This window comes from Pseudophryne corroboree, chromosome 11 (assembly GCF_028390025.1).
Source record: "Pseudophryne corroboree isolate aPseCor3 chromosome 11, aPseCor3.hap2, whole genome shotgun sequence".
NCBI lineage: Eukaryota > Metazoa > Chordata > Amphibia > Anura > Myobatrachidae > Pseudophryne > Pseudophryne corroboree.
This window is the reverse complement of record NC_086454.1, coordinates 330,380,789-330,439,045: the sequence shown is the minus strand read 5'-3', so window position 1 is coordinate 330,439,045 and position 58,257 is coordinate 330,380,789. Positions and strand designations below refer to the sequence as shown.

Genomic DNA, 58,257 nt, shown 5'->3' with positions numbered 1-58,257 from the left:
CTCTTAGTAATGCCCTTCCCGTTCGCTTCTAAATTTCCTATTGTTGCCATTACTAATAAAATGTTGCCAGTTAGTGGAGAGAACCCTGCGCACTGGTGATACAGACTGGCGAATCGCCATTCCTTCCATCAGGGGTGGTAGAGGCTAAGACAGTAGGGCAATTTAAACATGCATGGGATAGACATAAGGATATTCTTACAAAGAAATAAGGATCAGATAAGGTTAGAGATAAAAAATAATGTAAAAAAAAAAAGGGGCAGACTAGATGGGCCAAGTGGTTCTTATCTGCTGACAAATTCTGTTTCTACAGCACACAGAATGAGCCGAAATTCACATTATAGCACACTGTATGAGCTGAAATTCACATTGTAGCACACAGTATGATCCAAAATTCACATTATAGCACACTGAATGAGCCGAAATTCACATTGTAGCACACAGTATGATCCAAAATTCACATTGTAGCACACTGTATGAGCCGAAATTCACATTATAGCACACAGAATGAGCTAAAATTCACATTATAGCACACAGTATGATCCGAAATTCACATTATAGCACACTGAATGAGCCAAAATTCACATTATAGCACACTGTATGAGCTGAAATTCACATTGGGGGTAATTCCAAGTTGATCGCAGCAGGAATTTGGTTAGCAATTGGGCAAAACCATGTGCACTGCAGGGGAGGCAGATATAACATGTGCAGAGAGACTTAGATTTGGGTGTGGTGTGTTCAATCTGCAATCTAAATTGCAGTGTAAAAATAAAGCAGCCAGTATTTACCCTGCACAGAAACAAAATAACCCACCCAAATCTAACTCTCCCTGCACATGTTATATCTGCCTCCCCTGCAGTGCACATGATTTTGCCCAACTGCTAAAAAATGTCCTGCTGCGATCAACTTGGAATTACCCCCATTGTAGCACACAGTATGATCCAAAATTCACATTATAGCACACTGTATGAGCCGAAATTCACATTAGAGCACGCAGAATGAGCCAAAATGCACGTTATAGCACGCAGAATGAGCCAAAATTCACATTATAGCACACTGAATGAGCCGAAATTCACATTATAGCACACTGGATGAGCCGAAATTCACATTATAGCACGCAGAATGAGCCAAAATTCACGTTATAGCACACAGAATGAGCCAAAATTCACATCATAGCACACTGAATGAGCCGAAATGCACATCATAGCACACTGAAAGAGCCGAAATGCACATCATAGCACACTGAATGAGCCGAAATGCACATCATAGCACGCAGAATGAGCCGAAATGCACATCATAGCACGCAGAATGAGCCAAAATGCACATTATAGCACGCAGAATGAGCCAAAATTAACATTACAGCATGCAGAATGAGCCAAAATTCACATTATAGCACACTGAATGAGCCGAAATTCACATTATAGCACACTGAATGAGCCGAAATTCACATTATAGCACACAGAATGAGCCGAAATTCACATTATAGCACACTGACTGGGCCGAAATTCACATTATAGCATGCAGAATGAGCCAAAATTCACATTATAGCACGCAGAATGAGCCAAAATTCACATTATAGCATACTGAATGAGCCGAAATTCACATCATAGCACAATGTATGAGCTGAAATTCACATTACAGCATGTGGAATGAGCCGAAATTCACATTACAGTACACTGAATAAGCCAAAATAATGCAGGGACATATACACTTTAGTTAGGAGAAGAGGGGGGAGACATGGAACACAGGCACTTTAGCTAGGAGCGGAGGGGGGAGACATGGAACACTGAGGGGGCACACACACACACACACACACACACACACACACACACTTACTTTAGCTTGGAGGGTAGGAGACATGGCTGGCATACACTGACAGTGACACCTGCTGCAGCCAGCAGCATGAGGAGTCGGATGGAGGCCGGGTGCCGCAGCGGCATTGGGAACGAGGTGGAGAGCGGTGCAGCGCGGCGGGGGACGGGGACAGAGAGAGAGCGTCCTGACGCGCGTACAGGAAGGAAAGGGCGTGGTCAGAACAGAGGCCGCTCAGCCGCTGTATGCGCGTCAGGACGCTCTCTCTCTCTCCCCTTTCCCCGCCGCGCTGCACCGCTCTCCACCACGTTCCCAACACTGCGTCGGGACCCGGCCTCCATCCCGGTGCCGGTATGTGTAGGGGGGGCGTTCGCCCTAATCGCCCACCGCTAAATCCGCCACTGGACCCCACTAAGGGTTAATGGTCCCGTTCCCCGCTGACAGGACATTAGCTCCTGAGGGAACTATTCGCAAACCCCATCACGGCGAGCGTACATTCCCGCAGCACGCCACCACCCCTAACAGCCAGAATAATAATAATTGTTTGTTAGATTAAAAACATTTTTTTCCCCTAAAAACATTTTTTCTTTGGCATATATGGAATATGTATGTATGTGTATGTGTATGCATGTATATATATGTATGTATATGTGCATATATATATATATTTTTTTTTTAATATATAAAATCCGCGCTGAACTGGACAAACACTAGAATCTCTATAAATATAAAGAATATTTATATAAATTATGAATACATTAGTATGGTTGGTAGATGTACATTTCATAAGAAAACTATGCCGCTTTTTCGTTTGATTTTTGGATACAACAAACTACATATCCCATGAATCATTGAGTTGCATCCGGTCTAACCTAATTGGAGGAAACCCGATGCACACTGTGATTGGATGACGGGACTATACCTGGACAGGTAAATATTGCATCTGTAAGGTAGGATTCCACATTCCCTGATGAAGCCGCCCAGGTGAAACGTGCACATAGGAGACACAGCGCACGTGCACGCCACCGTTACTGCTCTGGCGCATGGGTCAGACCCGTCGGAGTTAGAATCACTTGTCATCGGCGCTACCATGCAGAACCATCCCCAGTGATGACCAGACATAGAGGGGACAGCTATATTAACGGCGCCCGCCGGACACCAATTACAGTGAGTGCCTCTGATCACAGACACACGGGGAACGGGAAGCCACACCTGATGCACCTGCCGATTAAGAACAAGTGCCTCCAGTGACCAGCGCTGAAGGAGGACTGCAATCAATTGCATGAGATAAGTACAGTCTCCTCAGCAGCACACTGACAGGAATTATTAACAGAGGATAGTGATAATCAATTTTTCTCAAACGGCTGTATATTAGTTCTATAGGAATTTATACTAGGGTTTGAGTAAATTACCTTTATACATATGTTATTTGGGGGCATGCAGTTAAGACGCTGTTAGCAAATGAGATGCTTTTATATATATATATATATATATATATATATATACTAGGTGCTTCATCGCGCCCTACGGGTGCTCTTCACACCGTCGCAAAGGGGCTGCGCCCCCTTAACCCTTGCATGCCTTTCTGGGGTTTATTTTTTGTATTATATGGAGTATTACCTGCATTCCTTTGTTAGTCGTTAAATATTGCACAATGAAAGGGCGTGCGATGGTGAAGGAGGCGCAGCCCCTTGCGACGGCGTGAACAGCACCTGCAGGGCACGATGTACAGAATGTAGCGGGTGCGGGGGGGGGACTGCGGATGGTGTCTGTAGATGCTGCGGGTGGAGGGAAGTTAGAAGTGGGGGTGGCGCCCGGATGGGGAAGGTTCGGGAGGTGCTGCGGGTGGGGGAGGGACAGAGGAGTGGGGGATGCAGATGGGGGAGGGGTCCGGAGGCACTGCAGGTGGGGGAGGGGCAGGGGTGCCACGGGTGGGAGAGGGGCAGGTGTGGGGATGTTGTAGATGGTTGAAGGGTTCCGGAGGTGCTGTGGGATGGGAAGGTACAGGAGTGCCAGGGGTGGGGTAGGGGACCGCAGGAACCATGGGTAGGGTAGGGGCAGGTACGGGTGGTGCGGCAGATGGGGAAGGAGGTCCGGAGGTGCTGCAGGTGGTGGAGGGGCAGGTGAGGGGGTGCCATTGGTGGGGGAAGGGTGGGTGAGGGGGGGACCGCGGATGGAGGAGGGTGTCTGCAGATGCTGCGGGTGGAGGGGGGGCAGGTGTGGGGGGAGACATATAAGGGGGGTGAATGGTGGAGGGGGCCTGGAGGTGCTGTGGGTGGTGAAGGGGCGGAGGAGTGGGAGCCACGGGTGGTGTAGGGGGTCTGGAGGCACAGCATGTGGGGGAGGGGTGGAGTGCCGCATGTGGTGGAGGGGAAGGTGCGGAGGTGTGGTGCATTGGGGAGAGGTCTGGAGGCGCTGCGGGTACTGTACCTGCCAAAAAGGTAGTTGGAGGGTATGCAGTCTCAGGGCCAGGACAGGGGTGACAGGGTCAGAACAGGGTTGACGGGGCCAGGACAGGTGTGACAGGGTCAGAACAGGGGTGACGGTGCCAGGACAGGGGTGATGGGGCCAGGACAGGGGTGACGGGGCCAGGACAGGGGTGACGGGGCCAGGACAGAAATGACAGGGACAGGATAGGGGTGACAGGGCCAGGGTAGGGGCGGCAGGACCAGGACAGGGGTGACGGGGCCAGTATAGGGTTGACAGGGCAAGCACAGGGGTGACAGGGCCAGGATAGGGGTAACAGGGTCAGCATAAGGGTGACAGGGCCAGGATAAGGGTGAAAGGGCCAGGATAAGGGTGGCAGGGCAAGGCCAGGGGTGACAGGGACATGACAGAACACAGGACACGGGAGAGATTGGTATTAGGGACAAAACAGTGGTGACAGACAGATGTGTCTTACCGGAGTCACTGCTGCTGGCTGCTGCTGTTCCACTCCAACCTGTTGGGATCTGCTGCTCGTGGAGACTTGGCATGGCTGACTCTCTTAGGCTGGAGTCCTGCTTCCTCTGCCCATCCGCATCCCTCCCCCCCTCCTCAGTCACACACCGCAGACCTCGCGCAGCTGCCGGGCACTGTGGTAAGGGGAGACTGGGAGTGACTGGAAAGCCCCCAGGAGATGCTGCGGCTGGAGGGAGGAGGGGGTCATAGCATGCACGTGGCGTGGACCTCGCGGCTGCTGGGCACTGTGGTAAGGGGAGACTGGGAGTGACTGGTTAGCTCCCAGGAGACGCTGCGGCTGGAGGTAGGAGGGGGTCGGAGCCTACAAGCAGCGCGGACTTCTGCAGCGCTGCCCGCCGGCTAAAGTGTGGGAAGGAGCTGGGCGCACCTCACTGCGGGTGGCAGCGCTGCAGCTAGCGGTGGGGTTTGCCGGGGCTGGAAATAACAGAGGCAGTACGGAACCTGCACAGCGGCAGGTGCCCCACAAAACTGCAGCTAAGAAGCGTGGAGTGTGCCAGAAAATGACGCTCCTCCGCGCCAGAGAGACCCTGCTGAGTATGCCGATGTGGGGGGTCAAGCACACAGTGAGCCGGTGCCCGTCTGTCTGTATGACATACCCCTCACACACCCCCATACCTCCCAAATATCCCGATTTTCGCGGGACAGTCCCATTTTTTGGGGTCTGTCCCGCTGTCCCACCCGCGGGTCGCAGTGTCCCGCGGTGGGGGGGTGGGGGGGCAGTTGGGAAGCTCCTGTACTCGCTGTTCTGCTTAGCAGAGCAGCGGTGAATAGTGGAGACAGAGGGAGAGGGGGCATCAGGGGGTACGGATTAAGGGGGGGTTCCAGCAGCAGAGCCAGATTAAGGGGGGGGGGGGCAGGGGGTATGTACCGTTGGCCCCACAGTTTTAGGGGGGCCCCCGGCTCGAGTAGCTCTGTCCCAGCTCAGAAGCTCCCCCTTCCTGCCAGCAACAACGGCAGCATTGTGCTACAGTCAGCACACGCTGCTGCATATTGGCATGTCTGTGGTGTTATAGGGAGGCAGCAGTCTCCCTGCTTTCTTCTGCCTGTGCGGGTGTGTAGGGGGAAGCAACCACCTCCTCTGGATTTAGCCCTAGCTGAGGGGCCTAAATCCCATTAAAAAAAAATATTCAGGAATTTGCATAAGGGGCGTGGCCGCGCGTCCCGCGATTAGGCCACACCCCCAACCCACAGCAGGCACAGCAATGAGATAGGGCTCCCCTGTCTCAAGTGCCCTGGGCCCCCCGGACTCATAATCAGCCCCTGGGGGCATGCCAGCAGCTCACAGAGCGCTGGGCATGCCCCCTCACTGACGAAAACGGGGACCCTCCCGTGAAGCCACGCCCCCTTTTCACCGAGTGTGTGTCCCTCCTTCTGCCTGAAGAAAACTCCTGAAGAAAGCTGGGAGGTGTGCACCCCTGCCTGTGCCATGCCCATACTATCTGCTTCTGCTCCTAGTCTCCTATAGATTTGGCCAGATCTGTGACTCATTTGACTAACTCCGCCCAGTGTTGTGACTCCGCCCAGTGTTAGCAAATGAGTCACAAAGTCACAGATCTGGGCTATTATATAGGAGATATATATATATATATATATATATATATATATATATATACTTTTAAACCATATATGCATCCTATTTAGATTTAAGTTTTCCACCCTTTTCCAGGATTGTCTATCTGCTACTTTGCTAATAATATTATAACAATAACCCTGGGATTATTAGTGGATATATTTCTGCACATATAAGGGGGCATTGTTTCTTGGACTCATTGGATAATGTATACTATCAGAGATGTATCATTTACAGCAAATTACATTTTTTCCTCACAAAATACATAAATACATACAATCTATGAGAGATTAATAAATATCAAGGTTAATATAATTCTTTCACCCTAGAATTCTGTGCTCTCTCATCGGCTTATATCAGTATAATACGGACAGCAGAAGCGCACGTCTTACACCATTCTCACTCCTGTGCAAACATCTGAGGGGCCTCTCATCTTCTATTCTATGTCTTAAAATACGATTGACAGTAGAATCCCGGGATGATTAACGCTTGCGAATTCTATTTTTTCCTAGATTTTCCACTCTGATATTCTTTGTTTGTGATCTGCATCACCATCAGCATGGAATAGGGGGACTGATGTATTAACCTGGAGAAAGTATAAGGAAGTGATAAACCAGTGATATGTGCAAGGTGATAAAGCCACCAGCCAATCAGCTCCAATATGTAAATTAATAGTTAGGATCTGATTGGCTGGTGCCTTTAACACATTGGCCCTCATTCCGAGTTGTTCGCTCGCAAGCCGATTTTAGCAGCTTTGCACACGCTAAGCCGCCGCCTACTGGGAGTGAATCTTAGCTTATCAAAATTGCGAATGAAAGATTAGCAGAATTGCGAATAGACACTTCTTAGCAGTTTCTGAGTAGCTCCACACTTACTCGGCATCTGCGATCAGTTCAGTGCTTGTCATTCCTGGTTTGACGTCACAAACACACCCAGCGTTCGCCCAGACACTCCTCCGTTTCTTCAGCCACTCCCGCTATTTTTCCCAGAAACGGTAGCGTTTTTTCGCACACACCCATAAAACGGCCAGTTTCCGCCCAGAAACACCCACTTCCTGTCAATCACATTACGATCACCAGAGCAAAGAAAAAAACTCGTTATGCCGTGAGTAAAATACCTAACTGCATAGCAAATTTACTTGGCGCAGTCGCAATGCGAACATTGCACATGCGCAATTAGCAGAAAATCGCTGCGATGCGAAGAAAATTACCGAGCGAACAACTCGGAATGACCACCATTGCACATATCACTGGTTTATCACTTCCTTATGCCTTCTCCAGGTTAATACATCTGCCCCAAGGATTCCTATCTCACTACTATCCATCCATATACCACTTCAATTGTGACAATTGCTTCACATTTATGAACTATGGGGATTTTTTACTTATTATTCATTTTTATGATTATTTATTCATTTTGGGCACACTGATTTTGAGCATATTATGGTGATAACTGTATCTTCATTTAGGGACCTCTCCCCTGTACTCTCATTAACTCATGCCCAACACAGGGTATACTGAGTGTTAACAGCAGATACAGGTCTTGGGACCAGTACATATGCTCCAGGAGGTTCTCTCATTGAAAAGTCAATGTTCTTGTAGCAAATTGTCAAGAGCAGAAACCCGGCATATGTTACATATTGCGCCCCACTTCCTTCTAACTTTTTTCTCTGTCCTCTGTTTAATTTTATGATTTGAATTATTTGGATTAGAATCTTCCAAATTAGGAAGAAGATATATTATCCTATACTGTCTATAGTTGATTGCAGCTAATTTACACTGTAATTACCATGAAAGAATTTAAGCCTTATAAATGATCATGAAACAATCATTCTTTTCCACGGGATCCGGATTGAAAGTCGACAGTAACTAGGTCGACAATGTCTAGGTCGACCACTATTTGGTCGACAGTAACTAGGGCGACAGGGTGTCTAGGTCGACAGGGTCTTTAGGTCGATATGTTCTAGGTCGACAGGTCAAAAGGTCGACATGAGTTTTTCACAATTTTTTTCTTTTTTTGAACCTTTTCATACTTAATGATCCACGTGGACTATGATTGGAACGGTAATCTGTGCCGAGCGAAGCGCTAGCGGAGCGAAGGCACCATGCCCGAAGCATGGCGAGCGAAGCGAGCCATGCGAGGGGACGCGGTGCACTAATTGGGGTTCCCGGTCACTCTACGAAGAAAACGACACCAAAATAACATTAAAAACTCATGTCGACCTTTTGACCTGTCGACCTAGAACATGTCGACCTAAAGACCCTGTCGACCTAGACACCCTGTCGACCTAGTTACTGTCAACCAATAGTGGTCGACCTAGATATTGTCGACCTAATTACTGTTGACTTTCAATACCACACCCCTTTTCCACACAGGGCAGACAGAGAGACAGTATACATTTGGCAACAATGTTGTTCTAGAGGGCGACTGTAAAAATATCTACTGAAAAGGATTGATATTATTTGTTGATCTGAAGGGAGTGTTACATTGTCATTATGTTTCATGGCTATTGAATCATTTAACTGGTTCCTATAAAACCACCACATTACTTTGTTCCAATTTAGGAACATAGATAGAGGTCCATAAATTGAAATCCTACAATGCTTTTTAGAATGACATGTTATATGTGTGTATGTTAAAGTGAGTCTTTTTGATTTAATTAAAAGTTAAGTTTTATTATATAAGAGTGCCCCATAAAAAAGTGTTGTCTTTTCTACTTACAACAATTTATATACTTTTACAACTCCAGGGAGCACCACCGGCCCTACAAAACAAAAGTAAAAATATCATTTGTTCCTCTCCTAGGATATGACAAATAGGTATAATTAATTTATCTCTCTACAATACCGGTTTACTTACATATTATCTATACCTAGTGCGCTAATCTATCTCCCAAAACATACCTTCTTCCCCTCCTACCAGACTCAGTTTAGAAAATGCGACCGACGCAGCCGGTCACATCTCTGGAAGCTCCTGAAGAGTTTTCTGCATTTATTTTTAAAGTTTGTTATTTTCAGGCAACACTGGATGGCAGCAGCCTGCCTGCTTCGTGGGACCCCACTAAGGGTTAATGGTCCCGTTCCCCACTGACAGGACACTGAGCTCCTGAGGGAACTATTCGCAATCCCCACCACAGCGAGCGTACATTCCCGCAGCACGCCACCACCCCTAACAGCCAGAAGAAAGAGTGGTGAGTACAAAGTTGGCGTCACGGCAAGCAGGTCACCGGCCATTATGGCGGCATTAGGGTATGTAGACGCACGGCTTCTACACGCAGCGGAATGAGTCTCCAGACTTAGTACACTGTTGTGTACACCGTACCCAGACTGGCAATACAGGCTTAAAAGGGGGCTTACTCCATTTTACGCACTTAGGGGGTCATTCAGATCTGATCGCATGCTAGTTTTTTTCGCTGCGCTGTGATCAGGTCTGAACTGCACAAGCGTATACTCCGCTATGCGCACGTGCACTGCACGGATACAAAGCGTATTATTGCTGTGCAATGGGTTTTACGAAGAATCCATTTGCACAGCCGATTGCAAGGTGATTGACAGGGAGAAGGCGTTTGTGGATGTCAACTGACCATTTTTTGGGAGTGTTTAGAAAAACGCGTGTCCAAGCGTTTGCAGGGCGGGTGTTTGACGTCAATTCCGGGACCAGAAGGGTGGACGTGATCGCAAGGGTTAAGTTCTGAGCAACTCAGAAACTGCACAAATATTTTTTTGTACTGCCCAGCTGCACATGTGAGCGCACACTTGCAAAGCGAATATACAATCCCCTATGGGCGGGGACTATCTGCTCATAGCAGTGCAAAAAAGGGGGCTTACTCCATTTTACACACTTAGGGGGTCATTCAGATCTGATCGCATGCTAGTTTTTTTCGCTGCGCTGTGATCAGGTCTGAACTGCACAAGCGTATACTCCGCTATGCGCACGTGCACTGCACGGATACAAAGCGTATTATTGCTGTGCAATGGGTTTTACGAAGAATCCATTTGCACAGCCGATTGCAAGGTGATTGACAGGGAGAAGGCGTTTGTGGATGTCAACTGACCATTTTTTGGGAGTGTTTAGAAAAACGCGTGTCCAAGCGTTTGCAGGGCGGGTGTTTGACGTCAATTCCGGGACCAGAAGGGTGGACGTGATCGCAAGGGTTAAGTTCTGAGCAACTCAGAAACTGCACAAATATTTTTTTGTACTGCCCAGCTGCACATGTGAGCGCACACTTGCAAAGCGAATATACACTCCCCTATGGGCGGGGACTATCTGCTCATAGCAGTGCAAAAAATCCCTAGCGAGCGATCAGGTTTGAATTAGGCCCTTAGACACTAAGCCAGTATAAAGAAGAGCGGGAAGACTGTGCACCATTGCAGGGGCGGGGCTTCAATATGAGCGGATCCAGCAGCTCACAGGCGCCATTTTTCCTCATTGCAGCAGCACAGATGCTGACAACAGGGTCGCACAGCTCTTCCGGAGAGACTCCAGATTACCTCAGCTGTATCAGGGTGTCATAGCAGGGGGGAGCTATATACTAGGGTACTAAGTCCCTAATCTAGATACTTTGTCTGCGACCCGGCTAAGCTTGGCTTTAGCGATAAGGGCACCATGTGCTGGTTCTCTTCTCTCTCTGTGTCTCTCTGTAAGGGCTCTTTGTAGGTTAATTGTGTATTTAACCTTTTCCTGTGTTTGCACTGTTACTGCTGCAGTATGTCAGGCAAACTGTGTGTTTCATGTAAGGCACAGTGTTCCTCTTCCCCAGGGGGTTCACTAGTGTGTACTCACTGTAGTATCCCTTCTCAGGCTAGTGGGGCGGGGCCAGCATGGCTGGACTCCATTCGGGGGATGATTTCCACCATCTCTACTAAATTATATCGTAATAAGAAAGAGATGCAATATTTGAGGAAGTCTATGACTGCGTTTATGCAAAAGGACTCGGTACACAGACCAGCGTCTCAGTCCTCTACCATTGATCCGCAAAAACATACTTTGGCCCATATCCTGCATTCTGACTCTGATGATGACGGGACAGAAATGGAGGAAGGTGAGGTGGACATAGAGGTAGGGGAGGGTATTATGTCGCAAGGTGTAGAGGCTCTCATAGAGTCTATCAGAGAAGTTCTAAATATTCCTGCAAAGGTGACAGAGGAGTCTGAGGAATCTTACTTTAATGTAAAGAAAAAATCCTCAGCCACTTTTCCTGTTTCAAAGGAATTAAATACCCTGTTTGAAGAACCACAGGTTAATCCAGACAAGAAAAATGTAAAATTCCTAGGCGGTTATTATCACCTTTCCTTTTCCTCCTGAAGATAGGGAAAAAATGGGAAAATCCACCGATAATGGATATGTCAGTCTCCTGGCGCTCACATAAAATAGTAGTACCTGTTCCTGGTGCAGCCTCCCTAAAGGACACAGCTGATCGTAAGATTGAGACTACCCTCAAATTGTTGTATACTGCTGCAGGGGTGGCCCAGACAGAGCCGGCCCTAGCCAATTTGATGCCCTAGGCAAGATTCTGAATGGTTACCCCCCCCCCCCCCCCCCCACCCCATGGAGATAATGGGCAACTGAGAGACTGAAACAGGGAGATTTTGGGGAGTGACTGGTGAAGCAGGCGTGACAGGGGGATGGTAACAGGGAGATAGTGGGTGACTGGGGAGGCAAATGGAGACAGGGAAAGGGTTAGGACAGGGGGAACAGGGACCAGACAGAATAGAGGGGACAAGAGAAAGTGGTGACAGGGACATAACAGTGGGGACAGGACAAGGACAGAGGTGAAAGGGCAAGAAAGAGGTGACAGTGACAGGACAGTGATGGCAGAACAAAAGGCAGGATAGTGGTGACAGGGACAGTACAGAAGTGACAAGGCCAGGACAGAGGTCACATTGGCAGGGATAGAACAGAGGTGTCAGGATCAGGACAGAGGGGACCGGAGAAAGGAGTGACAGGAACATGACAGAGGTGACAGGGCAAGGACAGACAGGATATGGACAAGACAGAGGGGACAGGAGAGTGGCGTGATAGCGCAGAGACAGGAATTCCCACAGCCGCTTCCCCGATGCGCATGGGCGCTGTCATTTTGTATTCGTCAGGAGGCTACCTAGTGGCAGGCTGGAGGTGCTGTCTGGCGGGATACGAGGATGGCCAGCAACAGTCGCACCACAGCTGCAGATATGATTCCAGACAGGCAGCTCCGGGAACAAATAGCGGGCAGCTCAAGTTGACATGTGTGTGTATGTGTGTATATATTATGGCCCTCATTCCGAGTTGTTCGCTCGTTCTTTTTCATCGCATCGCAGTGAAAATCCGCTTAGTACGCATGCGCAAAGTTCGCACTGCGACTGCGCCAAGTAACTTTACTATGAAGAAAGTATTTTTACTCACGGCTTTTTCTTCGCTCCGGCGATCGTAATGTGATTGACAGGAAATGGGTGTTACTGGGCGGAAACACGGCGTTTCAGGGGCGTGTGGCTGAAAACGCTACCGTTTCCGGAAAAAACGCAGGAGTGGCCGGAGAAACGGTGGGAGTGCCTGGGCGAACGCTGGGTGTGTTTGTGACGTCAACCAGGAACGACTAGCACTGAACTGATCGCACAGGCAGAGTAAGTCTGAAGCTACTCTGAAACTGCTAAGTAGTTAGTAATCGCAATATTGCGAATACATCGGTCGCAATTTTAAGAAGCTAAGATTCACTCCCAGTAGGCGGCGGCTTAGCGTGTGTAACTCTGCTAAATTCGCCTTGCGACCGATCAACTCGGAATGAGGGCCTATATACACACATATATATGCAACCTGCCAAAATTACACAGTGGACATTACCACTTTTTAATAATTTGATTCAAATGGCTTACGTTTTAAAACAAATATGGTACCGGCCAGGTCCGCCCCTGCACTTTGAAAGATTCTGCTTTGCTGTGGGTGGTAGAAGGGCTGTGGCTCAGCCTCAGTGGTGGTGCAGTGCTGGAGTCTGTCTGACTCCACAAAGGACCATGGAAGGAGGAGCTGCTGCTGTCGGGCATGCGCAGCAGCCCTCCTCCCGGAGCGGCGGCCATATTTGTTAGGGGCAGCAACGCTGGACCACCTAGACTGCCCCTTAGAAGCGCCGGGGCCGTCCGTATCTATAGGTACACTCGCTACACCTGGCGGCTCTGCTCTGATATGCAAGAGCAGAGCCGCCGGCGGCGCCGATCAGCGTGTGCCCCACGGACCACCAATAGCATCTGAGAATACCCTTAGACAAAGGCAGATGCCCTAGGCAATTGCCTAATCTGCCTTTGCCTGGGGCCGGCTCTGCCCCTACTTGATTTTCCACAAGGACAGAGCTGAACTCAGGACTCGTCAGCAATTCCTTTCTAAGGTGGTGTCGGCGTTTCACATCAACCAGACGATTGTGGTTTCGGTTGTTGCAGACACCTCTATTGTTTCAAAGTCCTTGGACGTTGTACGGGCTTTGAAGGTATAGGTAAAGAGAACGGCTCGTACCAGGAAGTCAGACTCGCTGTTTGTTCTCTATGATGCCAACAAGATTGGGTGCCCTGCTTCAAAGCAATCGATTGCACGCTGGATCAGGCTCACTATCCAGCAAGCTTATTCCACAGCAGGTTTGCCGATTCCAAAATCTGTTCAGGCCCACTCTACTAGGTCGGTGGGTTCCTCCTGGGCAGCTGCCCGGGATGTCTCTGCCTTACAGCTCTGCCGAGCAGCTACTTGGTCAGGTTTGAACACGTTTGCAAAGTTTTACAATTTCGATACCTTGTGTGTATGGGTGTCAGGCCGCTGTGCGTATATGTGTGTGTGTGTGTGTGTGTGTGTGTGTGTGTCAGCCACTGTGCGTATGGGTGTCAGGCCGCTGTGTGTATGGGTGTCAGGCCGCTGTGCGATATGTGTGTGTGTGTCAGCCACTGTGCGTATGGGTGTCAGGCCGCTGTGCGTATGGGTGTCAGGCCGCTGTGCGTATATGTGTGTGTGTCAGGCGATGTGTGTATGGGTGTCAGGCCGCTGTGCGTATGGGTGTCAGGCCGCTGTGCGTATATGTGTGTGTGTCAGCCGCTGTGTGTATGGGTGTCAGGCCGCTGTGCGTATATGTGTGTCAGCCACTGTGCGTATGGGTGTCAGGCCGCTGTGCGTATATGTGTATGTGTCAGCCGCTGTGTGTATGGGTGTCAGGCCGCTGTGCGTATATGTGTGTCAGGTAACTGTGCGTATGGGTGTCAGGCCGCTGTGCGTATATGTGTATGTGTCAGCCGCTGTGTGTATGGGTGTCAGGCCGCTGTGCGTATATGTGTGTGTGTCAGCCACTGTGCGTATGGGTGTCAGGCCGCTGTGTGTATATGTGTGTGTGTCAGCCACTGTGCGTATGGGTGTCAGGCCGCTGGGCGTATGGGTGTCAGGCCGCTGTGCGTATATGTGTGTGTGTCAGCCGCTGTGTGTATGGGTGTCAGGCCGCTGTGCGTATATGTGTGTGTGTCAGCCACTGTGCGTATGGGTGTCAGCCGCTGTGCGTATATGTGTATGTGTCAGCCGCTGTGTGTATGGGTGTCAGGCCGCTGTGCGTATATGTGTGTGTGTCAGCCACTGTGCGTATGGGTGTCAGGCCGCTGTGCGTATGGGTGTCAGGCCGCTGTGCGTATATGTGTGTGTGTCAGCCGCTGTGTGTATGGGTGTCAGGCCGCTGTGCGTATATGTGTGTGTGTCAGGCCGCTGTGCATATATGTGTGTGTGTGTCAGGTCACTGTGCGTATATGTGTGTGTCAGCCGCTGTGTGTATGGGTGTCGGGCCGCTGTGCGTATATGTGTGTGTGTCAGGCCGCTGTGCGTATATGTGTGTGTGTGTCAGGCCGCTGTGCGTATATGTGTGTGTGTGTCAGCTGCTGTGTGTATGGGTGCCAGAAATAGGCGTGTGCTGCTAATTTTATGAAGGGGTGCACCGCAGGAGGGGCGTGTCTAGCACTATTTTACATTCTCTCAGTAAAATCACATGGCTTAATCTAATTTCTCCCTAGTTCCTAATAATGAAGTAGATATAATACACCCCAGAGAAATAAAATGAAACATAATGGTGTGACCACCGCCTGGTACTGACTGTCTGCTACAGCATGACCCTGATCCCTAGCTGCCGCTGCACTCTATAACTGCTTACACTTCCCCAACCTATCCCTGACCCAGTGGCGGAACTAGAGAGTGGTGGGCAGAGGTGCATATGTACCCCCCACACCTCACTCCTTTCACCCCCAAGCACTTACACCCTAATTTTGAGTGGGACATTATGAAAAGTACGGAAGATTTAGGGGGCCGAACATTTGAGTTTTAACATAACACAAGTACAGTTTAAAATATGCACATGTGTCATCACAGCCACATCTGCCTCTTTCTATGACATCACACTCCTCCTCTGTATGACACCAGCATTTGTCACACATGTCCCCATGCTCACCAGCTACTGACAGTAGTGCCCCTTATACACATTATGCCACACAGTATGAGCCGAAATCCACATTATGCCACACAGTATGAGCAAAATTCTCATTATGTCACACGGTATGAGCCGAAATCCACATTATGCCAAACAGTATGAGCCAAATTCACATTATGTCACACAGTATGAGTCACATTATGCCACACAGTATGAGCTGAAATCCACATTATGCCACACATTATGAGCCAAATTCACATTATGTCACACAGCATGAGTCAAATTTACATTATGCCACACAGTATGAGTCAAATTCACATTATGCCACACAGTATGAGCCGAAATCCACATTATGCCACACAGTATGAGCAAAATTCACATTATGTCACACGGTATGAGCCGAAATCCACATTATGCCACACAGTATGAGCCAAATTCACATTATGTCACACAGTATGAGTCACATTATGCCACACAGTATGAGCTGAAATCCACATTATGCCACACAGTATGAGCCAAATTCACATTATGTCACACAGTATGAGCCAAATTCACATTATGTCACACAGTATGAGCCAAATTCACATTACGTCACACAGCATGAGCCAAATTCACATTATGTCACACAGCATGAGTCAAATTCACATTATGCCACACAGTATGAGCCAAATTCACATTATGGGGATCATTCCGAGTTTATAGCTCGCTAGCTAGTTTTAGCAGCTGTGCAAACGCTATGCCGCCGCCCACTGGGGAGTGTATTTTAGCTTAGCAGAAGTGCGAACGCATGTGCAGCCGAGCTCTGCAAAAACAGTTTGTGCAGTTTCAGAGTAGCTCTGAACCTACAAAAATGGGTATACCAAAGTAAATTGTCGGGCGCTAGAATGGGGTGTTTTCCTAGCTGCTGTATAAGGGAGATAGTCAGTCTCCCTACATATACATAAAGTAAAAGAAAAGGAAAACAGCGCTAGATTCAAATTCCTGAACACATTTAATATATTGGTGTTAAAAAGATAAGATTAAGATAAAAAGTAAAATTAAGCTAATAAATCTCACATGAGAATATAATGTCCATTGACAAATGGGGATAAGGAAAAAAATTGACTATATACTGCTGTTGTATTTGCAACACCTTATGACCGTGTTCCTGATAGATTAGTCAGATTCACACATGAGGACTTAAAGATGTCAAAATGTCCAATGTTACCAGCCTTGTGTTCCTATATGAGGATCCAGTAGCTGTGCCCCGAGTAGTTGTGACCCCTGTCGCTGTGCCCCCTGTAGCGTTGTCTCCAGTAGCTGTGCCCCTTGTAGCAGTGCCCCCAGTAGTTGTGCCCCCTGTAGTTGTGTCCCCTGTAGTTGTGTCCCCTGTAGCTGTGCCCTGAGTAGTTGTGCCCCCAGTCGCTGTGCCCCCTGTAGCTTTGTCTCCAGTAGCTGTGCCCCTTGTAGCAGTACCCCCAGTAGTTGTGCCCCCTGTAGTTGTGTCCCCTGTAGTTGTGTCCCCTGTAGCTGTGCCCTGAGTAGTTGTGCCCCCAGTCGCTGTGCCCCCTGTAGCTTTGTCTCCAGTCGCTGTGCCCCTTGTAGCAGTGCCCCCAGTAGCTGTGCCCCCAGTAGTTGTGCCCCCTGTAGTTGTGCACCCTGTTGCTGTGCCCCTTGTAGCTGTGCCCCCTGTAGCTATGACCCTTGTAGCTGTGCCCCTTGTAGCAGTACCCCGAGTAGTTGTGACCCCTGTAGTTGTGCCCCCTGTTGCTGTGCCCCTTGTAGCTGTGCCCCCTGTAGCATTGCCCCAAGTAGCTGTGACCCCAGTAGCTGTGACCCCAGTAGCAGTGCCCCCAGTAGCAGTGCCCCCAGTAGTTGTGAACCCTGTAGTTGTGCCCCCAGTCACTGTGCCCCCTGTAGCTTTGCCCCCAATAGCTGTGCCCCATTGTAGCAGTGCCCCAAGTAGTTGTGCCCCCTGTAGCTGTGCCCCCTGTAGTTGTAACCCCTGTAGTTGTGCCCCCAGTCACTGTGCCCCTTGTAGCTGTGCCCCTTGTAGCTGTGCCCCCTATAGCTGTGCCCCCTTGCTTTACTCCTTGCAGTAGTACCCCGAGTAGTTGTGACCCCTGTAGTTGTGCCCCCTGTAGTTGTGCCTCCTGTAGCTGTGCCTCCTGTAGCTGTGCCCCTTGTAGCAGTACCCTGAGTAGTTGTGACCCCTGTAGTTGTGCCCCCAGTCGCTGTGCCCCTTGTAGCTGTGCCCCCTGTAGGTTTGCCTCCAGTAGCTGTGCCCCTTGTAGCTGTGCCCCCTGTAGGTTTGCCTCCAGTAGCTGTGCCCCTTGTGGCTGTGCCCCCCAGTAGTTGTGACCCCTGTAATTGTGCCCCCTGTAGCTATGACGCTTGTAGCTGTGCCTCTTGTAGCTGTGCCCCCAGTCACTGTGCCCCCTAGCCGTGCCAGTGCCCCAAAGCCCAAACACACACACACAGTACTTACCGCTCCTACAGCGCTGCCCTCCGTCTCCGTCCGCCGGCTCCTCTCTGCTATGGGAGAGACGTCATGATGTCTCTCCCATAGTAGCGCCTCTCAGACACTAAGGTTCAATTATGAGCTCTAGTGTCAGTCAGCGACACCGGCTGCAGCGGGCACCCGCACAGCCCACGACGCCTGCTGCAGCCGGGAACGGGGGGATTAGTATGCGGCTCACTGCTGATTGGACAGCGGATCCAGCACTGGATCTGCTGGGTCAATCACATCTGGGGGACTGACAGGGGCATGCACTGCCTCCCCTGCCTGCATGTCCCTGCTACAATACTGACATCCATGTCTACACACAACATTCCCCCATACTGACATCTATGTCTACTCTGCACATTGCCCTCCTCAAATACTGACATACATGCACGCAGGGGTGTAAGGGTGACGGCTGGCCTCTTTCAGCCAGCGGCACATATCGCCCCTGTCAGCCAGCCACCGCTGTCACTCAGAGGCAGAGAGGAGGAGCCAGGGTCGGGGAGAGACGAGAGAGGAAGCCCCCATTGCTCCTCCTCCTGACCCCTGGCTACTGGCTAGTTTGCGTCTACAAGTTACTGAGCATTTTTGTCACGGCTCATGGAGCGGTGCGCTCCCCCACCCCCTGCGCACCCCACTCTCATTACGCCTATGAGTGCGGAAGCGCTCAGCATACCCCTGGCGGTGGCCGGTGCAGCAGAGTGGGGAGTCACACATCCAGGAATGAGCAGCAAGCTGGGCTCGGCGGTGGGCCACGACGATCACCACTGACCAGGCGTGGAGTGTGGGGGGTGCCAGTGCCGGACATTAAGGGGTGCCTGTGCACACCAGGCACCCCCCGTGCGCACGCCTATGGTGCCAGGCCACTGTGCGCATATGTGTGTGTCAGCTGCTGTGTGTGGGAGTGCCAGTCCACTGTGCATATATGTGTGTGTGTGTGTGTGTGTCAGACCGCTGTGCGTATATGTGTGTGTGTCAGGCCACTGTGCGTATATATGTGTGTGTCAGGCCAATGTGCGTATGTGTGTGTGTATCAGCTGCTGTGCGTATGTGTGTGTGTGTGAGCCAATGTGGTTGTGGGTGCCAGGCCGCTGTGCATATAGGTGCGTGTGTGTGGGTGCTGTGCATATGTGTGTGTCAGCCGCTGTGAGTGTGGATGCCAGGCCACGGTGCGTATGTGTGTATGTCAGGCCGCTGTGCATATATGTGTGTGTGTCAGCCGATGTGTGTGTGGGTGCCAGGCTGCTGTGTGAATATGTGTGTGTGTGTGTGTGTGTGTGGGTACTGTACATATATGTGTGTGAGTCAGCCGCTGTGTGTGTGGGTGCCAGGCCGCTGTGCGTATATGTGAGTGTGTCAGGCCACTGAGCGTATATGTGTGTAAGTTAGCCGCTGTATGTGTGGGTGCCAGGCCGCTGTGCGCATATGGTGCGTATGTGTGTTTGTCAGGCCGCTGTGCATATATGTGTGTGTGTCAGCCGATGTGTGTGTGTGGGTGCCAGGCTGCTGTGCATATATGTGTGTGTGTGTGTCAGCCGATGTGTGTGTGGGTGCCAGGCTGCTATGTGAATATGTGTGTGTGTGGGTACTGTAAATATGTGTGTGAGTCAGCTGCTGTGTTTGTGGGTGCCAGGCCGCTGTGCGTATATGTGAGTGTGTCAAGCCGCTGCGCGTATATGTGTGTAAGTTAGCCGCTGTGTGTGTGGGTGCCAGGCCGTGGTGCATATGTGTGTGTGTCAGGCCGCTGTGCATATATGTGTGTGTGTCAGCCAAAGTGTGTGTGGGTGCCAGGCCGCTGTGCATATATGTGTGTGTGTCAGCCGATGTGTGTGTGGGTGCCAGGCTGCGTTGTGAATGTGTGTGTGTGTGTGTGTGTGTGTGTGTGTGTGTGTGTGGGTACTGTACATATGTGTGTGTGAGTCAGACCGCTGTGCGTATATGTGTGTGTGTGTGTCAGGCCACTGTGCATATATATGTGTGTGTCAGGCCAATGTGCGTATGTGTGTGTGTATTAGCTGCTGTGTGTGTGGGTGCCAGGCCGCTGTGCGTATGTGTGTGTCATCCAATGTGTGTGTGTGGGTGCCAGGCCGCTGTGCGTATATGTGCGTGTGTGTGGGTGCTGTGCATATGTGTGTGTCAGCCGCTGTGTGTGTGGATGCCAGGCCATGGTGCGTATGTGTGTGTGTCAGGCTGCTGTGCATATATGTGTGTGTGTCAGCCGATGTGTGTGTGGGTGCCAGGCTGCTGTGTGAATGTGTGTGTGTGTGGGTACTGTACATATGTGTGTGAGTCAGCCGCTGTGTGTGTGGGTGCCAGGCCGCTATGCGTATATGTGAGTGTGTCAGGCCGCTGTGCGTATATGTGTGTAAGTTAGCCGCTGTGTCTGTGGGTGACAGGCCGTGGTGCATATGTGTGTGTGTCAGGACGCTGTGCATATATGTGTGTGTGTCAGCCAATGTGTGTGTGGGTGCCAGGCCGCTGTGCATATATGTGTGTGTGTCAGCCGATGTGTGTGTGGGTGCCAGGCTGCTGTGTGAATATGTGTGAGTGTGTGTGGGTACTATACATATATGTGTGTGAGTTAGCCGCTGTGTGTGTGGGTGCCAGGCCGCTGTACGTATATGTGAGTGTGTCAGGCCACTGAGCGTATATGTGTGTAAGTTAGCCGCTGTGTGTGTGTGGGTGCCAGGCCGCTTTGCGCATATGGTGCGTATGTGTGTTTGTCAGGCCGCTGTGCATTTATGTGTGTGTGTCAGCCGATGTGTGTGTGGGGGCCAGGCTGCTGTGCATATATGTGTGTGTGTGTGTGTCAGCCGATGTGTGTGTGGGTGCCAGGCTGCTGTGTGAATATGTGTGTGTGTGGGTACTGTACATATGTGTGTGAGTCAGCCGCTGTGTGTGTGGGTGCCAGGCTGCTGTGTGAATATGTGTGTGTGTGGGTACTGTACATATGTGTGTGAGTCAGCCGCTGTGTGGCTGACTCAGCCAGGCCGCTGTACGTATATGTGAGTATGTCAGGCCGCTGTGCGTATATGTGTGTAAGTTAGCCGCTGTGTGTGTGGGTGCCAGGCCGTGGTGCATATGTGTGTGTGTCAGGCCGCTGTGCATATATGTGTGTGTGTGGGTGCCAGGCCGCTGTGCATATATGTGTGTGTGTCAGCCGATGTGTGTGTGGGTGCCAGGCTGCTATGTGAATATGTGTGTGTGTGTGTGTGTGTGTGGGTACTGTACATATGTGTGTGTGAGTCAGCCGCTGTGTGTGTGGGTGCCAGGACGCTGTGCGTATATGTGAGTGTGTCAGGCCACTGTGTGTATATGTGTGTAAGTTAGCCGCTGTGTGTGTGGGTGCCAGGCTGCTGTGCGCATATGTGTGTGTGCAGGGGCGGATCCAGAAAAAAATTACAGGGAGGGCACCATAAGGGGCGTGGCTTCGTTGGAATGGGCGTTGCTTCGTTGGAATGGGCGTGGTATTGCAGGAAAAGACTACCTTATACCCCAGTTTTGCAACCTGCACGCCCAGACGTTGGCCACCACAGGAAAGAAAAATAATCCTGATTCATGCCCCTTACATTATTTGTCATTTTTCCTCCTTATAGTAATGCCCAGTATACATTATGCCACATACTGCAATGGCCCTTAGACATTATGCCACACACACAATAATGCACATGACACAGTATGCACACACCGTAATGCCCCCGACACATTATGCCACACACCGTAATGCCCCCGACACATTATGCCACACACTATAATGCCTGTGACACATTATGACAGGAATTGCAATGCCCGTTATACATTATGCTACACACTGCACTGCCCCTGATACATTATAGCACATACAATGTCTGTGACACATTATGACACACACTGCAATGTCCGTGATACATTATACCACACACTGCAATGCCCGATACATTATAGCACATACAATGCCTGTGACACATTATGCCACACACTGCAATGACCTTGAGACATTATACCACAATGCCCGTGATATAGTATACCATACACCGTAATGCCTGTGACACATACCACAATGCCCGTTATACCCTATGCCACACACCGCAATGCCCGTTATATATTATGCCACACTGCAATGACCCTGAGACATTATACCACATACCACAATGCCCGTGATATAGTATACCACACACCGTAATGCCTGACACATTATGACACACACCGCAATGTCCGTGATACATTATGCCACACACTGCAATGACCCTGAGACATTATACCACATATCACAATGCCAGCGATATAGTATACCATACACCGTAATGCCTGTGACACATTATGACACACACCGCAATGTCCGTGATACATTATGCCACACACCGTAATGCCCATTACACATTAAGTCCTACAGTAAGGCTTCTAATTACTTTTCAAATACCTGCTCGTTGTCAGGGGTTTCATGCACTGGGTGTCATGCTCGTTGCCAGGGGTTTCATGCTCTTGGTTCCATGCACGGTGCCCAGGGGTTTTCATGCTCAGGGTGTCATGCTCGTTGCCAGGGGTTTCATGCACTGGGTGTTATGCTCGTTGCCAGGGGTTTCATGCACTGGGTGTCATGCTCGTTGCCAGGGGTTTTATGCACTGGGTGTCATGCTCGTTGCTAGGAGGTAGTCCTTGTTGCTAGGGCTGTGCTCCCAGTGCCACATATGTCCCCAGTGCCAGATATTCCCCCACGGTGCCAGGTACTCACATGCCCCCAGTGCCAAATATAGCCCCCCCCATGTGCCAGGTACACATATACCCCCCCAGTGCCACATATGGCCCCAGTGCCAGATATTCCCCGACAGTGCCACATATGCCCCCAGTGCCAGATATCCCCCCCCCAGTGCTATATATGCCCCCAGTGCCAGATATTCCCCCCCAGTGCCACATATGCCCCCAGTGCCAGATATTCCCCCCCCAGTGCCACATATGCCCCCAGTGCCATATATGCCCCCAGTGCCAGATATTTCCCCCAGTGCCATATATGTCCCCAGTGCCAGATATTCCCCCCCCCCTCCCTGCCAAATATGCCCCCAGTGCCAGATATTCCCCCCCAGTGCCAGATATGCCCCCTCAGTGCGTCCCCCCCCCGCTTCCTCCGCCGCCGCCGCTCCCCTGCTGTTAGGAGGGACACGGAGGGCACAGTGCACGCCTCCCTGTGTCCCTCCTGTGTCTCCGGCGGCCGCGGGTCACTCTAATAAAGGAAGTGCTCACGAACGGCACTTCCTTTATGAGACCCGCGGCCGCCGGAGACCCAGGAGGGACACAGGGAGGCGTGCACTGTGCCCTCCGTGTCCCTCCTAACAGCAGCGGAGGAAACGAGACCACAGACTGACATGCGGACGCTCGTCCGCATGTCAGTCTGCACTAAATCAGTGGCGCCCCCGCAGCCCCTCGCGACCAAGCCACCGCGAGGGCTGCGGCGTGCGCACAAAATAAAATAAAAATAAAAATACAAAAATCAACTAAAAATGACAGGGGGGGCACGTGCCTTGGTGCCCCCCCCTAAATCCGCCACTGTGTGTGTGTCAGGCCGCTGTGCGTATATGTGTATGTGTCAGGCCGCTGTGTGTATATGTGTGTGTGAGGCCGCTGTGCGTATATGTGTGTGTGTCAGGCCGCTGTGTGTATATGTGTGTGTGTCAGGCCACTGTGTGTATATGTGTGTGTGAGGCCGCTGTGCGTATATGTGTGTGTGTCAGGCCGCTGTGTGTATATGTGTGTGTGTCAGGCCACTGTGTGTATATGTGTGCATGTGTGTGTCAGGCTGTTGTGCTGTGTGTAATGTTACTGGCAGTAGGAGGAGGTAGAAAAACATTTGCTGTTGGCTGTAACAATAATATACTGTAAACCTGTGTCTGTGTATGTAGCAAATAAAACATTGGGGATTTTGTTATATTTTGATCAAAACATTTAAGCTTGCAGCCCACATCAGGGGCCCCAACCATTCTGCTAGTCCCTACACTAGCCTATATGCTCAGCTCACCTTTACATTGCAGTTACATGTACTCCCCTCCTAGCTACAGAGTGGAACATCTATACAGAGCTGGCGTGTGATCTGCTCCTAATTAGGCCAGTCATAGCCTTAATTGTAAGATGCCATGATAGCACTAGGCAAACTATTTTCAAACAAAAAACAAAACAAAAATATGCCCGCACTCGGTGTTACCCATATTGTACATGGTACCAGCTGCGTGGCAGTATTAATGCCATATATTTTTATAAAACTGAAAGACATTTTATGTGGGCTGTAACAATAAAATACTGCAAATCTGTGTGCATATAACAAATAAATTAGAGGAGGTTTTATCATGTTTTGATCAAAATATTTAAGCTTGCAGCCCACGTCAAGGGACCCCAATATTCTGCAAGTCCCTCACCTGGCCTATATGCATTTAGGCAGCAGGTGGTGCTTCTACCGGGAGCATAAGGCAGCTGGTATTGCTACTGCAGGGATGAGGAGGCAGCAGGTGGTGCTTCTACCGGGAGCAGGCGGCAGCTGGTGGTGCTGCTGCCGGGATGAGGAGGCAGCTGGTGGTGCTGCTGCCGGGAGGAGGAGGCAGCTGGTGGTGCTGCTGCCGGGATGAGGAGGCAGCTGGTGGTGCTTGTGCTTGGAGGAGGAGGCAGCTGGTGGTGCTACTGCCTAGAGGAGGATGCAGCGGCTGCTGGTTTGTCTTACGCAGTTCATTGTTGTCCACATGTCACTGGTAAAGGAGAATCCTGTGAACAGGCTCTCATCCTCTGCAGATATTGCAGATTCTGTAAGTGAGAGCAGGTCATCCACCGGTATAACTTCAGCCATTGTCTCTGGGGCAGGATACATGGTAAATGGGGGAGTTATCCTGCCGGCCTCTAGCTTCTCCCAGTTTATGGACTTGAAGAATGGATGACATGAGATGTTACTACAGCGATTCAGTCTCTCCTCTGGGTCTTTGCATAAGAGTCTTTCAATGAGGTCCCTAATCTCTGGATGGAGATTGCTCGGGTAGCATGGAGCATCATGCATGATAGACAGCGCAATCTTGGTGGAATCATTGCCAGCATGAAAGGGGTATACTCCGGTAGCCATTTCAAATAATACTACCCCGAATGAAAAGAGGTCTACCATGATGTTATATGGGAAGTTACAGATAACCTCTGGGGCCATGTAATACAGAGTCCCAGTTTGTCCTGAGATTTTCATGTCGTCATGGACATTCATCACAGAGAGTCCAAAATCTGCGATTTTCACATGGCCAGATGCATCCAGAAGTATATTGTCTGTCTTAATGTCCCTGTGGACAATGCCTCTTGTGTGCAGGAACTGCAGCCCACAGAGTATTTCTGCTGCAAAAAATCTGATGGTAGGGACATCAAATGGTCCTCTGCTCTGTATTAATTGGAAGAGGTCTCCACCACTCAGGTACTCCATTACAAAGAATACATGGCCCGGTGTGTGGAATGCAGCATATGTGTGTGGGAAAAGTGCACTCTCCCCAGTTATTTTCAGCACCTCTCTCTCTACACACATGGAGTATTTCTTAATGCTATTCAATACTTTCCTCTTTTCTATTACTTTCACTGCCAGACGCTGTTTGCTGGTGTAATGGGAAGCTAGGAACACCTTCCCGAAGCCGCCCTCTCCAAGCATTCTGTGGAAGGTCAAACTGGCTAGCACGTGAGACGCAGCTGATGTTTCTGGGGTGCTGGCTACGGATATCCCACTTGCACCTGCTGATCTCTTATTTTTGTGGCCAGTTTCCTCACTTGTGTGAGTTCTCTTTATGCCCCTCCGTCCAGATGCCTGGGGTATGATGGGCACACTGGGTCCCTCGTCTGGACTGTCACGATGTTCTTCCTCTTTCATTTTCTTACACGGTCCACTGTCCTCTGTCCTGTCTGAGGATCTATTAGTGGCCACTTTCTTAAGCATGTCCTCAGTTTTGCCGCTGCTGGTCTTTCTCACCTTCCTCATAGTTGGTGACTCCTCTGATGACTCTCTTTTTCTCTTATTTTGAAGAGTCTTTGATGCTTTCTCAGTTGACTGATTCTCCTCACGCACCTGAATGTCTGCAGACATTACGATTTTGGAAACATTGCCTTTCTCCTCACATCCATCCTCCTTCTTCCTCTTGCTAGGAGCCTCTAGCTCCTTTGTAGCAGACCCGTTGTTATTTGGTCGCTTTCTCTTTTTTGGACTCATATTGTAGAAACAATACAAACAATTTTGCCAAGGGCAAAGAAAAGCAGCTTCACACTAGAATAGGTGAAGATACAATAATGTAAATGAGGTTCGTGAGCCCCTGAGCCAGCAGCCAGTGACATCACAAAGCTTTGTGACATCATCAGCAGCATTGTGACATCATCATCATCAGCTGCTGTAGGCCCAGTGTCACTGCTTGCTACCTGCTGTCCTTATAATATAAACAGGTTTAATGTAAGAAAACTCCCTCACAACCTTGATGCTCTAGGATGAGAATTTTTGGGGCCATTATTGTACTTCCTTTTCCCTGGTAGAGTCAGGTGATAGTAAACACAAAGGAAAAACTTCCGCACACATCATATTATCTTCCAATATTTGTTATTGAACCATATAAGGCCTGCAGACTTATTTTACACAGATTAATAAATTATATTTATTATGCAATAACAGACAGGAAATAGCGTCAGTCCGTCGATAATGTATGTGGGGGTCTTACAATCTATACAGTAATATATGTACGGTACATTGTCAAATTAAAGTTACATTTATTTATCCCACATCTACCTTCACTTTTTTACATGAATCATTTAAAAATACTTTTAATAATACAATCTTACGCCCTAGGGGATACTGGGAATCCATTAGTACCATGGGGTATAGACGGGTCAACTTGGATCCATGGGCACTATAGAAGTTTGGTTATGTGTGCTGGCTCCTCCCTCTATGCTGCTCCTACCAGACTCAGTTTAGAAAATGTGCCCGGAGGAGCCGCTCACATCTCTGGAAGCTCCTGAAGAGTTTTCTGCATTTATTTTTAAAGTTTGTTATTTTCAGGCAGGACTGGATGGCAGCAGCCTGCCTGCTTCCTGGGACCCCACCAGTGGCGGATCTAGACTTAACTTTTAGGGGAAGCGGTTTAAGAATTATGACTCCTCCCCCTAATCATAGCCCCTCCCTCTTAGTAATGCCCTTCCCGTTCGCTTCTAAATTTCCTATTGTTGCCATTACTAATAAAATGTTGCCAGTTAGTGGAGAGAGAACCCTGCACACTGGTGATACAGACTGGCGAATCGCCATTCCTTCCATCAGGGGTGGTAGAGGCTAAGACAGTAGGGCAATTTAAACATGCATGGGATAGACATAAGGATATTCTTACAAAGAAATAAGGATCAGATAAGGTTAGAGATAAAAAAAATAATGTAAAAAAAAAAGGGGGCAGACTAGATGGGCCAAGTGGTTCTTATCTGCCGACAAATTCTGTTTCTACAGCACACAGAATGAGCCGAAATTCACATTATAGCACACTGTATGAGCTGAAATTCACATTGTAGCACACAGTATGATCCAAAATTAACATTATAGCACACTGAATGAGCCGAAATTCACATTGTAGCACACAGTATGACCCAAAATTCACATTATAGCACACTGTATGAGCCGAAATTAACATTATAGCACGCAGAATAAGCCAAAATTCACGTTACAGCACGCAGAATGAGCCAAAATTCACATTATAGCACACTGAATGAGCTGAAATTTACATTATAGCACACTGTATGAGCCGAAATTCACATTATAGCACGCAGAATGAGCCAAAATTCACGTTATAGCACGCAGAATGAGACAAAATTCACATCATAGCACACTGAATGAGCCGAAATGCACATTATAGCACACTGAATGAGCCGAAAATGCACATCATAGCACGCAGAATGAGCCGAAATGCACATCATAGCACACAGAATGAGCCGAAATGCACATTATAGCACGCAGAATGAGCCAAAATTCACATTATAGCACGCAAAATGAGCCAAAATTCACGTTATAGCACGCAGAATGAGCCAAAATTCACAATATAGCACACTGAATGAGCCGAAATTCACATTATAGCACACTGGATGAGCCGAAATTCACATTATAGAACGCAGAATGAGCCAAAATTCACGTTATAGCACGCAGAATGAGCCGAAATTCACATCATAGCACACTGAATGAGCCGAAATGCACATCATAGCACGCAGAATGAGCCAAAATGCACATCATAGCACGCAGAATGAGCCGAAATGCACATTATAGCACGCAGAATGAGCCAAAATTCACGTTATAGCACGCAGAATGAGCCAAAATTCACGTTATAGCACGCAGAATGAGCCAAAATTCACAATATAGCACACTGAATGAGCCGAAATTCACATTATAGCACACTGGATGAGCCGAAATTCACATTATAGCACGCAGAATGAGCCAAAATTCACGTTACAGCACGCAGAATGAGCCGAAATACACATCATAGCACACTGAATGAGACTAAATGCACATCATAGCACACTGAATGAGCCGAAACGCACATCATAGCACGCAGAATGAGCCGAAATGCACATCATAGCACGCAAAATGAGCCGAAATGCACATTATAGCACGCAGAATGAGCCAAAATTCACGTTATAGCACGCAGAATGAGCCAAAATTCACGTTATAACACACTGAATGAGCCGAAATTCACATTATAGCACACTGAATGAGCCAAAATTCACATTATAGCACACTGAATGAGACGAAATTCACGTTATAGCACGCAGAATGAGCTAAAATTCACGTTATAGCACGTAGAATGAGCCAAAATTCACATTATAGCACACTGAATGAGCCGAAATTCATATTATAGCACGCAGAATGAGCCAAAATTCACATTATAGCACACTGACTGGTCCGAAATTCACATTATAGCACACTGAATGAGCCGAAATTCACATTATAGCATGCAGAATGAGCCAAAATTCACATTATAGCACGCAGAATGTGCCAAAATTCACATTATAGCACACTGAATGAGCCGAAATTCACATCATAGCACAATGTATGAGCCGAAATTCACATTACAGCATGTAGAATGAGCCGATATTCACATTACAGTACACTGAATGAGCCAAAATAATGCAGGGACATATACACTTTAGTTAGGAGAAGAGGGGGGAGACATGGAACACAGGCACTTTAGCTAGGAGCGGAGGGGGGAGACATGGAACACAGAGGGGGCACACACACACACACACTTACTTTAGCTTGGAGGGTAGGAGACATGGCTGGCATACACTGACAGTGACACCTGCTGCAGCCAGCAGCATGAGGAGTTGGATGGAGACCGGGTGCAGCCGCGGCATTGGGAACGAGGTGGAGAGCGGTGCAGCGCGGCGGGGGACGGGGACAGAGAGAGAGCGTCCTGACGTGCGTACAGGAAGGAAAGGGCGTGGTCAGAACAGAGGCCGCTCAGCCGCTGTATGCGCATCAGGACGCTCTCTCTCTCCCCTTCCCCCGCCACGCTGCACTGCTCTCCACCACGTTCCCAACACCGCGTCGGGACCCGGCCTCCATCCCGGTGCCGGTATGTGTAGGGGGGGCGGTCGCCCTAATCGCCCACCGCTAAATCCGCCACTGGACCCCACTAAGGGTTAATGGTCCCGTTCCCCGCTGACAGGACATTAGCTCCTGAGGGAACTATTCGCAAACCCCACCACGGCGAGCGTACATTCCCGCAGCACGCCCTCACCCCTAACAGCCAGAATAATAATAATTGTTTGTTAGATTAAAAACATTTTTTTCCCCTAAAAACATTTTTTCTTTGGCATATATGGAATATATATGTATGTGTATGTGTATGCATGTATATATATGTATGTATATGTGCATATATATATATTTTTTTTTATATATAAAATCCGCGCTGAACTGGACAAACACTAGAATCTCTATAAATATAAAGAATATTTATCTAAATTATGAATACATTAGTATGGTTGGTAGATGTACATTTCATAAGAAAACTATGCCGCTTTTTCGTTTGATTTTTGGATACAACAAACTACATATCCCATGAATCATTAAGTTGCATCCGGTCTAACCTAATTGGAAGAAACCCGATGCACACTGTGATTGGATGACGGGACTTTACCTGGACAGGTAAATATTGCATCTGTAAGGTAGGATTCCACATTCCCTGATGAAGTTTTTTAACTTTTTTTTCTTTTGGGGAACTTTTCCATACTTTACGATCCACATGGACTACGATTGGAACGGTAAAGTGCCCGAAGCATGGCGAGCGAAGCGAGCCATGTGAGGGGACGCGGTGCACTAATTGGGGTTCCCAGTCACTTTACGCAAAAAACGACACCAAAAAAAGTTACAAAACTCATGTCGACCTTTTCATATGTCGACCTTTCATGTGTCGACCATGTGTCCATGTCAATGTCGACCAATAGTGGTCGACCTAATGACTGTCGACCATAACATGGTCGACCATTCATACCGGAACCATTGAAATCCTACAATGCTTTTTAGAATGACATGTTATATGATGGGGGAGGGGTCCGGAGGCACTGCAGGTGGGGGAGGGGCAGGGGTGCCACGGGTGGGAGAGGGGCAAGTGTGGGGATGTTGTAGATGGTTGAAGGGTTCCGGAGGTGCTGTGGGATGGGAAGGTACGGGAGTGCCAGGGGTGGGGTAGGGGACCGCAGGAACCATGGGTAGGGTAGGGGCAGGTACGGGTGGTGCGGCGGATGGGGAAGGAGGTCCGGAGGTGCTGCAGGTGGTGGAGGGGCAGGTGAGGGGGTGCCATTGGTGGGGGAAGGGTGGGTGAGGGGGGGACCGCGGATGGATGAGGGTGCCTGCAGATGCTGCGGGTGGAGGGGGGGCAGGTGTGGGGGGAGACATATAAGGGGGGTGAATGGTGGAGGGGGCCTGGAGGTGCTGTGGGTGGTGAAGGGGCGGAGGAGTGGGAGCCGCGGGTGGTGTAGGGGGTCTGGAGGCACAGCATGTGGGGGAGGGGTGGAGTGCCGCATGTGGTGGAGGGGAAGGTGTGGAGGTGTGGTGCATTGGGGAGAGGTCTGGAGGCGCTGCGGGTACTGTACCTGCCAAAAAGGTAGTTGGAGGGTATGCAGTAACAGGGCCAGGACAGGGGTGACAGGGTCAGAACAGGGTTGACGGGGCCAGGACAGGTGTGACAGGGTCAGAACAGGGGTGACGGTGCCAGGACAGGGGTGACGGGGCCAGGACAGGGGTGACGGGGCCAGGACAGGGGTGACGGGGCCAGGACAGAAATGACAGGGACAGGATAGGGGTGACAGGGCCAGGGTAGGGGCGGCAGGACCAGGACAGGGGTGACGGGGCCAGTATAGGGTTGACAGGGCAAGCACAGGGGTGACAGGGCCAGGATAGGGGTAACAGGGTCAGCATAAGGGTAACAGGGCCAGGATAAGGGTGAAAGGGCCAGGATAAGGGTGGCAGGGCAAGGCCAGGGGTGACAGGGACATGACAGAACACAGGACACGGGAGAGATTGGTATTAGGGACAAAACAGTGGTGACAGACAGATGTGTCTTACCGGAGTCACTGCTGCTGGCTGCTGCTGTTCCACTCCAACCTGTTGGGATCTGCTGCTCGTGGAGACTTGGCATGGCTGACTCTCTTAGGCTGGAGTCCTGCTTCCTCTGCCCATCCGCATCCCTCCCCCCCTCCTCAGTCACACACCGCAGACCTCGCGCAGCTGCCGGGCACTGTGGTAAGGGGAGACTGGGAGTGACTGGAAAGCCCCCAGGAGATGCTGCGGCTGGAGGGAGGAGGGGGTCATAGCATGCACGTGGCGCGGACCTCGCGGCTGCTGGGCACTGTGGTAAGGGGAGACTGGGAGTGACTGGTTAGCTCCCAGGAGACGCTGCGGCTGGAGGTAGGAGGGGGTCTGAGCCTACAAGCAGCGCGGACTTCTGCAGCGCTGCCCGCCGGCTAAAGTGTGGGAAGGAGCTGGGCGCACCTCACTGCGGGTGGCAGCGCTGCAGCTAGCGGTGGGGTTTGCCGGGGCTGGAAATAACAGAGGCAGTACGGAACCTGCACAGCGGCAGGTGCCCCACAAAACTGCAGCTAAGAAGCGTGGAGTGTGCCAGAAAATGACGCTCCTCCGCGCCAGAGAGACCCTGCTGAGTATGCCGATGTGGGGGGTCAAGCACACAGTGAGCCGGTGCCCGTCTGTCTGTATGACATACCCCTCACACACCCCCATACCTCCCAAATGTCCGATTTTCGCGGGACAGTCCCATTTTTTGGGGTCTGTCCCGCTGTCCCACCCGCGGGTCGCAGTGTCCCGCGGTGGGGGGGGGGGGGGGGGCAGTTGGGAAGCTCCTGTACTCGCTGTTCTGCTTAGCAGAGCAGCGGTGAATAGTGGAGACAGAGGGAGAGGGGGCATCAGGGGGTACGGATTAAGGGGGGGTTCCAGCAGCAGAGCCAGATTAAGGGGGGGGGGGGCAGGGGGTATGTACCGTTGACCCCACAGTTTTAGGGGGCCCCCGGCTCGAGTAGCTCTGTCCCAGCTCAGAAGCTCCCCCGTCCTGCCAGCAACAACGGCAGCATTGTGCTACAGTCAGCACACGCTGCTGCATATTGGCATGTCTGTGGTGTTATAGGGAGGCAGCAGTCTCCCTGCTTTCTTCTGCCTGTGCGGGTGTGTAGGGGGGAGCAACCACCTCCTCTGGATTTAGCCCTAGCTGAGGGGCCTAAATCCCATTAAAAAAAAATATTCAGGAATTTGCATAAGGGGGCGTGGCCGCGCGTCCCGCGATTAGGCCACACCCCCAACCCACAGCAGGCACAGCAATGAGATAGGGCTCCCCTGTCTCAAGTGCCCTGGGCCCCCCGGACTCATAATCAGCCCCTGGGGGCATGCCAGCAGCTCACAGAGCGCTGGGCATGCCCCCTCACTGACGAAAATGGGGACCCTCCCGTGAAGCCACGCCCCCTTTTCACCGAGTGTGTGTCCCTCCTTCTGCCTGAAGAAAACTCCTGAAGAAAGCTGGGAGGTGTGCACCCCTGCCTGTGCCATGCCCATACTATCTGCTTCTGCTCCTAGTCTCCTATAGATTTGGCCAGATCTGTGACTCATTTGACTAACTCCGCCCAGTGTTGTGACTCCGCCCAGTGTTAGCAAATGAGTCACAAAGTCACAGATCTGGGCTATTATATAGGAGATATATATATATATATATATATATATATATATACTTTTAAACCATATATGCATCCTATTTAGATTTAAGTTTTCCACCCTTTTCCAAGATTGTCTATCTGCTACTTTGCTAATAATATTATAACAATAACCCTGGGATTATTAGTGGATATATTTCTGCACATATAAGGGGGCATTGTTTCTTGGACTCATTGGATAATGTATACTATCAGAGATATATCATTTACAGCAAATTAAATTTTTTCCTCACAAAATACATAAATAAATACAATCTATGAGAGATTAATAAATATCAAGGTTAATATAATTCTTTCACCCTAGAATTCTGTGCTCTCTCATCGGCTTATATCAGTATAATACGGACAGCAGAAGCGCACTTCTTACACCATTCTCACTCCTGTGCAAACATCTGAGGGGCCTCTCATCTTCTATTCTATGTCTTAAAATACGATTGACAGTAGAATCCCGGGATGATTAACGCTTGCGAATTCTATTTTTTCAGAAATTTTCCACTCTGATATTCTTTGTTTGTGATCTGCATCACCATCAGCATGGAATAGGGGGACTGATGTATTAACCTGGAGAAAGTATAAGGAAGTGATAAACCAGTGATATGTGCAAGGTGATAAAGCCACCAGCCAATCAGCTCCAATATGTAAATTAATAGTTAGGATCTGATTGGCTGGTGCCTTTAACACATTGGCCCTCATTCCGAGTTGTTCGCTCGCAAGCCGATTTTAGCAGGTTTGCACACGCTAAGCCGCCGCCTACTGGGAGTGAATCTTAGCTTATCAAAATTGCGAACGAAAGATTAGCAGAATTGCGAATAGACACTTCTTAGCAGTTTCTGAGTAGCTCCACACTTACTCGGCATCTGCGATCAGTTCAGTGCTTGTCGTTCCTGGTTTGACGTCACAAACACACCCAGCGTTCGCCCAGACACTCCTCCGTTTCTTCAGCCACTCCCGCGATTTTTCCCAGAAACTGTAGCGTTTTTTTGCACACACCCATAAAACGGCCAGTTTCCGCCCAGAAACACCCACTTCCTGTCAATCACATTACGATCACCAGAACAAAGAAAAAAACTTGTTATGCCGTGAGTAAAATACCTAACTGCATAGCAAATTTACTTGGCGCAGTCGCAATGCGAACATTGCACATGCGCAATTAGCAGAAAATCGCTGCGATGCGAAGAAAATTACCAAGCGAACAACTCGGAATGACCACCATTGCACATATCACTGGTTTATCACTTCCTTATGCCTTCTCCAGGTTAATACATCTGCCCCAAGGATTCCTATCTCACTACTATCCATCCATATACCACTTCAATTGTGACAATTGCTTCACATTTATGAACTATGGGGATTTTTTACTTATTATTCATTTTTATGATTATTTTTCATTTTGGGCACACTGATTTTGAGCATATTATGGTGATAACTGTATCTTCATTTAGGGACCTCTCCCCTGTACTCTCACTAACTCATGCCCAACACAGGGTATACTGAGTGTTAACAGCAGATACAGGTCTTGGGACCAGTACATATGCTCCAGGAGGTTCTCTCATTGAAAATTCAATGTTCTTGTAGCAAATTGTCAAGAGCAGAAACCCGGCATATGTTACATATTGCGCCCCACTTCCTTCTAACTTTTTTCTCTGTCCTCTGTTTAATTTTATGATTTGAATTATTTGGATTAGAATCTTCCAAATTAGGAAGAAGATATATTATCCTATACTGTCCATAGTTGATTGCAGCTAATTTACACTGTAATTACCATGAAAGAATTTAAGCCTTATAAATTATCACGAAACAATCATTCTTTTCCACGGGATCCGGATTGAAAGTCGACAGTAACTAGGTCGACAATGTCTAGGTCGACCACTATTTGGTCGACAGTAACTAGGGCGACAGGGTGTCTAGGTCGACAGGGTCTTTAGGTCGACATGTTCTAGGTCGACAGGTCAAAAGGTCGACATGAGTTTTTCACAATTTTTTTCTTTTTTTTGAACCTTTTCATACTTAATGATCCACGTGGACTATGATTGGAACGGTAATCTGTGCCGAGCGAAGCAAAGGCACCATGCCCGAAGCATGGCGAGCGAAGCGAGCCATGCGAGGGGACGCGGTGCACTAATTGGGGTTCCCGGTCACTCTACGAAGAAAACGACACCAAAATAACATTAAAAACTCATGTCGACCTTTTGACCTGTCGACCCAGAACATGTCGACCTAAAGACCCTGTCGACCTAGACACCCTGTCGACCTAGTTACTGTCGACCAAATAGTGGTCGACCTAGACATTGTCGACCTAGTTACTGTCGACTTTCAATACCACACCCCTTTTCCACACAGGGCAGACAGAGAGACAGTATACATTTGGCAACAATGTTGTTCTAGAGGGCGACTGTAAAAATATCTCCTGAAAAGGATTGATATTATTTCTTGATCTGAAGGGAGTGTTACACTGTCATTATGTTTCATGGCTATTGAATCATTTAACTGGTTCCTATAAAACCACCACATTACTTTGTTCCAATTTAGGAACATAGATAGAGGTCCATAAATTGAAATCCTACAATGCTTTTTAGAATGACATGTTATATGTGTGTATGTTAAAGTGAGTCTTTTTTTATTTAATTAAAAGTTAAGTTTTATTATATAAGAGTGCCCCATAAAAAAGAGTTGTCTTTTCTACTTACGACAATTTATATACTTTTACAACTCCAGGGAGCACCACCGGCCCTACAAAACAAAAGTAAAATTTGTTCCTCTCCTAGGATATGACAAATAGGTATAATTAATTTATCTCTCTACAATACCGGTTTACTTACATATTATCTATACCTAGTGCGCTAATCTATCTCCCAAAACATACCTTCTTCCCCTCCTACCAGACTCAGTTTAGAAAATGCGACCGACGCAGCCGGTCACATCTCTGGAAGCTCCTGAAGAGTTTTCTGCATTTACTTTTAACGTTTGTTATTTTCAGGCAACACTGGAGGGCAGCAGCCTGCCTGCTTCTTGGGACCCCACTAAGGGTTAATGGACCCGTTCCCCACTGACAGAACACTGAGCTCCTGAGGGAACTATTCGCAATCCCCACCACAGCGAGCGTACATTCCCGCAGCACGCCACCACCCCTAACAGCCAGAAGAAAGAGTGGTGAATACAAAGTTGGCGTCCCGGCAAGCGGGTCATCGGCCATTATGGCGGCATTAGGGTACGTAGACGCACGGCTTCTACACGCAGCGGAATGAGTCTCCAGACTTAGTACACTGTTGTGTACACCGTACCCAGACTGGCAATACAGGCTTAAAAGGGGGCTTACTCCATTTTACGCACTTAGGGGGTCATTCAGACCTGATCGCATGCTAGTTTTTTTCGCTGCACTGTGATCAGGTCTGAACTGCACACGCGTATACACCGCAATGCGCACGTGCACTGCATGGATACAAAGCGTATTATTGCTGTGCAATGGGTTTTACGAAGAATCCATTTGCACAGCCGATTGTAAGGTGATTGACAGAGAGAAGGCGTTTGTGGATGTCAACTAACCATTTTTTGGGAGTGTTTAGAAAAACGCGTGTCCAAGCGTTTGCAGGGCGGGTGTTTGACGTCAATTCCGGGACCAGAAGGGTTGACGTGATCGCAAGGGTTAAGTTCTGAGCAACTCAGAAACTGCACAAATATTTTTTGTACTGCCCAGCTGCACATGTGAGCGCACACTTGCAAAGCGAATATACGCTCCCCTATGGGCGGGGACTATCTGCTCATAGCAGTGCAAAAAATCCCTAGCGAGCGATCAGTTTGAATTAGGCCCTTAGACACTAAGCCAGTATAAAGAAGAGCGGGAAGACTGTGCACCATTGCAGGGGCGGGGCTTCAATATGAGCAGATCCAGCAGCTCACAGGCGCCATTTTTCCTCATTGCAGCAGCACAGATGCTGACAACAGGGTCGCGCAGCTCTTCCGGAGAGACTCCAGATCACCTCAGCGGTATCAGGGTGTCATAGCAGGGGGGAGCTATATACTAGGGTACTAAGTCCCTAATCTAGATACTTTGTCTGCGACCCGGCTAAGCTTGGCTTTAGCGATAAGGGCACCATGTGCTGGTTCTCTTCTCTCTCTGTGTCTATCGGGAAGGGCTCTTTGTAGGTTAATTGTGTATTTAACCTTTTCCTGTGTGTGTGCTGTTACTGCTGCAGTATGTCAGGCAAACTGTGTGTTTCATGTAAGGCACAGTGTTCCTCTTCCCCAGGGGGTTCACTAGTGTGTACTCACTGTAGTATCCCTTCTCAGGCTAGTGGGGCGGGGCCAGCATGGCTGGACTCCATTCGGGGGATGATTTCCACCATCTCTACTAAATTATATTGTAATAAGAAAGAGACGCAATATTTGAGAAAATCTATGACTGCGTTTATGCAAAAGGACTCGGTACACAGACCAGCGTCTCAGTCCTCTACCATTGATCCGCAAAAACATACTTTGGCCCATATCCTGCATTCTGACTCTGATGATGACGGGACAGAAATGGAGGAAGGTGAGGTGGACATAGAGGTAGGGGAGGGTATTATGTCGCAAGGTGTAGAGGCTCTCATAGAGTCTATCAGAGAAGTTCTAAATATTCCTGAAAAGGTGACAGAGGAGTCTGAGGAATCTTACTTTAATGTAAAGAAAAAATCCTCAGCCACTTTTCCTGTTTCAAAGGAATTAAATACCCTGTTTGAAGAACCACAGGTTAATCCAGACAAGAAAAATGTAAAATTCCTAGGCGGTTATTATCACCTTTCCTTTTCCTCCTGAAGATAGGGAAAAAATGGGAAAATCCACCGATAGTGGATATGTCAGTCTCCAGGCGCTCACATAAAATAGTAGTACCTGTTCCTGGTGCAGCCTCCCTAAAGGACACAGCTGATCGTAAGATTGAGACTACCCTCAAATCTTTGTATACTGCTGCAGGGGTGGCCCAGACAGAGCCGGCCCTAGCCAATTTGATGCCCTAGACAAGATTCTGAATGCCCCCCCACCCCATGGAGATAATGGGTGACTGAGAGACTGAAACAGGGAGATTTTGGGGAGTGACTGGTGAAGCAGGCGTGACAGGGGGGTGGTAACAGGGAGATAGTGGGTGACTGGGGAGGCAAATGGAGACAGGGAAAGGGTTAGGACAGGGGGAACAGGGACCAGACATAATAGAGGGGACAAGAGAAAGTGGTGACAGGGACATGACAGTGGGGACAGGACAAGGACAGAGGTGAAAGGGCAAGAAAGAGGTGACAGTGACAGGACAGTGATGGCAAAACAAAAGGCAGGATAGTGGTGACAGGGACAGTACAGAAGTGACAAGGCCAGGACAGAGGTCACATTGGCAGGGATAGAACAGAGGTGTCAGGATCAGGACAGAGGGGACCGGAGAAAGGAGTGACAGGAACATGACAGAGGTGACAGGGCAAGGACAGACAGGATATGGACAAGACAGAGGGGACAGGAGAGTGGCGTGATAGCGCAGAGACAGGAATTACCACAGCCACTTCCCCGATGCGCATGGTGGCAGGCTGGAGGTGCTGTCTGGCGGGATACGAGGACGGCCAGCAACAGTCACGCCACAGCTGCAGATATGATTCCAGACAGGCAGCTCGGGAACAAATAGCGGGCAGCTGACTTCCGGGGGGCGGAGCCAGCTGGCATGGCCGCTTTTTAATCCTGCTCCTCCACGCTGCCTGAACTATCGTGGATAATCCTTCCCTGTTTGGGGTTCTGCAAGGACCCGATTTATACCACACTGCTGTGGAATCTTCCGTGCACCCGTGGATGCCCATATTGTGCCCGTCCGTGGATATTTACCCCGAAGTCAAGCCATCAGCAGAGATGGCCCGCATAACCGCCAGCGTGGTGCTGGTGCGAAGCCGTGCTCCTGCACACTAACAACCTCTTGTTGCTGCCTGTGACCGGATGGCTCCCTTCACCGCCCTGTATGCCGCCCGACCCTTGGAAGTTACCTGCGGTCTACCCTTACAGCCCTGAGGCGGCTGGTTGTGGATCCGGCGTGGGACACTGTCTGGCGGGAAACCTGGTGACTGAGCCGAAGACTCGGTGGGCATCGTGGCCTGGGACTCCTACCTTCTCATTATCGCTGGTGCCCGTGGGCTACGCGCTGGCTGACGGGGGCCCCCCCTGCCTCGGGGAGCTCACTGCGGCTCACCTGCTGGAGTGACGCGGCTGCTCTCCACCCCGGCTCTGCACGTTTCTCACGACACTGGCTGACGCTAGAGCCCCGCTGCTGTGGACACCATCACCGCCATAACCTTGATCTGCCTGGATGCGACATCAGCCTGTGGATGCCCCAGAGCTGCTACAGAGGTAGATGACCCTGACTGGGTATTTGCTGCAGTGCCTTCAGTTGTGGGGTGTCTGGGCTCCTCATACGACCCCTGCTTCCTGTGTCCCGGTCCTCTGACTCCTGGATCCGTCTCCTTCCCGGCTGACCCTCCTTCATTGCTCCTGCCCTGATTCCTGGACATTTATACCTATCCCGGAGGAACTTTGCGGTGGTGCTGGGTGGCAATATTCCTGAACACAGGCGGAAGCGAACGTGGGGTGCTCGGATCCTGACCCAATGTCCTGCTAAGGAGGCAGCGTGGGAGTCTATACCGAGCTCATCACAACGCGCCTGCCTGATCCGCAATTCCACGCTGCTCTGATACTCTCCCCCAGGTACTAATACTGTTTGTGTGACCCCATCTTTTTTCCATTAACACTTCTTATAACTGCCTACACTCCCCCTATACTTTAATTTGTTCCCTCCTTGTATGTGCTCCATACCCCCCCCCCCCACACACACATGCTCTACCTCCCCACTCAGTGATCCCTCTTGCACCCTTCTTTTCTCTGATACCCTCATAACTCCTGGACAATTGGACCAATATTGTGTCCGTGATCTCAGGGACGTACGGGGAGAGCTGCTCTGAGCTGTACTGTGGACTGTTCTTAACCAGGCTCCAACTGTTTCTCACATTTAACTAACTGAAGGTGTGAACTGTCCTATATACTGAAGGGACACGTATCTGTCCTCTTGAATTGCAGGACTGTTATAAAAAATTTTTTATCTTATTATTTTATTTCTATTTTCTTTCGCTTCTTCTCTCACCTTAACATTGATTGCCCGCCTGTATATATATGCGTACAACCTGCATGCTGAGATATTGATATTCTTTTCTGTGATTATATTGCCACCTGGTGGCTGGTTTGAAAATACTTGTTATAGAATCCGCAGTGCTGCACTATACCACTGGAGAAAAACATTTAAGATCTTTTGCAGTGGAAAACTTTTACAACGCTGTTTACCTATTTATCTTGATATGTGACTTCCTTGTTGCCACTGTATGTAATATGTTTTGGGTCTCAATGTTTGTGCTTCAACTACTACTCAGAATATTATACAACTACCTAAGCACACTCACTGTTATATTACGCTTAGGGTAATTTTTACTCTAGTATTTACTGTTTGATTTTTAGGATGTGACCTCACTGATTCTCAGGGGAGCGGTCTCTTTTCTATTTTGTTATATCAATTCCGGGTTGGAACTGCTTTATCCATTGATACTTTGAAGTTTGGGTTACTTATCTTTTAGCTTGGTGTATGGACAAGTTCCTTAACAAGCCACTGTCCTCACTCCCACCCAGAACTACTCGTACTATGGTTAATCCCCAAAAAACGCCAGCGAAGTCTGGCCCTTCTCCACCTTCACCGCAGGGTGGCTCCTCTCCCATACATTCAGCGGGGGAGAGAGGAGGACCTCATGCACCATCTTCGGACGTGGCATCGTCATTACTTAATGTGTTAATGACAAAAATAGAGGAGAAATTTGAACTACTCATGCCTATGATAGACGAAAAATTTCTAAATTTCCTCCCCAGATTTGAGGCTAAATTTGACCAACTTATGCCTAAAATTGATAAAAGGTTAGACAAATTACAAACGTCCTTAGATTCAGCTTTAACCTCCTTGACTGACCACACTAATAGGCTGGGCGCACTGGAACAAAGGGTTAGTGACGTTGAAGATGACTTACTTGCCATTCAGTCGTCCAACACATCTACTATGGCCTCCTACCAAGCGCTTGTCGACAAAGTGGACGACTTAGAAAATCGACACCAGCGAAATAACCTCCGCTTTGTGGGTATCCCCAAACAGGTTAGAGGGTCGGCCCTGATAGATTTTATAGGTATACAGCTGGTCGAGGCGCTCAACCTCTGTAGTGACATGGACGCCGCTTGCATTGAACGAGCCCATAGGTTGGGCCCAGAGCGTGATGGACCTGATAGGAGGCCCCGCCCAGTAATTGACAAATTTCTGGACTACCGTGACAAGGAGAGGATTCTAGCTGCTTTTAAATGGAATCGTGACCTGGTCGTTGAGGATCATCGTATCCTCATTTTCCAGGACTTCTCCGTCGCGGTGGCCCAGAAACGTAAAGAGTTCTCCCCGCTTTGTAAGTTCCTAGTTGATAACAACAAGCGCTTTGCATTGTTGTACCCAGCCAAATTAAAAATCACCGAGAATGGGCAGACATTTATTTTTGACAATCCGACTGAAGCCCGGGCCCACTTACAATCGACTCGCCAATCTAGGAGCCCGCCTACTTGATCATACTTAGGTTCCTCCCCTCATTAATGAGCTTTTATGGCTTTCTGGAATTGAGATGATATGCTCTCCTGACTTTGTGATAATCGATACTTTTGGTTTTACCACTTATATGTTACGCTTTCAGCTGTTACGATGTTTATTTTCTATGTTTGGTATTGTTTATGTCTATGCTGTCCACCCACTGAAATGTTATTCAGGGGCTGGCGTGGAGTTTATTTGGATGGGAAAAAGTTTGAAAATTTTCTTTTGAAGCTAAATTTTTCATGGTTGTACTCATTGTGCATGATTTTATTTTCTATGTTAGGCCCGGATCCGTACCTATTATACACCCTTGGGGTTTACCCTGCTTGCTGGGACAGGGGTGACCCCACGTCCGATAGTTGTACTCGTATCTGCATGCACCCCTTGACAGGTATAGGATGACGACTCCCCGTCCTAGGCCACACAACTCTCTCCAACGACTGCCCTGTTCCATCAAAATTACCTCATGGAATGTGGGGGGTCTCAACACCCCAAGAAAACGCAAAAAAGTGACCTCCGCCCGTAAAAAACTCAAGCCTGATATTGTCTATATTCAAGAGACGCATTGGAAGAGGGGGAGGATTCTACACTACGCGATGGGTGGATAGATGATTGCTTCTCTGCGCCTTACCGTACTAAATCACGTGGAGTAGCAATAGTTCTGGCACGACACCTCCCCTATACTATCTTGAATACGGACCTAGATCCAGAGGGTCGTTATATTCTTATGGATGTTCAGATGTATGATGCTAAATTCACTCTGCTCAATCTGTATGCTCCTAACGTTGTTCAGCCAGCTTTTTACCAACGTATCTCACAACTCCTCCATAGTAGAAGCAATCACAAACTCATAATAGGCGGTGATTTCAACACAATTTTGGACCCTTCGGTTGATAAATGTCCGACCCCGGTGAACAGGACGGCCCCTCAATGGTGCCAGATTTCTCGATTGCTCGTGGATCATTCCTTAATTGACCCATGGAGGATGTTTAAACCCACGGATAGGTCTTACACGTTTCATTCGGCGGTCCATGGGTCCTTCTCCCGCATAGATTATATACTGTTGTCCACGCCTTTGCTCTCTGACACTACGGATGCCCAGATAGGGGATATTGCTGTCTTCGACAACGCACCGGTGTCAGTTACGCTCAGTGCTCGCTCCAAGGGCTCACGCCCTCTCTTCTGGCGATTCCCCTCTTACCTTTTCCACTCAGAACAGTTCAAAAGGTTTCTCAAATTGAAATGGGCGGAGTTCTCGGATGATAATCTGAAACACTGGGACAACCCTGTCTTATTTTGGGAAACAACCAAGGTGGTGATGAGGGGGCACATTATGTCATACTAGGTGCTTCATCGCGCCCTACGGGTGCTCTTCACACCGTCGCAAGGGGCTACGCCCCCTTAACCCTTGCATGCCTTTCTGGGGTTTAATATTTGTATAATATGGAGTATTATCTGCATTCCTTTGTTAGTGGTTAAATATTGCACAATGAAAGGGCGTGCGATGGTGAAGGAGGCGCAGCCCCTTGCGACGGCGTGAACAGCACCTGCAGGGCACGATGTACAGAATGTAGCGGGTGCGGGGGGGACTGCGGATGGTGTCTGTAGATGCTGCGGGTGGAGGGGGGGCAGAAGTGGGGGTGGGGCCCGGATGGGGATGGTTCGGGAGGTGCTGTGGGTGGGGGAGGGGCAGAGGAGTGGGGGATGCAGATGGGGGAGGGGTCCGGAGGCACTGCAGGTGGGGTAGGGGCAGGCGTGCCACGGGTGGGAAAGGGGCAGGTGTGGGGATGTTGTGGATGGGTGAAGGGTTCCAGAGGTGCTGTGGGATGGGAAGGGACGGGAGAGCCGGGGGTGGGGTAGGGGACCGCAGGCACCATGGGTAGGGCAGGGGCAGGTACGGGTGGTGCGGTGGATGGGAAAGGAGGTCCAGAGGTGCTGCAGGTGGTGGAGGGGCAGGTGCGGGGGTGCCATTGGTGGGGGAGGGGTGGGGGAGGGGCGGACCGCGGATGGAGGAGGGTGTCTGCAGATGCTGCTGGTGGAGGGGGCAGGTGTGGGGGGAGACATATAAGGGGGGTGAATGGTGGAGGGGGCCTGGAGGTGCTGTGGGTGGTGAAGGGGCGGAGGAGTGGGAGCCGCGGGTGGTGTAGGGTGTCTGGAGGCACAGCATGTGGGGGAGGGGTGGAGTGCCGCATGTGGTGGAGGGGAAGGTGTGGAGGTGTGGTGCATTGGGGAGAGGTCTGGAGGCGCTGCGGGTACTGTACATGCCATAAAAGGTAGTTGGAGGGTATGCAGTAACAGGGCCAGGACAGGGGTGACAGGGTCAGAACAGGGTTGATGGGGCCTGGACAGGGGTGACGGTGACAGGGCCAGGACAGGGGTGACAGGGCCAGGACAGGGGCGACAGGGCCAGGACAGAAATGACAGGGACAGGATAGGGGTGACAGGGCAAGGGTAGGGGCGACAGGACCAGGACAGGGGTGACGGGGCCAGTATAGGGTTGACAGGGCAAGCATAGGGGTGACAGGGCCAGGATAGGGGTAACAGGGCCAGCATAAGGGTGACAGGGAAAGGATAAGGGTGAAAGGGCCAGGATAAGGGTTAAAGGGCAAGGCCAGGGGTGACAGGGACATGACAGAACACAGGGCACGGGAGAGATTGGTATTAGGGACAAAACAGTGGTGACAGACAGATGTGTCTTACCGGAGTCACTGCTGCTGGCTGCTGCTGTTCCACTCCAACCTGTTGGGATCTGCTGCTGCTGGAGACTTGGCATGGCTGACTCTCTCAGGCTGGAGTCCTGCTTCCTCTGCCCGTCCGCATCCCTCCCCCCCTCCTCAGTCACACACCGCAGACCTCGCGCAGCTGCCGGGCACTGTGGTAAGGTGAGACTGGAAATTACTGGTTAGCCCCCAGGAGATGCTGCGGCTGGAGGGAGGAGGGGGTCATAGCATGCACGTGGCGCGGACCTCGCGGCTGCCGGGCACTGTGGTAAGGGGAGACTGGGAGTGACTGGTTAGCTCCCAGGAGACGCTGCGGCTGGAGGGAGGAGTGGGTCGGAGCCTGCAAGCAGCTCGGATTTCTGCAGTGCTACCCGCCAGCTAAAGTGTGTGAATGAGCTGGGCGCAACTCACTGCGGGTGGCAGCGCTGCAGCTAGCGGTGGGGTTGCCGGGGCTGGAGATAACAGAGGCAGTACGGAACCTGCACAGCGGCAGGTGCCCCGCAAAACTGCAGCTAAGAAGCGTGGAGTGTGCCAGAACGTGACGCTCCTCCGCGCCAGAGAGACCCTGCTGAGTATGCCGATGTGGGGGGTCAAGCACACAGTGAGCCGGTGCCCGTCTGTCTGTATGACATACCCCTCACACACCCCCATACCTCCCAAATGTCCCGATTTTCGCGGGACAGTCCCATTTTTGGGGGTCTGTCCCGCTGTCCCACCCACGGGTCGCAGTGTCCCGCGGTGGGGGGGCAGTTGGAAAGCTCCTGTACTCGCTGTTCTGCTTAGCAGAGCAGCTGTGAATAGTGGAGACAGAGGGAGAGGGGGCATCAGGGGGTACGGATTAAGGGGGGGTTCAAGCAGCAGAGCCGGATTAAGGGGGGGGCAGGGGGTACGTACCGTTGGCCCCACAGTTTTAGGGGGCCCCCCGGCTGGAGTAGCTCTGTCCCAGCTCAGAAGCCCCCCCCCCCCCTGCCAGCAACAATGGCAGCATTGTGCTACAGTCAGCACACGTGTTGGCAGGTCTGTGGTGTTACAGGGAGGCAGCTGTCTCCCTGCTTTCTTCTGCCTGTGCGGGTGTGTAGGGGGGAGCGACCACCTCCTCTGGATTTAGCCCTAGCTGAGGGGCCAAAATCCCATTAAAAAAAGAAAAATAATTTGCATAAGGGGGCGTGGCCGCGCGGGCCGCGATTAGGCCACGCCCCCAACCCACAGCAGGCACAGCAATGAGATAGGGCTCCCCTGTCTCAAGTGCCCTGGGCCCCCCAGACTCATAATCAGCCCCTGGGGGCATGCCAGCAGCTCACAGAGCGCTGGGCATGCCCCCTCACTGACGAAAACGGGGACCCTCCCGTGAAGCCATGCCTCCTTTTCGCTGAGTGTGTGTCCCTCCTTCTGCCTGAAGAAAGCTCCTGCAGAAAGCTGGGAGGTGTGCACCCCTGCCTGTGTCATGCTCATACCATCTGCTTCTGCTCCTAGTCTCCTGTAGATTTGGCCAGATCTGTGACTCATTTGACTAACTCCGCCCAGTGTTGTGACTCCGCCCAGCGTTAGCAAATGAATCACAAAGTCACAGATCTGGGCTATTATATAGGAGATGTAGTGAATAGAAATCGGGTAAATAAGGCACAACATGATGACTTGCTACATACTATGCGGGCGCACCTGGCAGCATACATCTCAGACCCTACTTCCCTCACTCACAGTGCCTATGTTGAGTCCCGCCGACTGTATGATAGCTTCTTGGTAGCACAAGCTCAGCAAAAACTGGACTACATTAAACAAAAATATTTTCGCTGGGGAAACAAAACGGGGACTTTGCTGGCAAACATGACTAAAAGCTTTAAGCGGCGTGGACACATTTCTATTATACTTGACAGTCGCACTGATACGCTACACACTAAAACTGCGGACATCGTACGGACATTCCAGGACTATTTTCGTCAGCTTTACACACCAACCCCACATGACCCGGTTTTGTCGACTAAACTACTAGATGAGGCGAATCTCCCTTGTATAACACCCTTACAGAGGGAGGACCTCGAGAGAGCGATTACAGAGGAGGAGATTGCTAAGGCAATCTCTTCTATGCATCGCAACAAAGCGCCGGGACCAGATGGATATTCCATAGAATATTACAAACTCCTGCATCATGATGCTATCCCAGCGATACATGCCTTATATAAACATATCCAATCAGAATCTCCTATGTACCCCACTTTCAATCAGGCTTTCACAACTCTTCTACCAAAGCCCAATAAAGATCATTCCCTACCATCTTCTTACCGGCCCATCACACTTTTGAACGTTGACTTCAAAATTTTAGCTAAGATAATGGCAGACAGGCTCCAATCCTTTTTAGCGTCCATGCTCACAAACCACCAACTGGGCTTTACCAAGGGCAGACACTCAGTGAAAGGAATTCGTACTGCCATAGCTGCAGTGATGGCGGCGAACCTCCAGACTGATACTCCGAATATGCTTTTGAGCCTAGATGCGACTAAAGCATTTGATATGGTCTCTTGGCCCTATCTATACGATATACTAGAGAGGAGGGGTTTTGGACTAACATTCCAATCCTTAATAAAAAAATTCTATACCCAATCATACACCTCATTATTGATTAATGGGACAAAGGGGGATAATATCGAGCTTACCAGAGGGACGAGACAGGGTTGCCCCCTTTCGCCCCTGCTTTTTAACTTGGTATTGGATCCTATGCTACGGGTACTACAGAATTGGTCTCAATTCAGAGGCATTAGTATTGGGGTGGAGGAGGTAAAGATATCGGCATTTGCCGACGATGTCCTCTTGTTCCTGTCGGAGCCAAGGAGGGCCCTGGGGCCGCTGACGGAACGTGTTACAGAATTTGGACGGGTATCGGGGTTCGAGGTTAACTTTGAAAAATCCACGGCCCTGTATTTAAAGCCAGGCTACGTGCGCCCGGCTTGGTTCAGGGAGGCCACAGTTGGATGGACAACTAAAGCGATTACTTACCTAGGGGTACAGATCCCGAAAAATTTGAACAACCTGTACAGTCTTAATCTGAAACAAATCGTGCGCAGTATGAGGGAAGATACTGAACGTTGGAGACATCTTAAAATATCATATTTGGGCAGGGTGAACTTGGTGAAAATGATTCTATTTCCTAGGCTTTTATACCCATTGCAATCCCTTCCTATCTTACTGTCTAGGAACGCCACGGCAGAAATTAACAAAATAATACGTACATTCATTTGGAATGGTAAGCGAGCACGAATTAGCTTGGTGAAATTGCAGCAACGTAGACACAATGGAGGTGTGAATCATCCCAATGTGTTGGAATATAGTTACGCCTCCCACTTACGTTATTTGAGAGATTGGCTACACGGGGGGAATATGTACTCCAATACGGTCTTAGAGTCTGCCTTCTTGGGTGGTGGTAGTATTATCTCCTTCTTGCACTTACACGAGGAACAGCTGTGCGTATATGTGTGTGTGTCAGGCCGCTGTGCGTATATGTGTGTGTGTGTCAGGCCGCTGTGCGTATATGTGTGTGTGTGTGTGTGTGTGTGTGTGTGTCAGCTGCTGTGTGTATGGGTGCCAGGCATAGGCGTGTGCTGCTAATTTTATGAAGGGGTGCACCGCAGGAGGGGCGTGTCTAGCACTATTTTACATTCTCTCAGTAAAATCACATGGCTTAATCTGATTTCTCCCTAGTTCCTAATAATGAAGTAGATATAATATACCCCAGAGAAATAAAATGAAACATAATGGTGTGACCACCGCCTGGTACTGACTGTCTGCTACAGCGTAACCCTGATCCCTAGCTGCCGCTGCACTCTATAACTGCTTACACTTCCCCATCCTATCCCTGACCCAGCGGCGGAACTAGAGAGTGGTGGGCAGAGGTGCATATGTACCCACCACACCTCACTCCTTTCACCCCCAAGCACTTACACCCTAATTTTGAGTGAGACATTATGAAAAGTACGGAAGATTTAGGGGGCCGAACATTTGAGTTTTAACATAACACAAGTACAGTTTAAAATATGCACATGTGTCATCACAGCCACATCTGCCTCTTTCTATGACATCACACTCTTCCTCTGTATGACACCAGCATTTGTCACACATGTCCCCATGCTCACCAGCTACTGACAGTAGTGCCCCTTATACACATTATGCCACACAGTATGAGCCGAAATCCACATTATGCCACACAGTATGAGCAAAATTCACATTATGTCACACGGTATGAGCCGAAATCCACATTATGCCACACAGTATGAGCCAAATTCACATTATGTCACACAGTATGAGTCACATTATGCCACACAGTATGAGCTGAAATCCACATTATGCCACACAGTATGAGCCAAATTCACATTATGTCACACAGTATGAGCCAAATTCACATTATGTCACACAGTATGAGCCAAATTCACATTATGTCACACAGCATGAGCCAAATTCACATTATGTCACACAGCATGAGTCAAATTCACATTATGCCACACAGTATGAGCCAAATTCACATTATGGGGATCATTCCGAGTTTATCGCTCGCTAGCTAGTTTTAGCAGCTGTGCAAACGCTATGCCGCCGCCCACTGGGGAGTGTATTTTAGCTTAGCAGAAGTGCGAACGCATGTGCAGCCGAGCTCTGCAAAAACAGTTTGTGCAGTTTCAGAGTAGCTCTGAACCTACAAAAATGGATATACCAAAGTAAATTGTCGGGCGCTAGAATGGGGTGTTTTCCTAGCTGCTGTATAAGGGAGATAGTCAGTCTCCCTACATATACATAAAGTAAAAGAAAAGGAAAACAGCGCTAGATTCAAATTCCTGAACACATTTAATATATTGGTGTTAAAAAGATAAGATTAAGATAAAAATTTAAATTAAGCTAATAAATCTCACATGAGAATATAATGTCCATTGACAAATGGGGATAAGGAAAAAAATTGACTATATACTGCTGTTGTATTTGCAACACCTTATGACCGTGTTCCTGATAGATTAGTCAGATTCACACATGAGGACTTAAAGATGTCAAAATGTCCAATGTTACCAGCCTTGTGTTCCTATATGAGGATCCAGTAGCTGTGCCCCGAGTAGTTGTGACCCCTGTCGCTGTGCCCCCTGTAGCGTTGTCTCCAGTAGCTGTGCCCCTTGTAGCAGTGCCCCCATTAGTTGTGCCCCCTGTAGTTGTGTCCCCTGTAGTTGTGTCCCCTGTAGCTGTGCCCTGAGTAGTTGTGCCCCCAGTCGCTGTGCCCCCTGTAGCTTTGTCTCCAGTAGCTGTGCCCCTTGTAGCAGTGCCCCCTGTAGTTGTGCCCCCTGTAGTTGTGCCCCCTGTAGCTGTGCCCCTTGTAGCTGTGCCCCCTGTAGCTATGACCCTTTTAGCTGTGCCCCTTGTAGCAGTACCCCGAGTAGTTGTGAACCCTGTAGTTGTGCCCCCAGTCACTGTGCCCCCTGTAGCTTTGCCCCCAATAGCTGTGCCCCTTGTAGCAGTGCCCGAGTAGTTGTGCCCCCTGTAGCTGTGCCCCCTGTAGTTGTAACCCCTGTAGTTGTGCCCCCAGTCACTGTGCCCCTTGTAGCTGTGCCCCCTATAGCTGTGCCCCCTTGCTTTACTCCTTGTAGCAGTACCCCGAGTAGTTGTGACCCCTGTAGTTGTGCCCCCTGTAGTTGTACCTCCTGTAGCTGTGCCTCCTGTAGCTGTGCCCCTTGTAGCAGTACCCTGAGTAGTTGTGACCCCTGTAGTTGTGCCCCCAGTCACTGTGCCCCTTGTAGCTGTGCCCCCTGTAGGTTTGCCTCCAGTAGCTGTGCCCCTTGTAGCTGTGCCCCCTGTAGGTTTGCCTCCAGTAGCTGTGCCCCTTGTGGCTGTGCCCCCAGTAGTTGTGACCCCTGTAATTGTGCCCCCTGTAGCTATGACGCTTGTAGCTGTGTCTCTTGTAGCTGTGCCCCCAGTCACTGTGCCCCCTAGCTGTGCCAGTGCCCCAAAGCCCAAACACACACACACAGTACTTACCGCTCCTACAGCGCTGCCCTCCGTCTCCGTCCGCCGGCTCCTCTCTGCTATGGGAGAGACGTCATGATGTCTCTCCCATAGTAGCGCCTCTCAGACACTAAGGGTCAATTATGAGCTCTAGTGTCAGTCAGCGACACCGGCTGCAGCGGGCACCTGCACAGCCCACGACGCCTGCTGCAGCCGGGAACGGGGGGATTAGTATGCGGCTCACTGCTGATTGGACAGCGGATCCAGCACTGGATCTGCTGGGCCAATCACATCTGGGGGACTGACAGGGGCATGCACTGCCTCCCCTGCCTCCCCTGACTGCACGTCCCTGCTACAATACTGACATCCATGTCTACACACAACATTCCCCCATACTGACATTTATGTCTACTCTGCACATTGCCCTCCTCAAATACTGACATACATGCACGCAGGGGTGTAAGGGTGACGGCTGGCCTCTTTCAGCCAGCGGCACAGATCGCCCCTGTCAGCCAGCCACCGCTGTCACTCAGAGGCAGAGAGGAGGAGCCAGGGTCGGGGAGAGACGAGAGCGGAAGCCCCCATTGCTCCTCCTCCTGACCCCTGGCTACTGTGTGTGTGTATCAGCTGCTGTGCGTATGTGTGTGTGTGTGTGAGCCAATGTGTGTGTGGGTGCCAGGCCGCTGTGCGTATAGGTGCGTGTGTGTGGGTGCTGTGCATATGTGTGTGTCAGCCGCTGTGTGTGTGGATGCCAGGCCATGGTGCGTATGTGTGTATGTCAGGCCGCTGTGCATATATGTGTGTGTGTCAGCCGATGTGTGTGTGGATGCCAGGCTGCTGTGTGAATATGTGTGTGTGTGTGTGGGGGGGGGGGGGGTACTGTACATATATGTGTGTGAGTCAGCCGCTGTGTGTGTGGGTGCCAGGCCGCTGTGCGTATATGTGAGTGTGTCAGGCCACTGAGCGTATATGTGTGTAAGTTAGCCGCTGTATGTGTGGGTGCCAGGCCGCTGTGCGCATATGGTGCGTATGTGTGTTTGTCAGGCAGCTGTGCATATATGTGTGTGTGTCAGCCGATGTGTGTGTGTGGGTGCCAGGCTGCTGTGCATATATGTGTGTGTGTGTCAGCCGATGTGTGTGTGGGTGCCAGGCTGCTGTGTGAATATGTGTGTGTGTGGGTACTGTACATATGTGTGTGAGTCAGCTGCTGTGTGTGTGGGTGCCAGGCCGCTGTGCGTATATGTGAGTGTGTCAGGCCGCTGTGCGTATATGTGTGTAAGTTAGCCGCTGTCTGTGTGGGTGCCAGGCCGTGGTGCATATGTGTGTGTGTCAGGCCGCTGTGCATATATGTGTGTGTGTCAGCCAATGTGTGTGTGGGTGCCAGGCCGCTGTGCATATATGTGTGTGTGTCAGCCGATGTGTGTGTGGGTACTGTACATATGTGTGTGTGAGTCAGACCGCTGTGCGTATATGTGTGTGTGTGTCAGGCCACTGTGCATATATATGTGTGTGTCAGGCCAATGTGCGTATGTGTGTGTGTATCAGCTGCTGTGTGTGTGGGTGCCAGGCCGCTGTGCGTATGTGTGTGTGTGTGTCATCCAATGTGTGTGTGTGGGTGACAGGCCGCTGTGCGTATATGTGCGTGTGTGGGTGCTGTGCATATGTGTGTGTCAGCCGCTGTGTGTGTGGATGCCAGGCCATGGTGCGTATGTGTGTGTGTCAGGCCGCTGTGCATATATGTGTGTGTGGGTGCCAGGCTGCTGTGTGAATGTGTGTGTGTGTGTGTACTGTACATATGTGTGTGAGTCAGCCGCTGTGTGTGTGGGTGCCAGGCCGCTATGTGTATATGTGAGTGTGTCAGGCCGCTGTGCGTATATGTGTGTAAGTTAGCCGCTGTGTGTGTGGGTGCCAGGCCGTGGTGCATATGTGTGTGTGTCAGGACGCTGTGCATATATGTGTGTGTGTCAGCCAATGTGTGTGTGGGTGCCAGGCCGCTGTGCATATATGTGTGTGTCAGCCGATGTGTGTGTGGGTGCCAGGCTGCTGTGTGAATATGTGTGAGTGTGTGTGGGTACTATACATATATGTGTGTGAGTTAGCCGCTGTGTGTGTGGGTGCCAGGCCGCTGTGCGTATATGTGAGTGTGTCAGGCCACTGAGCGTATATGTGTGTAAGCTAGCCGCTGTGTGTGTGGGTGCCAGGCCGCTTTGCGCATATGGTGCGTATGTGTGTTTATCAGGCCGCTGTGCATTTATGTGTGTGTGTCAGCCGATGTGTGTGTGGGTGCCAGGCTGCTGTGCATATATGTGTGTGTGTCAGCCGATGTGTGTGTGGGTGCCAGGCTGCTGTGTGAATATGTGTGTGTGTGGGTACTGTACATATGTGTGTGAGTCAGCCGCTGTGTGTTTGGGTGCTAGGCTGCTGTGTGAATATGTGTGTGTGTGGGGGTACTGTACATATGTGTGTGAGTTAGCCGCTGTGTGGCTGACTCAGCCAGGCCGCTGTGCGTATATGTGAGTATGTCAGGCCGCTGTGCGTATATGTGTGTAAGTTAGCCGCTGTGTGTGTGGGTGCCAGGCCGTGGTGCATATGTGTGTGAGTCAGGCCGCTGTGCATATATGTGTGTGTGTCAGCCAATGTGTGTGTGGGTGCCAGGCCGCTGTGCATATATGTGTGTGTGTCAGCCGATGTGTGTGTGGGTGCCAGGCTGCTGTGTGAATATGTGTGTGTGTGTGTGTGTGGGGGTACTGTACATATGTGTGTGTGAGTCAGCCGCTGTGTGTGTGGGTGCCAGGCCGCTGTGCGTATATGTGAGTGTGTCAGGCCACTGTGTGTATATGTGTGTAAGTTAGCCGCTGTGTGTGTGGGTGCCAGGCCGCTGTGCGCATATGTGTGTGTGTCAGGCCGCTGTGCGTATATGTGTGTGTGTCAGGCTGCTGTGTATATATGTGTGTGTGTCAGGCCACTGTGTGTATATGTGTGCATGTGTGTGTCAGGCTGTTGTGCTGTGTGTAATGTTACTGGCAGTAGGAGGAGGTAGAAAAACATTTGCTGTTGGCTGTAACAATAATCTACTGTAAACCTGTGTCTGTGTATGTAGCAAATAAAACATTGGGGATTTTGTTATATTTTGATCAAAACATTTAAGCTTGCAGCCCACGTCAGGGGCCCCAACCATTCTGCTAGTCCCTACACTAGCCTATATGCTCAGCTCACCTTTACATTGCAGTTACATGTACTCCCCTCCTAGCTACAGAGTGGAACATCTATACAAAGCTGGCGTGTGATCTGCTCCTAATTAGGCCTGTCATAGCCTTAATTGTAAGATGCCATGATAGCACTAGGCAAACTATTTTCAAACAAAAAACAAAACAAAAATATGCCCGCACTCGGTGTTACCCATATTGTACATGGTACCAGCTGCGTGGCAGTATTAATGCCATATATTTTTATAAAACTGAAAGACATTTTATGTGGGCTGTAACAATAATATACTGCAAATCTGTGTGCATATAACAAATAAATTAGAGGAGGTTTTATCATGTTTTGATCAAAATATTTAAGCTTGCAGCCCACGTCAAGGGACCCCAATATTCTGCAAGTCCCTCACCTGGCCTATATGCATTTAGGCAGCAGGTGGTGCTTCTACCGGGAGCATAAGGCAGCTGGTATTGCTACTGCCGGGATGAGGAGGCAGCAGGTGGTGCTTCTACCGGGAGCAGGCAGCAGCTGGTGGTGCTGCTGCCGGGATGAGGAGGCAGCTGGTGGTGCTGCTGCCGGGAGGAGGAGGCAGCTGGTGGTGCTGCTGCCGGGATGAGGAGGCAGCTGGTGGTGCTTGTGCTTGGAGGAGGAGGCAGCTGGTGGTGCTACTGCCTAGAGGAGGATGCAGCGGCTGCTGGTTTGTCTTACGCAGTTCATTGTTGTCCACATGTCACTGTGAAAGGAGAATCCTGTGAACAGGCTCTCATCCTCTGCAGATATTGCAGATTCTGTAAGTGAGAGCAGGTCATCCACCGGTATAACTTCAGCCATTGTCTCTGGGGCAGGATACATGGTAAATGGGGATGTTATCCTGCCGGCCTCTAGCTTCTCCCAGTTTATGGACTTGAAGAATGGATGACATGAGATGTTACTACAGCGATTCAGTCTCTCCTCTGGGTCTTTGCATAAGAGTCTTTCAATGAGGTCCCTAATCTCTGGATGGAGATTGCTCGGATAGCATGGAGCATCATGCATGATAGACAGCGCAATCTTGGTGGAATCATTGCCAGCATGAAAGGGGTATACTCCGGTAGCCATTTCAAATAATACTACCCCGAATGAAAAGAGGTCTACCATGATGTTATATGGGAAGTTACAGATAACCTCTGGGGCCATGTAATACAGAGTCCCAGTTTGTCCTGAGATTTTCATGTCGTCATGGACATTCATCACAGAGAGTCCAAAATCTGCGATTTTCACATGGCCAGATGCATCCAGAAGTATATTGTCTGTCTTAATGTCCCTGTGGACAATGCCTCTTGTGTGCAGGAACTGCAACCCACAGAGTATTTCTGCTGCAAAAAATCTGATGGTAGGAACATCAAATGGTCCTCTGCTCTGTATTAATTGGAAGAGGTCTCCACCACTCAGGTACTCCATTACAAAGAATACATGGCCCGGTGTGTGGAATGCAGCATATGTGTGTGGGAAAAGTGCACTCTCCCCAGTTATTTTCAGCACCTCTCTCTCTACACACATGGAGTATTTCTTAATGCTGTTCAATACTTTCCTCTTTTCTATTACTTTCACTGCCAGACGCTGTTTGCTGGTGTAATGGGAAGCTAGGAACACCTTCCCGAAGCCGCCCTCTCCAAGCATTCTGTGGAAGGTCAAACTGGCTAGCACGTGAGACGCAGCTGATGTTTCTGGTGTGCTGGCTACGGATATCCCACTTGCACCTGCTGATCTCTTATTTTTGTGGCCAGTTTCCTCACTTGTGTGAGTTCTCTTTATGCCCCTCCGTCCAGATGCCTGGGGTATGATGGGCACACTGGGTCCCTCGTCTGGACTGTCACGATGTTCCTCCTCTTTCTTTTTCTTACACGGTCCACTGTCCTCTGTCCTGTCTGAGGATCTTTTAGTGGCCACTTTCTTAAGCATGTCCTCAGTTTTGCCGCTGCTGGTCTTTCTCACCTTCCTCATAGTTGGGGACTCCTCTGATGACTCTCTTTTTCTCTTATTTTGAAGAGTCTTTGATGCTTTCTCAGTTGACTGATTCTCCTCACGCACCTGAATGTCTGCAGACATTACGATTTTGGAAACATCGCCTTTCTCCTCACATCCATCCTCCTTCTTCCTCTTGCTAGGAGCCGCTAGCTCCTTTGTAGCAGACCCGTTGTTATTTGGTCGCTTTCTCTTTTTTGGACTCATATTGTAGAAACAATACAAACAATTTTGCCAAGGGCAAAGAAAAGCAGCTTCACACTAGAATAGGTGAAGATACAATAATGTAAATGAGGTTCGTGAGCCCCTGAGCCAGCAGCCAGTGACATCACAAAGCTTCGTGACATCATCAGCAGCATTGTGACATCATCAGCAGCTGCTGTAGGCCCAGTGTCACTGCTTGCTACCTGCTGTCCTTATAATATAAACAGGTTTAATGTAAGAAAACTCCCTCACAACCTTGGTGCTCTAGGATGAGAATTTTTGGGGCCATTATTGTACTTCCTTTTCCCTGGTAGAGTCAGGTGATAGTAAACACGAAGGAAAAACTTCCGCACACATCATATTATCTTCCAATATTTGTTATTGAACCATATAAGGCCTGCAGACTTATTTTACACAGATTAATAAATTATAATTATTATGCAATAACAGACAGGAAATAGCGTCAGTCCGTCGATAATGTATGTGGGGGTCTTACAATCTATAGAGTAATATATGTACGGTACATTGTCAAATTAAAGTTACATTTATTTATCCCACATCTACCTTCACTTTTTTACATGAATCATTTAAAAATACTTTTAATAATACAATCTTACGCCCTAGGGGATACTGGGAATCCATTAGTACCATGGGGTATAGACGGGTCAACTTGGATCCATGGGCACTATAGAAGTTTGGTTATGTGTGCTGGCTCCTCCCTCTATGCTGCTCCTACCAGACTGAGTTTAGAAAATGTGCCCGGAGGAGCCGCTCACATCTCTGGAAGCTCCTGAAGAGTTTTCTGCATTTATTTTTAAAGTTTGTTATTTTCAGGCAGGACTCTATGGCAGCAGCCTGCCTGCTTCCTGTGACCCCACCAGTGGCGGATCTAGACTTAACTTTTAGGGGGGGGCGGTTTAAGAATTATGACTCCTCCCCCTAATCATAGCCCCTCCCCCTTAGTAATGCCCTTCCCGTTCGCTTCTAAATTTCCTATTGTTGCCATTACTAATAAAATGTTGCCAGTTAGTGGAGAGAACCCTGCGCACTGGTGATACAGACTGGCGAATCGCCATTCCTTCCATCAGGGGTGGTAGAGGCTAAGACAGTAGGGCAATTTAAACATGCATGGGATAGACATAAGGATATTCTTACAAAGAAATAAGGATCAGATAAGGTTAGAGATAAAAAATAATGTAAAAAAAAAAAGGGGCAGACTAGATGGGCCAAGTGGTTCTTATCTGCTGACAAATTCTGTTTCTACAGCACACAGAATGAGCCGAAATTCACATTATAGCACACTGTATGAGCTGAAATTCACATTGTAGCACACAGTATGATCCAAAATTCACATTATAGCACACTGAATGAGCCGAAATTCACATTGTAGCACACAGTATGATCCAAAATTCACATTGTAGCACACTGTATGAGCCGAAATTCACATTATAGCACACAGAATGAGCTAAAATTCACATTATAGCACACAGTATGATCCGAAATTCACATTATAGCACACTGAATGAGCCAAAATTCACATTATAGCACACTGTATGAGCTGAAATTCACATTGGGGGTAATTCCAAGTTGATCGCAGCAGGAATTTGGTTAGCAATTGGGCAAAACCATGTGCACTGCAGGGGAGGCAGATATAACATGTGCAGAGAGACTTAGATTTGGGTGTGGTGTGTTCAATCTGCAATCTAAATTGCAGTGTAAAAATAAAGCAGCCAGTATTTACCCTGCACAGAAACAAAATAACCCACCCAAATCTAACTCTCCCTGCACATGTTATATCTGCCTCCCCTGCAGTGCACATGATTTTGCCCAACTGCTAAAAAATGTCCTGCTGCGATCAACTTGGAATTACCCCCATTGTAGCACACAGTATGATCCAAAATTCACATTATAGCACACTGTATGAGCCGAAATTCACATTAGAGCACGCAGAATGAGCCAAAATTCACGTTATAGCACGCAGAATGAGCCAAAATTCACATTATAGCACACTGAATGAGCCGAAATTCACATTATAGCACACTGGATGAGCCGAAATTCACATTA

General features: G+C 49.5%; 1 protein-coding gene across 1 annotated transcript; it reads right to left on the bottom strand.

Annotated features, from left to right (window-relative positions):
- Positions 1 to 24,709: 24,709 nt before the first annotated feature.
- LOC134968780 (uncharacterized) lies at positions 24,710 to 56,300 on the bottom strand. The gene is made up of 2 exons (XM_063944265.1): positions 54,664 to 56,300; positions 24,710 to 26,470 (listed from the first exon to the last, which is right to left on the bottom strand). Exons 1-2 carry the CDS (start codon positions 56,194 to 56,196, stop codon positions 24,878 to 24,880), a joined length of 3,126 nt encoding a protein of 1,041 aa, XP_063800335.1. The 5' UTR covers positions 56,197 to 56,300; the 3' UTR covers positions 24,710 to 24,877.
- Between the last annotated feature and the right edge of the window lie 1,957 nt (positions 56,301 to 58,257).

Bases quoted from the DNA above. Each gene is read 5' to 3' on its own strand.
- LOC134968780 (XM_063944265.1), bottom strand. From the start codon at position 56,196: ATGAGTCCAAAAAAGAGAAAGCGACCAAATAACAACGGGTCTGCTACA. The intron at 26,471-54,663 runs CTCTAGGCAGTA...CACCTATTCTAG, and splicing joins CCAGCAGCCGCTGCATCCTC to TGTGAAGCTGCTTTTCTTTG.